Below are 72089 nucleotides of genomic sequence, written 5' to 3' on the forward strand. Positions count from 1 at the left end.
AATTGGGATATGGTTTTATAGTGCATTGATATCCATAGCTGGCATTGGTCTTGACTTTCCACGACAATCAATATACAACATCTCTTATACATTTGTTAGATTTATAGTTAGATACATGAGTCCATTTATAAAGATTGCATCTGCCCAATCCAAACTTCATTTAGTTCTATTTCCTTTGCAATGTTGTTTCAAACTAGATACCATTGATCTTTACTTTTTATTATTTTCTCTTGAATTTCCTTTAGTGAGAACAAAGGAATTCTTTTGTTTACTCCCTCTGCGAGTAGATAAAGGTTTGGTTTCCATTGCACTTCTCAACCACATGCTCCTAGGCAGATCCTTCCTTTGAAAATGAAAATGGCCCTGTTGTAGTGGCTACAACACCCTCCAAAATTTTGCCTTAGCTTCATTTTGGAGCCTCCCTACCAACCATCATAGCATCATGTCTTGCACTGTCAAGTACATATTCTTCATTGGTTTTTCAGCAACTTTCCAGCCAGTGCATGTTAGTTTGCTTCACACTCCCTCACAGGCTGCCACTCCAGACTTGGTCTAGTTGCTGCCTGAGAAGCTCCCTCAGAAAATTGTGCAATTCTGAAGGGGAACCAACCTTCCCTCTAGAAATTGCGCAATGCAGTGACAGTCTTCCTTGGGAAAATTACGCAATTCGGCCCAACACTATAGCTTAGCTCAAAAATTGCACAATTCTGGGCAGCAGTCACCTGATCCTCCCAAAAATCACACAGTTTCTTTGGGACAGTCAACCCAGCTCCTCCCAGAAATTGTGCAAATCCCTCTCTCAGTCAAGCAGGTTGTTTCATGTGCCTTCAGGTTCACTGGTTCCCTCTAGTACCGAGCAAAACCGATTTGCATGCATGGGTTGCTCTTCTCGAAATAGTAAAAGGTAGCATGCAAAAGGCATCCCTAGATCTAGGGATCTATTTTTAGAAGATGAAGGTTACATGCAAATCTCATTTTAGAAACCTCTTTCCAAGTGTCTCTTTTTCCTAGTTTTGTGGCATACGTGTCATAGTATCGATCTTATCAAAACTCATGAACCGAACATTACAGAGCTCATTCCCCACATCGACCTTGCAACTCTGACATCCCACATTGCATCGAGGAGTCTTTGGCACTTTCAGCTTAGCTGTATCAGGGTAAGTTTTATTTTCATGTCTTGCGTTGTGTTTCTGTCGCTCTTTGTGTTTCGCTTTGTGTGAGTGTTGTTTGCTTGATTTCAATGAGCTCTTGTTGTTGTTTTAGTGTATGTTAGCTTGTAGAAGCACCATTTCAATTTTTGTTCACATCTCATTTATATCACATGCATGACATTGTTTTTGCACCGACGATCGCCATTGTGGTGACCCGTTTCACACACATGCATGTTTTCCCATTTTCTGAATCTTGCACTTATTGTTTTCATGCATGATTGTTCACTCTTGTTTACACTCAGTTTCACCATACATTCAGACTTCTCATGTTTTCAGTCGCCCATCGACGAGTCTGGGTTGCCTTAGCCCCGACCTTGCCTTACCCGGCTAGCATTGCACATTTATGGAAGTGAAGGCTCTACCTTCCATCTAGAAATTGCACAATTCTGGCCTAGCACTCACCTCCAGGCTTTCATTGCGTAATTCCGAGAGGCAGTGCCTTGTTGACCCCAGAAACTACGCAATGCAGTTTGCTGGTTTTCATGTCATTGTTGACTGAAATTGTGCATTGTGCAGTTTCAGAACTCAGCAAGCTAGGTTGGACTGTGAATTGCATAGTTCCAATAGTCAGTCAGCCTCCTGACATCTTGGATTGTGCCTTGCACAGTTTTGGCAGTCAATCTCTCAGCCTGCCGGTGAAAATTGCACAATCTTCACAAATAGTCACACAAGTATGTTGCATGTCAGTCCTCCGGTTTGTTTTGGTTTTCAACTGGAAAATTTCTTTCCATGAGTGTTTCTATGTGTCCAGGTATTACAGGTGTTCATCTGCCTCTCAGCAGTACAGGCACAATGGCATTCAGAAGAGCAGAGTCAAAGAAACCGTTGAGAGCACAACTAGGGATGCAGTAAATCAAGTGTTTATGAAATTGCCTATCCATGAAGACATCAAGTTGTTCATGGACAAGGATATCAAGATGAAATGGAAGCAACATCACAATGAGAAGCACCATCGACAGCAACAGAAGCTAGTAGACCTGCATGTGACAAATGCAAGAGGAAGGTTGTTGACAACGTAGAGGCTGAACAAAGTTGCAAGTTCAAGTAGATCCACTTGTGATGAAAGAAGTTTTGGAGACTGAGGCTATGAGGCAACGACGCGACAAGAGGATCGCGCGAAGGCAGAGAGAGAAACAGAGAAGGGGTTGCAGGTGTTGAAGCAGTAACTCAAGGAAGAACAGGAGTTTCATAGATGAGAGAAGGAGTTGCAGCAACAATAGGTACAACAGGAGGCACAACATCCATAGACTAATGAAACTAATCCCATAAAGGTTATGGACCCATCCAATGACTGGCATGGAGTAGATAGGGTGAGTAGTCCTATCGATTGCATGCAAGTGTGTTCAAGAGCATGGATGTCATTATGCGCACGCTTGTGATCCCACCCATTTGGCACACTCACCGAGGCGAAGACAAGAAGCAAGTCCAACTGGAGCTGAACATGTATTTCAACAAGTTGATGTGCATGGTCACCAGCACATACTTGGAGATCAGCACAAACACTATGCATCAATATGTTGCTAGTCCAACTGTACTCAAGACAATGATGCACATGTTATCAGATGAGTTGCACAGAGGAGCGATATAAGTGTACCCGAATGCAATGGAGGCAAGAGTTTGCTTTCAACAGGATGTCATCATTGAGCACACGAACACCATCACATATGACCAAGCTTGGCATCAATTTGCCACCGTCAATCATCGCAAGGATGTCGAAGAGTTTCTCTTACCACAACTGTCTGAGTGCTAGTGATAGCTTGCATGGCTTTCTCAAGTCTATTTCGTCTCACATTGGTACATGTGCAGATTGTATGTAATGTCATGTAAAGTGAAAGTCCAAGTGTTGGTAGTTGAATGTAACAACCATCTAGTAGTTGAAGAGTCACGAGGGTAGGTGAAGAGTCACAAAGGGGAATGTCAAGGGTCACCCCACCCTTTTCTATTTATAGAACCTCATAACTCATTGTAAAGGCTTTGGTCAGCCAAGCTTTTGATAGGAGTATCTTAGAGAAAGATTGGAGAGTATTGTAATGAGCCTTGGCTTCTCCACAGTGAAGAGCTAGTACATCTATTTAGAGGAGCAGGCGGTAGTGACTATAACATTCCATTATCGGGACTAGTGGTTGGTCATGGTTGTATTTTATGATAGGAACTTTCACTTCTTAATATAACAGAGCCAACACATTTCATGCATATTTTGCCATTGTATTTGAGTTAACATGTTTAATCTAATGATATATGTATATGTTTTCTTACACATGTATGTGTAGAATCCCTTTGTATATGTATGTATGAATCTTACTGAGATGTGACGTTGGTTTAACCATCACTTTGGATTATTGGTTCACCTTCCTTCTAGCTTGTGATGCATCTTTTCTCGTGTGTTCCCTTCCTAGCTGCGTGTTGACACAGGTTTCCAAGGGGCGCACTCATTCCACCTTTCATGTGTTAGAACGATTCATGCACCTTTCTTGGCTTGCTGTGCATGTCACACCCTTGCTACCAACAGGGACATCTTACTTGCCTCTATGCGCAACCGTGGTCAAGGCGATACCATACGACCCATTAATGGGACTTCTACACCAAATGGTCCGAGGTCTAGTTGGGACTTCTTACCAGGGAGATCCCCTAACATATTGGCGGCTCCATCACTGTCAACAGGTCCATAATGTTGAGGGTCCCCACGGTGAAAAGAGCTACAATGAAGCTTATTATTCAACAGTGAATATGTTTGTAATGATCCTAATTATAGTGTGATAATTTTTTATCTTTATATGTGCAATATATAACCTCTCTTGAAATAGAAATAGATCTCTTCCACTGAATAGATATTACAAATCTCTTTGTCTCTTGTTGAATCCCCTCATTCTCAATTTCTCACTGGTTATTGGTATCTTCTATTGGTAACTACTTGCGATTTATGTTCACTTCTTTTCCTTCTTTGTTATGCTGCCTTTCATCAATTAATTACCAAATTAAATGATTATCTTGGTCATACTTGTTGTAGTTGGATCTTCACACCGAAATAAAAATAATTTTCAGATCATAATTCCAATTCAAATTCAATATAGTTCAGAATCTTGAATTCAATTGATCTAACTTTGATTAAATTATTCAAATAGAGTTCAATTATCTACACATCATAACAAACATTCTCAAATCAAGTAAAACTGGATGTAACTGTGTAGAAGAGAATGGTATTTTTATCATTTGCAATCCTCAATCTGATGAACTAGATAATCCTTAATTGTGTAGAAGTTTAGCTTCTACTATGAAACCAATCAACATATTGCATCCTTACAAAATTCACATTGCGATGTGGTTACAAAAATTAATTCATGCCACCCCTATGCTTGATGGCCTCCATTTCTTGCATTGCCCAAAATTTTTGAGTCTCTTTCCTGACCCAAGTATGGTGGACTACCCAAGATTAGTTGATTAGGATGTGCTTGAATGTTACCATATCCTTGACTCCAATTTGCTCCTTGTAGCCATGGAGGGACTGAGTAGCCCAAGTGTCCACTTGTGTTACTAACCCCAGCACTGAGTGTAGGTGTCATATAAACATAGCTAGGATTTAAACCTGCATTGGTAGGGGTATATAAGGTGGGCACAACACCTGGCTGATAGCGAGGGACTTGGATGTTAATTAGATCTTGGTATGATGGTGTGTGTTCTGCAATGTGGTCCAGTGTGTTGGACATAATCCTATTTTCCTCAAACTGGCTTGGACCATAGACTTCCCTGCTTGTCACCCCTCCTCCTCTTTCCAACACTTCTTGAACCTTTCTTACCTCCCGGTCTTGCCTCGCCACTTTTTTTTTTATGTTCCTTATCTTCCCTTGCTTTTTTTCTTTCCAACATTTCCTTTGATCAAACTTCTGCTACTACAATCCTTACGTTCAGACTCAAACAATAATTTCATATAATCTTCAGATGTGAGTAACTATGAACTCCTCACTAAATGAAGACAATCTGCAGTTGAGTGCCTTGATGAGGCCTTCACTCTCTCTACTGGTAGCTTTAGGAATGCACCAAGTATTCTCTGATTTGTTGTCCCATGCTCCCTAGGATTTGACACTTGGCATTCAACCTCTGGTACAACTGATTGGCCCCCATTGTTGGCTTCTTCAGGTACTTCATGCTGAACAGGCTCCTCTTCCAATGAACCATTGTCCACAAAATAATGAACAAGTTCGATGTTCAACTCTGATGGTTGTGAAGGCATGTCCATGCTTTCCTCATTGGTGGTAGACACATTATGTGTGTTGATATTCATCATGGCCTCTGCCAACCATGATGGTGAGCTTCCTAGGTTGGCATGCTTAATTTATCATTTTTTAATCATGTTGCATTATCTTTTGAAATCAAGTTTACATTTTCATTCGCTTCATCAACTGCCTCATATGGAATATCACATGCAGAATTGGCAGGTGGTTCAATGGGTGTGACAACCTCCAAGATATTGATAGTTGGTTCAGGACTAAACTGTGTCTCACTCACAAGTTCATCATCATCACCACATAAGTGCTCTTCATAAAGGGACTTTATACGTTCAACAACAAAAACATCTTCTTGGGCATCAACATGGTCTTATAAGTTCTCTGCTTCTTGAACTTCCACATAAAATTCTTGGTTACAACCAGTATCATGCATAAGAGCATGAACATTGAGTGGCCATATACCAATCCTCCTAAATCCAGTCTTGATATTAGAAGGTATGAGAGCCCTTTTAAATACTTTAATTGCAAGCTCAGCTAGCTCAAACCTCTTTACTTCCACCCCTAGATTATTTTCCATCCACGAAGCTCTCTTGACCCTGAAAAAATTCTTGAAAGGCCCAAACACACTGACATAAAGGGGTTGAAATCTATGAGTGGTATGAGCTAGCAATGTTAACGGATCAATGCCAAAATTGTTGGCCTCCTCAATTGTTTGCACAACCATGTGGCTTCGATGGCCATATAAAATCAGTAGGTGTTTGTTTTTAGGCGAGACACCACTTGGTAAAAATGTAACAAAGTGACAAAGCCAATGCAGGAATAGTTCCTTTGTCATCCATGCATGGGGATATGCTACCATGCATGCACCTGGTTCACAATTATGTTATGGTTTTTTTGTTGTGCTTTACCTTTGAATAGATAAATATTGGGATTGAAGAACCAATTGCATTGACACAAGAAATAATAATGATCCACTCCCTGCCCTTAGCCAAAATCTTAGGCACATTTATGCTCCCTCTCTTGGCAATTACCCACAAACCAAAATTCCTTCCTGCCTATACGCTTCTTTCATCACAGTTCCATATATGGTTTCGGGCATATGACTGTTGCTCATATGCAGCAGAAAGAGTGTTATAGAACTTGGACACAATTGCAGGGCGTAGATTTAAAGACCTATCTCTATCAAGGCCCTCAGTTGTGTGTAGCACAAGGTTTGGATTCCTTTTTTTAAATCCACTCCACCATTATTTACCAGGGAACTCATCTTTGAAGGGGTTTGGCCTCCCCTGCCAAACTTGAGCTACTGTGGATTTAAGTTGTATAAGCTCTAACCCATGTCCCAATTGGGCCATCTCTTTACACCACTCAACCAGCTTGGCCTCCTCCTCTTTAGCCATAACTGTAACAGGCCCTCTACGCTTTGTATTAGTCAACCCATTTATCCAATAATGTATGTTAGAGGCAACAATACCATGTTTTTTTGCAGAGGCATGGATTGAATGTCCCTTAAACTCAATGTCATCAATTGCAGCTATCATGTCTTGCTTTGTCCAGCCTCTAATGGCACTAATTTTATTTGTTGAACTTGTACCTTGCACTGTGGTTGAAGGCCACTCTGTGGTTGATGGTGGTATAACATGATCTGCCGCCACAGTGTCCTTTTCAACAACATTACTGGGCGAATTGGGAAAATTCAAATCACCCCCCCTATCCTCATCTAATGAACTGGATCATAGTTGGTCCCCCCTCGCCCCTTGTCTCCTCTTTCTCCTCGTATGATTTGCAATAGAAACTCTTGGCATCGTTGTAACAACCTGCAGAGTTACCATGAAATTCTGATTTTAAAAAACTGTATTAGAAAACAAGGCAATTCATTGGCCTTTGCAATCAATGAGCAACACCAATTAGTGCTTTATCTATATATTGTAACTAAATACATCTCGGATCTGAAACTCATCATTGGAAGGGTTTTAACTTCTTTATTTATTCTTAGATGATTTTTATGAGTTATCAGGAAGAGCTATTCCTTTTTAATTTTGTAACAGGTTTGACATAACACAATTTCTTCAACCCAACTATTTTTTTGTGTCCTCAAATGATTGTTCTTGGCATTCATTTTATTCCTAGTTGGTAAAAATATGGTTTATCAAGAAGAGCTATTCCTTTTTCTTTTTGTAACAGCTTTGACATAACACAGTTTCTTCAACCCAACTAGCTTTCTGTGTCCTCAAATCATTGTTCTTGTCATTCATTTTGTTCTTGGCATTCATTTTATTCCTAGTTGGTAAAAATATGAGTTATCAGGAAGAGTTATTCCTCTTTCCTTTTGTAACAGCTTTGACATAACACAATTTCTTCAACCTTACTAAATTTTTGTGTCCTTAAATCATTGTTCTTGCTACTCATTTTGTTCTTGGCATTCATTTTATTCCTAGTAAGGGTTAGAATGTTTTTATGTAAGGGTTCTTAGTTTTAGTCTCTTTATGTGGTTATTCCCTTTCAAATTCTAAAAGTTATAAGTAGAGCTTCGCCGTAAATCACATATAGAAAGACCTTTGTCTAAGGTGGAGGCGTTCATGTATTGGTGTCTCTCCCCTATGTAGTTATTCCCTTTCAAATTCTTAGTTCCAGTTCTTTTTGTTCTTGCAAGTCAAAGCCTAAGTCAAATACAGGTAAGAGGTTTCTTTCCTTCTTGTTCTTGTTCCTACTCTATCCTAATTATTATAACTAAACTATCACAACTATTATAGTTTGGGTTTTCCACACCTAATGGTGCACTATATGCCTTCAATGTTGCCCCCATTGTGGTGTAATTCAACCTCAAATAATATTTGGTTTGGTTCTATTATGCCTTATCCCTGGTTCTTAGAATCTATTGGCTCAATAGTTGTTAGATGTGTTGCGATGTTTGGTTTTCTTGATACTTATTTTGATTTCAGATTCACCTAAGGCACATATCTTTTCAGTTTTGTCCTTCTTCACTCATTGTTATACTGTTGGAGGCATCTGCTCTCAACGATCATTAATATATGTAAGAATTTATCCTCGCTGTTGACTACATAGGGGAAATAAATCACACTGAGCTTTTTGTGTGCCAATCAACTTTGGTTATTTACAGACTTATTGGTTTGTTGGCAGCATACAACACCTAGGGGACCCCCTTGAGACAGGAAAATTACTAGTCCAAACAAAGAGGTGTACTCGTGGTAAGGCTAGATGACCTATAATTATTAGGCAAGTCCACTGATGCAGATTTGCATGATAACACTCTGAAACCTTCACTTTAAGTTTATGCAAGACCTTGATAAACCTTAACAAAAATGGAATAATATAGCATTTTCTCACAACTATTACAGTTTGGGTTTTCCACACCTAGTGGTGCACTATATGCCTTCAATGTTGCCCCCTTATATGTAGAAGCTCAGCATGGTCCATAAATCAATTGAACGGAAGTGTGATCTGTCAGTTTCTGGTCCAAAATATCCAACTTATCCAGTTTCAGTTCTTCTCTAATTGGAATAGCTAGTCCTCTAATTCCTTGTAGTTCTACTCCTGCAATCTTGTAGTTATCTCATCTTAATTTGATATTGTAATAATTTGATATTCTAATAATTAAAAGAGAATTTCTAAACCAGTGGGTTTGTTATTCATTTAGAAATGCTTCTCTAACCAGACAGTGAATCTACCTGACATCATAATTTTCTCTTTGAAAGGATATTCTTTGTTATTATATTAGTCTAATATTGAATTGCAGGGGTCAGATTTGAGGTTACATTGGCATTGAAATGTGCTTGAAATTGGTTTATAAATCAGCAGGTTTGTTATTCTTGTGATCTATTTAACAAGTGATATTCGCTATAATGGCTTTAATTTACCCTTGTTTCTCAACAAAAATAACATTATTCATAAAAAACATACCTATATGTCTCCAACAAATGATGAATAGAATGAATGTAACACTGTGCACACACTTTGTTTGTATATCTCCAACAGCTGATGAATAGAATGAATGTAACAATGTGCACACACTTCGTTTGTATGTCTCCAACTGCTTATGAATAGAATGAATGTAACAATGTATGAACACTCCTGGAATTTTATGTATCCAATAGCTGATAAGTAGAATGATGTTTTATAGTTTTTTGATAGAGAATCTAATTGCTAGGGAAGATTGGCATGGATTTCCATCTCCCAAATTCAAATGTGTGGCCTGGATTGATTTGTACATGATCAAATGGATGATAATGTTTCATGGTTGATCCTTGTGCTTTCTTGTTTTTAATTCATGAATTGAAAAGGATTGTGTGTTTAATACTTGAATTTAAAGGGTTTGTGTCATTTATTGCATCCTCTAAACTAATTCTTGAATTGAATGTTGTCATTTATTATCTTCGATAGGTTGAATAGTTAAACACACATGTGATATGGTCAACACTCATTTCACCTATTCTTGTGCAGGTATTACTGAGCAATGGGATATGTTGCTCTAGTGGAAATTAGTGGGTGACTGTTTGACGGGATAGGTGTACTCCTAAATAGAATTCAATGGAATGTTTTGTAGTGCATTTTGACTTATTTGGTAATTCAGAGCTGGAGGTACTTGGGACATTGTGTAAAAAACCAAGTGTCATGTTTGTCTCGAGAGCGTTAAGATTATCGCGAGGGAAGATCACTATCCAAAGAGGAAAATCAGAAAGGCACTTGAAATTACGAAATGTTCGAATAACCTCAATAGAGATGGTGGGAATGAGATTAGCAGCAATTGGCTTCTAGTGATTAGGCATATCAACACTTCTAGGTTGTCTAAAGGTATCCTCCAGGTATGAGCCCTCTTTCATGACCTCTCTATTTATTAATTATTTAGGAAACATAAATAAATAAATAAGTAAATTCTTATTAACATTAAGTAGATTGTATTAATAATTATAAACATTAATGAGTAAATTTAATTAATAATTATAAATTAAGTATTAAGTATTAATAAATTAATAATTTATTATTTACTTATAATAATAATTTATTAATAATTATGAATTAAGTATTGATTATTAATAAATTAATAAATTAATATTTATTTATAATAATAATTTATTATTTATTTATAAATATGTATACATAATAATTATTTTCATTAAGGAAAAAATTAGTAGTCATTATGAATTAAAAAATCTAATAATTATTATTAATATTTTAAAATTTTTAATCATCATTAACTTAATAATTTAATAATCATTATTATTTAATGATGAATTTAAAAATTAATTTATTTTTATCAATATTAGGAACTTTTCAAGTAAATATTAATATTAATTTAACATAATAATTTTATCATAAAATTAATAGAATTTTAATTAATAGATTATTGTTTGTCATACTCTAAATTTTTTATTATTAATATACTAATAATTAAATTTATTAATTTTGTATTTCTCATTAAAGAGGATATTAATTTATTTAATAACTTAAAGTTTCACTTTAATTAAAAATCTTAAAAATCTCTATAAAATGGATATAGAAATAAAAATCAAAGCAATGTTTATTAAAAAATTTACTTATAAAATTTAACAAATACATTTAATATAATAAATTAAATATAATTTTTCTAGTAATTAATCTCAAGTAAGTTTAGATTTAGAGAATGACAGGGCTTTTTGTTTTTTGTTTTTTAGCTTCTCTTCCAATCTATCACTTCTGTCCTGAAGATGGATCCACGTTGGAATTCGAAACGTCAACAACAAGAAGAACACAATATTGTGGATGATCCGAATCAAAAATCCCTAGACATTATGTCTTGTCAACCTGTGATGTTAAGGTTTGGTATTTGACACTTGTTGGCCCAATCAAAATGTGGGCCCCTTTTGGACTAACTTATATAACTTAATATAAACTATTTATGTGCATATTTTTGATGGTTTATGAATATTTTTTGATGGATGTCTGGGACGAGTACTATAACTAGTATTGGTCCCTGCACAACAATAGAAACTCTTTCCTAGTAGAGATGATCTATTAACATTTTGTGAAAACTTTTAAAAGTAATCGCAATGTGGAGAAGTAGTGACTCATGTGGATGATCCGAATCAAAAAACACTAGACATTATGTCTTGTCAACATGTGATGTTAAGGTTTGGTATTTGACACTTGTTGGCCCAATCAAAATGTGGGCCCATTTTGGACTAACTTATATAACTTAATATAAACTATGTATGTGCATCTTTTTGATGGTTTATGAATACTTTTTGATGGATGTGTGGGACCAATACTATAACTAGTATTGGTCCCTACACAACAATAGAAGTCTCTCTCCTAGTAGAGATGATTTATTAACATTTAGTGAACACTTTTAAAAGTAATCGCAATGTGGAGAAGTAGTGACTGATGTGGATGATCCAAATCAAAAATCCCTAAACATTATGTCTTGTCAACTTGTGATGTTAAGGTTTGGTATTTGACACTTGTTGGCCCAATCAAAATGTGGGCCCATTTTGGACTAAATTATATAACTTAATATAAACTATTTATGTGCATCTTTTTGATGGTTTATGAATATTTTTTTATGGATATGTGGGACCAGTACTATAACTAGTATTGGTCCTTGCACAATAATAGAAGACTCTCTCCTAGTAGAGATGATTTATTAATATTTAGTGAACACTTTTAAAAGTAATCGCAATGTGGAGAAGTAGTGACTCATGTCAGACATCGTTCTTAAGTTTAACAAGACTCTCATCATTGTGTGACAAACTGGTTAGAAATGAATCATAGTGGATGGGAGGAAGACTAGAAACAACTAGATATTGAAGTTAAATGACATTATCAGTTGAGAAGTCCTCTATCCATTACGAGAAGCTTACTAAAGTGTTAATGGCATTATCTGAGAAGTCCTCTATCCATTGCGAGAAGCTTACTAAAGCGTTTTGATAGTCCCACAAACCTTAACTAATAATTTAAAAGCAGGAGTTGGGGTCCGAAAGCACGAACATAAAAGGTCTTTGGTAATGTGATAGATACTTTGGATTTACAATGTACATATTATTAAAGTCGCAATGTACAACACATTAAAATTGGATGGTAAAGTACAATCATTACACAGTAAGAGGGTAAGAAAGTGGATCAATGAAATTTAAAATAATTTAATTAAAATATTATTAACAAAATTTATTGTCTACTCTTAAACTTTAAAAAAACTACAATTATTTTTGTCAAAACAAACTAATAAACAATCAAACTAATTGTAATTTTTTTGTTTTTTAAAATGTGTTTTTATTACATATATAAATTTAACATTTTGAACAACATTTTAATTATAAAAAACTTAAAAAAATGCAATTTCAAGCAATCCTTATCAAGTTTTGGATGAGTAAAAGAAAAAAATATATGGAACACAGCTTCAAAATGTTTAACAAGTTTTGGATGAGTAAAAGAAAAAAATATATGGAACACAGCTTCAAAATGTTTAACAAGTAGATTAATGCTCATGTTATTGTTCTGCATAATCCTTTGTATGAAAATGAAAACTTTTGGCTGTAGTTTATTTGGCCTAGTCTATTTGTTAAATGTTTTGAGATTTTTCTGGTTGTATTTATTCATAATGGATTTGTTGAAATAGTAAGTTTGATTTGTGAAGAATCTATAATGTAAATGCCTTATAAATTTAGAAGGTCTTAGAATCCATATATATAATCAAAAACCTAATCCAAACCACATAAATCAAAATTTGACTAAATTTTTTTAAACTAAATTCTAACTAAAAACTTTAAAAACACCAAAACACAGCCATTATACTACTCTTAAAGAAAATCTGGTATGCAGTGTGCTACAGCATCAATAAATCCGTAATGCCGTGCAGTCGGCGATCTAAGTGGAAGTTGATAGTGAGCAAGTGGCCGTAAAAAGAAAACTGAGGAAAAATCAATGCATGATTATTAGACAGATGACGGTAGCGCTACGTTGCATGCACAAAACAGAGCCACGTGGTCGAAGGTACGTTAAGAGGACACAATGTGTGTGCAATCTATTCACGGTCTGCAGTGATATAATCGGTGATTGCATCACGCACTTAACGGGAGAGGACCTGCATTCTGCAATGACCTTTAGAAGGTGATTTTTTGAAAGTCTTTTCAGTGGGTTTTTCCGGTCGAAATCCGGCAGGAATTTATTGGAATCGCTATCCAGGGTGCTGAATCCAAATATGCAGTGAAAAAACCATTTTAACTGCAACAAATCAAGATTTAACCTCAATTTCTTCCGCCGGATTCCGTCACCAGAATCTCCAAAAAATCGCATTATAGACAACTCCGTTTTCTTCGACGTTTGTTTCTTGTACGCCCAGAGTATTTGCAGCTGGACCATTGCAAGCAGATTCCGCAGATCTCTGTAAGATGCCTCTCAGAGAAAACATTATGGAAGCACAGCAAGTCTTCCAAATAGTTTCTGGTATCTCAAGGTGGTTGTTCAGCGGAACACAACTACAAGCCCTTCAAGATTGCATACAAGTTTAGATAGATATGTAATATACGTGAGAGAGGGAATCTACTGTGAATATATTGAGGTTCCCATATACCAAACGAATATTATGTTGGTAGGAGATGGCATAAACGCCACTGTCATCACTGGTAATAGAAGCGTTGCCGACGGATGGACTACTTACAGCTCTGCAACATTTTGGTAATCTGCTTTACTCGTTTCTGTGATAATTTGAAATTTTTAATTTTTCCTCCTGCGGGGAGGCGCAGTAAAGGTTTTGTTTTTCTAGTGAAGGATCAGGCCTGGAATCTCCAAAAAAATGTTGCCTGTCGACTCAAAGGGTTATTTGATATTTATGTTTTATTCTCCCATACTCATTGATTGTATAATTAAGTTTTTAAATAAAGTTGGCATGCTTCATTTTAATGGGTTTGAAGCGACCAATCAAAACTTCATTGCTTTCCTTGAACCCGCTTGGCAGGATGGTCAAGAAAATAAAGTTATCATGGTCCAGAGGAAAAGATGTTTCAGCTGAATTTTATCACAATGGTAAATGGTGTCTTTGAATAATTTTTTTTCTATTTTTTTTTAGTATTATTATTTAGAAATATATTATTATTATTATTATTATTATTATTATTAGAAATATAAATTAAATGATTATTATAAATATTTATATTATAGTAAATTTGATAATTTTAATATTAAAAATTTATTAAAAATTAACTAAATTATAATTTAATTTTTTTTTTTAAAGTGTGGTTTACGGGCACGTCCGGTCGGCCATATCAGGCCTAAAGGGCGTCGAGGACCATATCAGGCCTAACCCCGAGGGCGTCGAGGACCATATCAGGCCTAACCCGAGGGCGTCGAGGAGATTTGACACCTTACTAGCAATGGGAACTCGACCATTTGAGCTATGGGCTAATTATAATTTAATTTTAAATTATTATTATTAATAATTATAAAAAAATAATATATGAATAAAATATATATATTCAATAATAGAAAGAAAAAACATGTGACAAGATTCTTAATCATGAAGATTCATTATTTTTTATTGTAGAAATTTTTAATTTGTAAATGAATTTTGTTACAACACTATGGGTCAATACCATGGCTTCTTAATACCATGTGTACAAAAAACCATAAACTCAAGTTCATATGATACATGTTTATAAGATATTTTTTTAATTAATCAATTTAATTAAAAAGGTGATAACTACTGAGATGAATCATAACTTTGATTTGTGGCTACCACTAAAAATATTTTTACAATATGAAGCTAAATCAGTACCATCCACCTAATAATCATTATTACTTAAATTTAAGTTATAAAAGTATTATTCCAATATAAACATGCCTAATATAAATATGTAAAAATTTAACTAAAAAATTAATTCTAAAATTTTTAACTAAAAATAAACAATTTTTTATATTAAATTTTAAATTCAATTATAAAAATTATAATATTCTAAAAAAAACAAAAATATATTCAAATCTTATCCACACAATAGGAAAATACTACCTACCCAAAAATAGAAAATGTTGGCCAACCAGTGCCTAATCAAAACTACAATCGGTAAGCAAACCACTGCATTGAACATTTAGGCCCAACACTACCTAATCAAAACAAAAACATGTAAGCCAAACCCTACCTAATCAATAATAATAATAATAATAATAATAAATCAGAACTCATCTTCATTTCATTTAAGAAAATGAACTATATATTTTAAAACTGTTGTTTTCGCTAGGCTAAGAGATCACCAGCAGGTTATTCCAAATGGCGTGGTTTTCCTTCAATAAAGATGATAGTTCAGCCTACATTGGGAGATAGCAGCCAGAGATTGTTGTTCTCACTGCTAAAAATTGTTGTTCTCACTACTAGTTTGACAATTAAATTATGATAAACAACTCGAAATATCTCTGAGTTTAGACTTTTGTGATCCATAATGTTTAAAAAAGACTTTTTGGGAGAGATCACATGGAGTTAAAAATAAAATAAAAATTAGTAATAATAATAAAATTAATATTATTTTTTTTGACTTTTTGACTTTGAAAGTGTTCATTTTGATTTTTTCGGTTTTCTCTAGAGCATCTACACCTATATATTGTTGATGTTAGATCAAATACTCCACCTTTTCCCTTATGATGAACTGCAATAGAGAATTCAAAAGTTAGCTCCAAGTAATTACTGGATGTGATCTCTCATTAAAAAATCTTTTTTAACCTAGAAATATTTTAAATTTACCAATTAAAATATCTACGATCAAAATCATCAATGTCATGTAAATATCCGTATTATATTATGACGTGAAATCTTTGTGTATTACAGCTACAGTGGGGCAAGGCTTTCTGGCTAAGGACATCACCTTTGAAAACACGGCAGGCCCAGAGAAGTATCCAGCTGTAGCCGTAAGAGTTGGGTTGGAATCTCATTGAGTACATTTAGCAGCCTGCTGTGGTGGCGGCTATGGATTCTTTCCCGTTGAGTCTGCTCTTGCCAAAATCATAGGAACTTAGTATAACTGATTTGCAGGCTATTGGTTAATAGTGGCAGCGTTCAGGTTTGATCCTGGGTCTCTCCTAGATTAGGCTAGACAGTTACCGATTCACCATGTGGTCTAAAAAAAAAGAGTTGGGTTGGATCTATCGGCATTCTACCGCTGCAGCTTCAAAAGCCACCAAGACACACTGTACGCACACTCCAACAATTTTACAGGGAATGCGACATTTACGGCACAGTTGATCCTATCTTCGGCAATGCAGCAGTCGTGTTTCAAAGCTGCAATCTGCTCGCCAGACGATCCAAATCAAAACACCGGAATTGCTATTCAGAACTGCACGGTCTCTGCTGCCCCAGGATCCGATCATTCCTGGGAAGGCCATGGAAAAATTACTCTCGCACAGTTTATATCCAGTCATATATTGATGATATGGTGGATCCGGCGGGTTGGGTAGAATGGTCCGGATACTTTGCACTGACCACTCTCTATTATGGAGAATACATGAACTGGGGACCCGGGGCCTCAATGGCAGGGCGAGTTCGATGGCGGGTTTTCATGACATGAACATTTTTGATGTTCAAAATTTTAGTGTGGTTAATTTCATCTCTGGGAATGCCTGGATACACAATGTGCCCTAATTTGATGCGGGCTTATATTTGAATGAACGTAAGTAATAAATAGTGTGGAAGAGTAATAACTTTTGTCCTGGGAGGCAGGGGATAAATTTTAAGGGTATTACAAGTCAATTAATTTTTTTTTTAAATGATGGTTTTCCTTTTTAAAATTGATGATGGTTTTCTTTTAAAATTGCTGCCATTGCATGATGATTATGTATTTTTGTTTTTTTAGTTGCTGATGCATAAACATTTATTTTAAATTTTAATTGTGCTTTGACTATAAAATAGGTTTTAATTAATTAATATCATACATGTATATGTTGTAAATTATTTAAAAATATATATATTTAATTAATTAATTAATAGGATAGATGTATATGTTTTAAATTATTTTAAAAAATAAAATATATTTAATTAAGTTTATTTGTGATGTTAAATTAATTAATAATTTGGTTTAATTATGTATATTTATTATTTACTTAATTTCTTTTATAAATTATGTTAAGTTATTGTTAAAAAATTTCAAATAGTTTGGTTAAAATCATTAATTATAATGTATTTTTGAAGAAAAACAATAAATATTTGGAGTCTCAATGAATAGAATTACTATTTTTTATTTTTTATGAGTTCATTTGTAATTATTTATATATATGAGTATTTAAGTTACCTATCAAATTTACGGTTCGAAAACTTAATTATCTTCAATAGTTAGATTTTGAGATGGTAAGTATTTAATGATTAAATAAAAAAAAATACAAGTAAATACTTGTCAAATTTAATTCTTAATAAGAAATACAATTTGAATTGTATTTTTCATCATATCATATAATATAAGATATTATTATATAATATAAATGTTTAAATTTTATATTTCTTTCCAATGAAATCTATATATATATATATATGAGAGAAAAATGTAAATATAAATGACATAGTTCATATGTACTGATAAACAACAAGAGATAAGTGACCTAGTTCTTACACTCATATATCCAAGTTCAAATTTATTTTAAAAAACTTAGTCTTAAGTTAAGGGAAATGAAGCTCTTTGCATAAATATCTTTTTAATATTTACAATGTTTTGGTTCTTATTAAGTTATAAATTATTAAAATTATTTAATTACTAGTTGCATTGTCTAAATAGGCATGCTTTTCTTTGGAAAATAATAAAAATTCTCATATAAAAAATTTAGAATAATTTTTTGAAAAATTTGGGTTATGGTGTCAAGCTTCATGACTTTGGGTGCCACGGGAATTCTAGATGGTGCTGACTCCATTTCTCTCGCAAAAAAAGAAATTTAAACACTCTCATAGTCGGATATTTTGTAGATTTTCTTGTTTATATAATATAAGATATTATTATATAATATAAATGTTTAAATTTTATATTTCTTTCCAACCAAATATATATATATATATATATAAGAGAAAAAAGTAAATATAAATGACATAGTTCATACATATTGATAAACAACAACGAGAGATAAGTGACCTAGTTCTTACACTCATATATCCAAGTTCAAATTTATTTAAAAAACTTAGTAAGTTAAGGGAAATGAAGCTCTTTGCATAAATACCTTTTTAATATTTACAATGTTTTGGTTCTTATTAAGTTATAAATTATTAAAATTATTTAATTACTAGTTGCATTGTCTAAATAGGCATGCTTTTCTTTGGAAAATAATAAAAATTCTCATATAAAAAATTTAGAATAATTTTTTGAAAAATTTTGGTTATGGTGTCAAGCTTCATGATTTTGGGTGCCACGGGAATTCTAGATGGTGTTGACTCCATTTCCCTCGCAAAAAAGAAATTTAAATACTCTCATAGTCAGATATTTTGTAGATTTTTTCGTTTCCTGAGCAAAATTGTGATGGGAGATCTCGAACACGTGGAATCATTGCAAATTGTGGTGGGAGATTTGGAATGCATGGAATCACTGCATATTCGAACACCTGCCAATTAACACCACCAACATTTTCCATAGGATCATCTCTAGGAATGGGTGGAATCACTGAAAATTGTGGTGTGAGATCCAAAGATCTTTCCTATGGTCACTGCCCACCAAATCTTCTTTCCCCTGCAGGTTTATTTGACGGAGTGACTCAACATAGACAATGTGGATGTGGCGCCTGACTCAGAATTAATGACAAGTGACAAGCAACAATACAAAATCTCCTGAAATAGAGGCCGGTACCAACTCAAAGGTTGAAATTTTGGCTTTATGGGGATTACTATGGTTCGCCAGCATATTGCTGGTGGACAACCTACACATCTATGGTGACTCAAAAACCCATTATTGAAAGTATAATTGGTTGAACCACATGAACATAAAATAAATAATGGAAATTTTACCAGGCATTACTCACGACATATCTATCAAGAATCTAACATGGTGAGAGACACTCTTTGTAAAAAGAGTCTCTCTAGAGATTTTGGGGTCATAAGGTACAAATATGTTGAGGACAACATCACTTGAGAAGAGAAAGTACTCCACCTTCCATAGTTTCAAAATGTATCATTGTTTTATTTCTTTTTTGCACTTTTATTATAAATCTATATAAATGTCTCATATAATTTTTTTTATTGAAACAATAACAGAATACTCACTGTAAAGTTTTTTGAACTATATTGAAATAATAAAATAATAGTGACTATTTGAGCAATAACTATGAGCTATAATTTTTCAGTCACATATATTCTGTGATATATTTGATTTCACCAACTTTATGTACTAAATTCTATTAATAATATAATATAATTCCAATGTTATTTTCTTCTGAAAAAGATAACATCGTTGTTGAATATACCATTTGACAGCTAGTTAATTAATTTGATCCAAAACTGAATCAGTGCCACATTAAAGACATATCTCCACCTTTTCGAATCCATGCGTGGAAAAAGTAGATCGCTCTGTTCCCGATCTTTCCGAATCCGTGAACCCATGCTTTTTGTCTTGTCGTAGTTGTGGGTGTAAAGTTATCGTGCACGCAAAAGCGATCTTCTCGGCTTCTCAGTTGCGTGTGTAAAATTCTCGGGTTCGGTAAAGTGATTTATATGTCGATTTTCTTGTGTACCGGAAAGTGAATTATCATCTTTGTGAATTGTTCAACTTTTTATGATTTTTTTAATAAATAAAATATATGGAAATGTATTTTTTTCTAAGTTTTGTAAAATTTTAATTTTTTTTTTATAATTGGTTTTTTAATTTTAATTATTTTTTAGTATAATTAGTTTTTTAATTTTATATGATTTTTTTAATAAATAAAATATATAGAATTTTTTTTTTCTAAATTTTGTAAAATTTTAATTATTTTTGTAGTATAATTAGTTTTTTAATTTTATTTAAAATTATGTAGATATTTGTCAAAATTATAAATTTGAGTTATGTAATTTATATAATTTAAATATTTTAAGAGTTATTTTTGGATGTAGAATTTATTTATGTATTTAAAAATATATTTTAAAGAATTAGAAATCACATTTTTGTTGACAATTGTATTATCTAATTTTAATAAAAAGTCTTATAACCTAAAATAATTACACAAGGCTTTTTAAAATTGCTAAATCATTATTTATATATATATATATATAATTTTAACGTTATGATCAAGTCAACACGAAACTGGTATATGGGGTCCCCTTGTTTGTGGGACAATGGACCCACCTCCATCTAATGAAAAGTCTCAAAACATAAACTAATTACACTACGCCTTTTAAATTGCTATATATATATATATATATATATATATATATATATATATATATATATATGATTTTAAGGTAAGGATCAAGTCAGACATGACACTGGTGTATGAGGTCCCCTTGTTTTGTGGGACACTGGAGGCTCCGCTTAACGATTTGAAAGCTAAAGTCTATGAAGGCATACATATTCTACCTCCTAATTTTGAACTTGTGACCTCTTATGGAGAGACACAGGCTCTAAACCATTAAACTCACTCAAACTATATAAAACAATTTATCGATAAAAATTATTTTAAAATTTGATAATTTTATTTTATAATAATGAAATTTAGAAATTTTAATGTTTAATAAGTAATATTTATATTTTTAAAGTAGAATTTAATAAAATTTCTTTTACACAAAACAAATTAATAAACCATTAATTATAATGCTTGATTTTTGTTTGAAATCATTTGATTTTTTATGTTTTATTTTATTTTAAATGGTATCTTTTAAGATTTATTTATGATTTATTTTCGAAAACATTATTTTATTTGTATTTTTTTTTTCTCATTACTTTCCTTCTCGAATATGTATTTAATGTTTTTGTAGAATATTTAGTGTTATTGACTTTAATTATGTATTTATTCATTGTCTTTATTTTTTTAGTGTCTCCAAACAACTTGATATCTATTTATAGTATATTTTTCTCATTAATTTTAGTTGTCCTTAAACTTTAACTTGTTATAGAGTCCATGTTAGCTTATAGAGTACCTCTCCTTGAATCTCGCATCTTTATTGAATCAATCTACACATAATGCACTACTTGATGCTTTCTATTCACATAGTTTACAGTGAATGGATGTTCCTCAATCCATCCACTATTTATATTTGCATTATGTTTTCATTGTGCACTTTGATACACAAGTGGATCTATGGTTTTGCATTCCTTTAACATTAGTTAGTCCTTGATTATTAACTCTTTCAAGTCCTCATCTACTTTTCCACAGAGATGATGCACCCCTCTCTAAGTGATACATTGATTATAATAACCCTGGTTAAAAATCCATGTAACAATATATAAGACCAAGTTCATGGGACACAAATTTCAAGATGAATGGTGGGAAAAACATCCCACTGGGTGTTCATTTCGGTTATTATGGCTAAGGAAATTGGTAAAGATAATGGCAAAGGCTTTGGAAAGGCAAAATGTCATTTTGACACATTTTATTTATGAGAATAAAGGAAATTGGGAGAAAATAAAGGTGAAAGGTCACAGGTTGCATGTGACAAGGAAATTGAAGGAAAATAATGAAAATTAAGAAAATAGAAGTCGCATTGATAAAAAGGCTTATGAGGATCAGTGGGCAGGCTTAGTAAGTGTAACATTTTGTCAGTTCAGTTTTGGAGTTCCTATTCTATTCTCTCTCTCATACTCCTGGACACGTAGATTTTTCTTGGAGCACTCTTGGAGAGTGTGGCATACTTGGATGCTTGGAGAAAGAAGGCAAAGGAAGAGCAATAAAGCATAAGAGGATATCAGGATCAACAACAACAACGGGTCTTGCTTGCAGGTACCGAGTTGCATTTATGTTTTACTCACTACTTCTGGCATGCATGGTATATGCATGTGGTTTATTGGTCATGATTTGTCATTGGCATGGAGGATTGCCCCGATTGATAGTGGTTTTGCCTAGCCTTGCCATTTCCTGGATAACCATGGTGTTTCAGGTTTATTTCTTTTTTTTTTGGTTGGTCCTCATGTTTCCTTTAGCTTGGGTTGATATATTAATTTGTGGAGCCTTGGTTGGACAAATGCTCTAGACACATGTAACAACTTGGGTTGAGTTACTAGTCTTACAACCTTGGTTGGAAAAACGCTCTGGAGCCCTTAGTGGGTTGAGTTACTAGTCCTTGAGCCTTGGCTGGAAAAACGCTTTGGAGCCTGGCGACAGTTATGGGTTGAGTTACTAGTCCTCGAGTCTTGGTTGGAAAAAACACTCTAGAGCCTTAGAAGGCTTGGGTAGAGACCAATCTAGTGATAGTTTTGTGATGTTTGATCGTGAGGTAGAATCACTATTTGATGGGTTGAGGTGGTTTGGCCTCTAGAAGCTCTAGATGGTTTTGATTGATGTGTTTTATGAGATCCCACATTCATGCTTGGAATATGGCATGAAGGTGATTGGCTGAAGAGAGATTTGGCCCAACCATGACTATGCTCGGGTGGTAAGTGGAAGTCCAAGACCTGGTTGCATTTTTCATATGTTATTAACAACTCTTTCCTCTTGTAAATGATAGGTTAGTGTATTTGTTGTTATTATGTGATCTTGATGGTTGTATTATCATTGTTATGTTGTTTGTTAGATGTTGGTTAGGAGCATGTTTTATGACAATGATGATGTGTGGCTCTCATCATGTTTTTATATGTAAATGAATGAAGAATGTATCTATGGACTAATAGATGAGATTGGAGCTAATGATATAAGGGTCTTAGCGATTCTTATATAAGTATGAGATTCCTATGCTCAGATCTATTGTTTAAACCTATAGATTACATATTTGTGACATGTTTGACGAAATGCCTGTCATGGATAGTAGGGGTCCAGTCTAATACTTGTTGATATTTTCATAAATGCATCATTATTATGTTGTGTAAATTCATTTCCGAAAGTGTCATTGAGTTCTGGGTGGTGACTTGGCCTAGAAAAAATAGCTCAAATCCATGAGATGCAGACACATCACTGGGTAGAAAAGTCCCTGAACGCATGCATGCCCATATCAAGGGAGTGTTTGGGAGTTTAATGGTCTAAAAAGTCAGTGGGACCCAGAGGCTAGTTACCTGAGAGGTTGGGATGGTTCTTAGGAGTCATGTTTCTGATTTGGAAGGTATGTATGGCGTGTTTTCATCGATTCCACTTCCTTAAGGTGACTTAGGAGGTCGAATCATATCATAGTAACTTCTCATCACTTGTTTACCCTAGTTGGCAGGTTACTTGGCTAGATATGGGGGGAGGGTGTTATGGAGTGGTATCAAAGCATACTTCACCCTCGGACTAGATGGGCAGTGTGTTGGTCGTGCATTCATGTTGGTTGCATATGTGTGCCTTATGCTTGTATTCATGTGCATGTTTCATTTACATTATGTTGATCATTGTTGTAGTGATGTCACCATGTGAATGTTGATGGTGTTGATGTGGAATGTGTCGTCATGAGTGTATGGTTGTATATGCATTTGTTATGCATGTTGGTGTCTATATAATGTTATGTGTGCATTGTCATGGTGAAGGTTGTTGTGCATGAGGTTATTGTATACAATTATGTCATCATGATGCTATTGTTATGTTATGATGCTAATGTGTTGTTTGATATAGAGCAAGAGATGCAGATCATCATAATGAGGTTGCGGCATTATACTTTGGGGTAGTAGAAGATCGTCATACAAGTTTGTATCTTTGGCATGGAGGTATGTGATTCATGGCTGTTGTCAGCATTAGGGTTACTTATATGGTTGTCATTCTATTATTATTATGGTTACATGTATGATAAATGCTAGTTTATTAGTGTCGTCATATACACATGTGTTAGATAGTCATGAATGATAGTAACGTGTGGTTGTATGCATTGTTGTTGTTGTTTTATGTTAGTTAACTTGATGATTACATTATATGTCATTGATAAATATGTTATATGTGAACTTGTAGTTAGCTCTATGATTATGTTATATGTTGTTGATGAGCATGTTATATGTTAACTTATTATTGTTATATGTTAGTTAACTTGATGATTAGGATTATAGAATTAATATCTTGAGGTTATATGTATCATGCTAAATTGGATTGGTCTATGCAAATGGTTAGGGTTATGACGTTCATTTATGAATCAACTTATTTGTCACAATGTGTTGTGCTAATCTAGACTGATTGTACATATGTAATTTTTATGCATGAACAACAAATGTTTATGAGCTTATGATGTGAACATGTTAGTTAGTTACTATTATGGATATCATGACCTTATTTATGTTTGAGTTGATATGTTGTGAATTTATATCATGCCAATCTGGATTGATTGTGCAGATAAGATGGCCTCCCCTGAGATACATTAAGGTATGAGTTTGCTTATGTGGTATACTTGGTGCTTCACTGTTTGATTATGTCGACTATTTGGTGTTTGATTGTTTGGTGTCTATTATGTCATCTAGTTTATTTATTTAACATGGTATGTTTTCAAGTTGGTTGAATGTTTGATGAATTATATAATATGATTATGTGTTCAAATGATCTTGTTTTAAGATGATTGTACTAACACATATGTGAGTGTAAGTAGGTGACAGTTGTAGCATTATGTCTAATGACTATGGATTATGACATGATTGTTAGTCTTGGTAAAGGTTGATTTCAAATTGATAGATATGATTGTCTTGATCTTTGGAACATGTGATTGACATGTGTGAACAGTTATAGGAAACATACTTGGTATTAGCATAACAAGGTAATAATTGATTTGTTTATATAGCTATCCATTCGGTGATTTGACAATATATAGTAAGATTCAGTTGCAGCAAGGTAAAGGTAAAATAAAGGAATTGGGTGAGAATCCCTTTGATTATGTTTGGAAATTGCAATTCCAAAATAATGAGTATTTTGCATACATGAAGTCTTATTAACCCTAATTTTTCTGAAATTATGTGGATATGTGTTATATTCATGGACATGTATTTGACAGGTATAACAGTTGGTTTCTAGTTATAGCTAGATTTTTCAAGGGAATTGGAGTCCCTTGAGACATGGCACAAATATTGTTTAGCTACAAGGAAACATGCTTGGCATAATAAGGAAAGATAACTGGTATATTGTTATATTTATTTAGACATTAGAAATTATGTGTTTATGGTAGTGTGATGCAGGGAGTTGCATGGCAAGAGAGGTTGCCATGAAATATCGAAGAAGGGTCGGGTTGAGCTTTCCCTTGGAAGAACTAGGAATCATGGGGATTGAGTCATGACGTCTATTGTCAGTCTTGTAATTTTGGTCTTTTGGTAATTTGTTGTGATTGATTGTAGTTTTGTTTGCGTCTTGTGCATGCCCATGCCACTTTGTTCTAGTGTCATATTGTTGGTGGTTTTCCATGGTTTTCTTCTTGTTTGCTTCTCGGTTTTGATTTACTGTTTTGAGAGTCTTGGAATTGGCTAGGGAAGGAGGAAGTTCATGGAGCTCAGGGAGAGTTGTGTGGCACCCGACAGATAAGGTAAGACCTGGATGAAGCTCGATGCATGTATAAGGGCAGTTAAAGGTAAGGTTATGACAACAAGTTGGATTGGTTGGTTCCATTGGTGTAAATGGAAGATGGCAGGACAGTGATGGGAAAGGTAATCAAGAAAGGTAAGGTGATTGGATTTGAGGCATCATATGCCTTGGCTATGTTGGGAATCATTGTTCTCAATGTTGTGCATGTTGTGAAGAGATAAAGGGATTTCTCTTAACCTTGACCTTATGATATCTAGTAATTATTATGTGATCACGATTTATTTATGTTAATGTTTATATGCATATATGTATGTATATATGATTGTTGTCTAACAAGGTCGTCATGGATAGTGATTGTTTTTATGCTAATGTTTATATGTATGTACGTATGTCATTGTCTCACAGGATCATGATTGTTTAATGCTAATGTTTATATGTATGTGTGTATGTATGCTGTTGTCTAACAAGGTTGTTAGTAATGATTCTTATGGAGGAAGGATTTCTTATGCAGGTGAAGGGCATGAAGAGGTTCATGGTTTATGAGGAATCAAGTGGGAAGAGTAGTCATGACAAATATATGAGGTCAGTAGCATGTGGATATGAATTTATATTGTAGGCTTGTATTATGCCTATGTTTATGTTATGACAGGTAACGTCGAGGGATACATCAGTGAAATGAAAGTAGTGTGGTTTGCGACATGCTGGGACAAACATGGATAAGACACTGGAATCAAGGTTTCTTGTTAGAGATAGTGTGCTTTCGGATGTGGGGTACTACTATTGTGAATATGTTGTACATGTTGCATCTGTGATGTTGTGTGCATGCGGTGTTGTGTATATCTAATGTGTGTACATTTTGTTTATGGAATGTTATGTACAGGGTGGTACAGATAGTGTTGTGTGAATATTGCATATGCAGTGCTAGGTATAGATGATGCTATGTACATGTTGGATATCTGGTGTTGTGTAAATATTATGTTATGTACATGTTGTACATATGGTGCTGTGTGCATGTTGTACATATGGTACTATGTACATATGGTGTTGTGTGCATGTTGCACATGTGGTGCTATGTACATATGGTGTTGTGTGCATGATTGTACAAGTGTTGTTGTGTGCATGTGGTGCTATGTGTAGGTGGTGTTGTGTACATGTCATGCATTTGGCGTTGTGTACATGTGGTGTCGTATACATGTGGTGCACGTGGTGCGATGTACATGTGGTATTGTGTAAATGTTATAAAGGTGGTGCGGTTTACATGAGGTGATGTGTACAAGTTGTGCAGGGGGTGTCGTGTACATGTGATGTTGTGTACACGTTGTGACGGTGGTGTTGTGTATAGGTGGTACTGTGTATATGTTGTACGCATGTTATTATGTGTAGGTCGTACATGTTGTGTTGTGTACATGCGGTACTAGGTATGTGCATTGTCTAGTCGTGGCATCATAACATGTGTATTCATTGTGTTTCACATTGGGTGTAAGTGTATGTATTGTGTGGTGGTATACACCAGATGTATGCATATGTATTGTGTTGTGTTGTATGTCAGGTGTAGGTGCATGTATTGCATGGTGTTGTATGTTGTGTGTAGTTGTATGTGTGTGACACACACACTGTGTATGTGCACATGGTTGAGGAGAAAGCATTGGGTGTTTATCGGGTGTGGAAATCGATCAGTGTGCATATAAAATAAGGACAAAGGTAGAAGTTAAGGATTCGTCAAAGGATAAGTATCGATTTTTTATTTTAGTTTTATTATGCATGTAATTTATGATTATGGTCTATGATGATTACCTGTGATCTATTATTCTAGTTTATGATGGTTACATGTGATTTATGATTTTGATCTATGATGGTTGTGTTTTGATCTAATCTCATGTGATATGTTTATGCATGATGATTTGGTCAAAGATGCTAGTTTGACTTGCTGTGAAAGGAAGCAAACATAATTGAAAGTATACCTTATTGACGAGCCACCAATGAGGTATGATTTGAAGTTATTTCAATTTATTTTGAATCTAATGGAAATTATGTGCTTGGTACAAGAAAGCATGAAATTCCGGATTGGGTGGTTGAAACTAACAGCAAACATTAGCAACAACAACAAAATGAATTGGAGTAGGCAACAATATGCTGGTAAAGTATTTAGGAGTAGGGCCATTGTGGGACACTGGTACCCAATAATGTCCATTGATTTCCATGAGCGTGCTATGACCCGTATGATGGTTTTATGGCAAGGATATGCCTTGGTTTTTGTATCTTTTGTGCGAGAAAGCCTTGCCAAGGGATGGATTGCCCGAGATGGGATTGTCAGTGGAACTTGGAAGGTGTGTGATTGCATGAAAGGGGTTGACTGGATTGCCTAAGGGACTATGTAGCAGAGAACGGAAGGTCATGGATGGCTTTTTTTTTGTCATTAGAATTTCTATATGTAATCAAATGCACATTGGGAGTGTGCCTTGGAGCAATGAGTCAATAATTATTCACTAAGAGGAAAAGTCGCGCAGGATTGTAGTGCTGGACATTGGATGCAGATTTGACTTTGACAATGGATTCTAGTCTTTCGGGGAAGGAGGTGAATCCTAGTACTACTTTTGAGGGTGGAGGTATGAGCATCTAGATTCCCTTGTTGTGGATGCAGACATCATATCCTTTCATTTGTTGGTTGAGAAAATTTGCACATGTGTATATTTGTGTATTATTGTAAATATTGTATTGAGCTATATTTATAAAGCTCCATAGACAATATAATTATTTGTTGGGTTCTTGTTTTTATCACTTCTCCAGGCTCAAATATGATTTTTCCTTCTTCGTTAAGTTCTAGGAACATTGTCTGAACTAGGAGCTTATCATTGATAACCTTCTTCAAGCATGAAACATGGAAAAATGGGTATACTTAGGAAGATGCAGGTGGCTCCAATTTGTATGCCATAGTACCAATCTTTTACAACACCTTGTAAGGACCATAGTACTTGGGTGATAATTTATTATCCTTCTTAGCTTGCTTGAGGGACATTTGTTTGTATGGTTATAGCTGTAAATATACCCAATCACCTACATCAAAACTTCTTTCACTGCGATGTTGATTTTCCTATTGGTTCATTCAATTATGTGCTAGAGTGAGGTTATCCTTTAAGAGTTTCAAAAATTGTTGTTCATGCTTGATGTGATGTTACACGACTTGAACCTTATAATTTTCTTGTAAAGATGATGTGATGGATGCTGACTGATATCCATAAAGTGCCATAAATGGGGTCATTTTTTCTGTAGTATGGAAGGAAGTGTTATACCACCATTCAGCTAGAGGTAACCACTTGACCCATTGTGTTTTTTTATGAGATACAAAGCAACAAAGATATCCTTCTAAACATTTTTTCACTATCTCAGTTTTCCCGTTAGATTGAGGATGATAAGATAAACTATGAGCTAATTGAGTACCAAGATAAGAAAATAATTTCATCCAAAAGTTTCCATTGAAAATGGGATCTCTAACACTTACAACAATCTTTGGATTTCCACATAGTTTTTTAATTGTTTCCATAAATGCATTATCCACTGTACTAGCTTTAAAAGGATGAGATAATGCACAAAAGTGTGCATACTTGGCAAGTCTATTAACTACCACCATGATGACACTCTTTCCTTCAAGCTTGGATAAACCTATGATAAAATCCATTGAGACCTCCTCCCAACGCTGACTTGGAATGGCTAAAGGTTGTAACAAACCCGTTGGTCTTAATTGTCTCAACTTTATTTTGTTGGAAAACCAAACATTCTGCCACAAGCTTATGAATATAAGATTTAAGGCCATCCCAAAAAAAATCCTTCTTGACCCTGTGGCAAGTTTTAAAAATCTTGAGTGCCCTCCTAAGGGGGAAGTGTGAAATTCCAAAAGAATATTTTTCTTGAGTTGGGAATTCTTACAAAGATATAATGAATCATTTTTCCAGCTAAATGTATTAGATGTACTAGGATCTTTGTACCATAATAAATCATTTTTCCAGCTAAATGTATTAGATGTACTGGAATCTTGCTACAACTTTTGAATGAGTGTCCACACCTCTTCGTCATTCTTCCATTTATTCCTTACTTTGGTTATATAATCAGGTTTCATAATGGAAATGGCACAAAGCAATGCTTCTATGTCCTCATCATTTCTTGAGAGTGAATCTGCAACAAAATTTTTCTTCCATTTTTTGTAGATGATTTCAAAGTCACAAAGCAATATCTTTGTGACCCATTTTTGCTACTCTTCTGAAGATAATATTCCCATTAGGTAAGGTCTCCATTTATTTAGTGCATCTATTATTTCAAAAGTTTCCTTCTCATAAATAGGTTCGTGTAAATAATTTCTTTTGATTCGATGACTTTTAAAAGAATGGGTCTTTCTTATTGCAATAAAACAACACCAGTTCCATTTCCTGAGACATCACATTCCACAATAAAGGTTTTTTTGAAGTCTGGGGTAGCTACGACTAGATATTCGCACATTATCTCTTTAAGATGTTCGAAGGCCTTAGTTTCTTCTAGAGTCCAAGAAAATTTGTCTTTTTTTAGTAATGTTGTTAGAGGTGTTGCTATTCTCCCATAATTCTTAACAAACTTGCGAGACTACCTTTTCAATCCGAGAAGTCCTTGAAGATGCTTTACTGTTGTGGGGATTTTCCATTCCTTAATGGCTTTAATTTTGTCAGGGTCTACCTTAACACCCTCCTGAGATACAATATGAACCAAATATTCCACCTCCTGTACTCCAAAGAAACATTTGGAGGTTTTTTCGTATGAGATTTTCTCCTCCAATAGTTTGAGCATCTTGTCAACATGTTGAACATGATCCTTCCAAGACTTGCTATAGATTAGTATATCATCAAAAAATACTAACACAAATTTTATAAGAAATGGTTTGAAAATGGAATTCATCAAACCTTGAAATGTGGAAGGTGCGTTAGTAAGGCTAAAAGGAATGACCAAAAATTCATAATGACCCTCATGAGTTTTGAATGTTGGAATATAATCCTAACATCTACATTTATTTTTTAGCCTAAGAATCCTTGACTTAGCCACATGCACTAAAAATCATGTTCACACTTGGTTTTTGGTAAACTAGCTCGGTGGACCAACTATCCTTTGTTTTTTGCCTTTAAAGGCTTAATATTAAGGAAATATTGGTCCAACCACTTTGATAAACCATTTAGACATCTAAGTGCATGTTCACACCTAACCACACCTCATCCACTTGATTTATTTGAGGATTGGTGCCCCACATGAAGATTCCCCTTAAATCAAGGGATTTGGTCCCCTGGACCATTTTAGCATGTTTTAAAGTTGTCTTCCTTGGGAAATGTGCCCCTCCTCATGCTTTCCTCGTGGCTGACAGTTGGCATAGGTTGTCTTGAGTCATTGTTGCTATTTTAGGCCTCCCTTTAGCTTTTCTTAGCCTTTTCTAGTTTTTTTACTAGTTTTTCCCTAGTTTTCTAGATTCGACAATTTCTATATAACCACCTCCCTTTGGGATTAGAGGTTTGGTTGCTCATATATTAATATTGTTCATTAATTTAATACATTGATTTTATGGAGCAAATTCTTTCTCTCCTCTCTTGAATATTAGCAAATTACTCGTGTTTAATTTAACTAGAATTCTAAATCTATCAAAGTTTCTGCAGGAACATGGTATCAGAGCTAGTTCGAATCTAATTGATTGTACACGGTTTTATTTGCAGGTATAGATCATCAGGAGGTGTAGCAAGCAACAATGGATCATCTCTCTCAGCCCACAAAACTTGTTCTAAATCCTTTCAATTACTTTGAATGGAAGACAGAGATCACTCTGCTCCTCCGAAGCAAAGGGATTTACAGGGTAACAATGGGAACCGAGACGAAACCAACTTTTGTAGCAGAGAAGATGAAGTATTTCAATAAATTAGATGAAGCAATTGGGCTGATATTCCTGTAAATTTCCAGAGAACTCCTCTTTCATGTTAGGGGAGCCACTACTTCCGATGCAGTCTGGACCACAATGGAAGGACTATTCGGCAAGCAGGATGAAATGAGAGTGCATCAACTGGAGAATGAACTCATATCCCTCAGTCCAACTCGTTAAAGAAACCTACAAGAATACTTCACCAATTTTAAATCCCTCCTTGTTGAACTTGATGCATGTGGAGTCAAGAAAGAGGATGATCAACTCATCCTTTCTATTCTCTTGAAATTAGGCCCTGAATATTTTGTATTTGTATCATCTTTTCAAGCATCTAAATTGACTCAGGAAAAATGGAAAATTCCTCCATTGAATGACTTCATTGCAGCATTGACTCAAGATCAAGCTAAGTTAGTCCAAATGGGTGCCATTAAGCATTCAAAGAACCAAGCACTTTCAGCTACTTATGCTCCAAAGATCAGTGGAAGAGATAAGCAAAAAGCGAAGGGTAAATTCAATGAATCAAAGAAGGAGAGACCCATACAATCTTCAGAGAGCTCTTCTTTGCCTAAGGGTAAGAAGCAGAAGGAAAGAATACTTTGCAGCTACTTTTCCAAATGTTTTCCTGTCGAAGAAAATTGCATGAGGAAAACAATCAATGAGATGGCTAAGCAATTGCAGCAACACAATCTCACTGTGCCTGAGAATGCAAAGAAGAAGGATAATAACAGAACGGAGATGGGAGAGGGAGAGTACGAGATGGGAATGATTTAATGGTTGTCGCATCCACTCCATCAGCTTGGATTCTTTATTTAGGTGCATCGAACCATATGGTTGCATCAAAAGAAGAATTTTCCTCCATATAAGAAAGCACCAAATCCCTAATTTACTTGGGAGATGCCACACCTGCAAAGGTGTGAGGAGAAGGAATTATAGACCTTGAAGGGGGATGATTTACAAATGTGCTTCATGTTCCCTCACTGTCCCTGAATCTTCTCTCGATATATCATATCACTCATTTCGGTTCTGGAAGGAAGGTGGAGTTCACTCCGGACTCCGCAGTGATTACTGACATTTCCATGGGTTCACAACTTGCACATGGAATTGCATATCATGGTTCTCGTTTGTATTTCTTCTCCCACTTTGTTCCTAAATCTATTAGCACTATATTTATGTCACAATCTAATGATATCAGCAGGTTATGGCATGAAATATTTTGCCATCTAAACTATAAGTACTTGCATCAACTCAGCAAGGAAAACATGGTAGAAGGATTGCCCGCTATTAAATTCACAAGCGGTGTATGTCAAGGATGCATTCTTGGCAAGAATCTGAAGAAAAAGTTTGACAAAGGGAAGAAACAGAGAGCTTCTTCACCTCTTCGGCTAATTCACAGTGACATTATGGGCCCATTCTCATAGCCTTCAATCAGTAAGGCTCAATATGTACTCAACTTCATAGATGATTTCTCTCGCTTTACTTGGGTATTTTTTTATGAAATTAAAATCGGAAGTATTTGAAGGCCTTATAGAATTTAAAGCACTTGATGAGAATGAGTCTGGGTGTAAGATTAAGATACTTCGTACTAATAATGGGGGGGAGTATGTCAACAAATATGTGCAACAACTTTGCATTTATGAAGGTATACAACTACAACACACAGTGCCATATACACCACAACAGAATGGTGTCGCGGAGAGGAAAAACCGGTCGTTAAAAGAGATGGCCAATTGTATGCTACAATCCAAATCATTAGATCCTAAGCTATGGGATGAAGCTATTACTTGTGCAGCATAAATTCAAAACTGCATTCCTCACAAAGCACTCAAAGGCACCACTCCATTTGAATGTTGGATCGGTAAGAAACCGAAAGTGTCGCACTTTCACATTTTTGGTTCATGAGCATGGGCTCACATTCCGACAGATAAGAGGGAGGCTTTGGAGCCTAAAAGTGTTGAATGTATCTTTGTTGGATATCCTGACAGTGTCAAAGGATATATATTTCTGGACTCTCACACTGAAAAGTTCCTTGTAGCTTGAAGTGTGAAGTTTGAAGAGGAATCAGTACATGATTTTTCAGCAGACCCTGCCGAGGAAATGCTTGTTGCCATTGATGAGGAGGAGTTTGAAACTTCTTCGAGCACTTCAAAGCAGCCATCAGAGAAGCCTCTTGGGTCTAATTTATAGGATGAGGAGCAGGTCATGGATGCTCCAACTCAGTTGCCAACTTGGGCAGAGAAAACCCTGCAAGATGCAGGTGAACTAGTCGGTGATACTGCGGATGCGAGAAGGACTAGATCACAGTTTTTTGGGGGTCCTCAAGCCCTAGCAGCCACCGAAACCATTTATTCACATACATTTCTATATTAAACTTGGTTCAGATCCAAAATCACACTTTGAGGCTACTAGAAACCTGCTTTGGGAGGTTTCCATGGATGAAGAGTACTCTGCTCTCATGGAAAACAACACATGGGACTTGGTTCCACTTCTGAAAGGAAGAAATCTTGTTCGATGCCAATGGATCTATTGATCAAAGATTTCTAGAGATGGTGAGATTAGTAAGTAAAAATCTCGACTTGTTGCAAAAGGATACTCATAGGTACATGGCATAGACTACACAGGGAAATTTGCACCTGTTGCAAAAATGGACTCCATTCGACTAGTTTTAGCCATTGCTACTTCTCGCAGATGAGAAGTTCATCACATGGATGTGAAGAGTGCATTTCTTCATGGAGATATCAAGGAGGATATATATATGGAGCAACCATAGGGATACATTCATAACTCTTCCCTCGTTTGCAGATTAAATAAATCTTTGTATGGCCTAAAACAGGCTCCCAGAGCCTGGTATGCAAAGATGGATTCTTTCCTGCTTTCCATTGGATTCATTCAATGCAAATCTGATCTAAATGTTTATTTGTTGCAACATGATGATTCCCTTTTTCTGATAGTACTTTATGTAGATGATTTACTGATGACAGGGAACCTTACCTCAGCTATTGATTTGGCAAAATCAACATTGCACAATTGATTTTCCATAACAGATTTGGGATTGTTGCACTAGTTTCTTGGTCTTGAAGTTTCTGAGTCTACTTCAAGGATCAAGATGGCATAGTCTAAGTATGCATAAGATATACTTACCCACTTTTAGATGATAGAATGCAAGCCAACATCATCTCCATTTCTTTCTGGGATTAGATTTGAGGATGAGGGTACTACACCTTTGGTGGACAGTGCACTGTATCGATAGTTGGTTGGGAGTTTGTTGTATCTTACTCACACCTGACCCGATATATCTTTTGCAGTAGGAGTTTGTTCCAAATATATTCAGGAGCCCCATGAGCTTCACTGGAAATTTTCAAAGAGAATCCTTAGATATGTGAAAGGTAATTCCAGTTTTGGTATCTTTTATGTTGCAGATTGCCCACTTTCACTGATTGGGTACACAAATTCTAATTGGGCTGGTGATGGTATAGACCACAAGTCCACCTCTGGTTATGTTTTCAGTTTTGGTTCAGGGCCTTTTTCCTGGTCTACCATGAAGCAATCCATGATTTCTTTATCTACAGCCGAGGCAGAGTATAGAGGTGCAGTGAATGTAGTTACATAGGCTGTTTGGTTACAGGGGCTTCTCTCTGAGTTTGGTATTCAATATCCACTTTTGACTGTCATATTTTGTGACAATCAGGGGTACATTCAGATATCAATTGATCCAATTCAGAGGCAGAGGACCAAGAACATCGAGATTCACATGCATTACATCCGTGAGCTAATCTGTGATCGAGTCATATCACTGCAGTACTACCCCAATGACTAGCAGGTCACAGACATCTTCACCAAGTCTTTCACTGAAAATAAATTTTCAGAACTGAGAGCTATGCTTGGAGTGGTGGAGACAGCTGACTAGGCCCTTCTGGCCACTTAGCCATTTTTTCCTCTTTTGGTGGGTGGGGGGGGGGGGGGGGGGGGGGGGGGGGGTGGGGTTCCCACAAGGTTTTCCCTATTTCTTCGTTTTATGAGGATCTTTTATTTATTGTACCTGAGTACCTAACATGGCATCTTGGTTGGGACTTAGTTTAGATAAGTGAGTTAGGAGGAAACAGGGGTGTTGGAATATAATCCTAACATCTACATTTATTTTTTAGCCTAAGTATCCTTGACTTAGCCACATGCACTAGAAATCATGTTCACACTTGGTTTTTGGTAAATTAGCTCGGTGGACCAACTTTCCTTTGTTTTTTGCCTTTAAAGGCTTAATATTATGGAAATATTGGTCCAACCACTTTCTTAAACCATTTAGACATCTAAGTGCACATTCACACCTAACCCCATCCACTTGAGTTATTTGAGGATTGGCGCCCCACATGAAGATTCCCCCTTAAATTAAGGGATTTGGTCCCCTAGACCATTTTAGCATGTTTTAAAGTTGTCTTCCTTGCGAAATGTGCCCATCCTCATGCTTTCCTCGTGGCTAATATTTGGCATAGGTTGTCTTGAGTCATTGTTTCTATTTTAGGCCTCCCTTTAGCTTTTCTTAGCATTTTCTAGTTTTTTTACTAGTTTTTTCCTAGTTTTCTAGATTCGACAATTTCTATATAACCACCTCCCTTTGGGATTAGAGGTTTGGTTGCTCATGTATTACTATTGTTCATTAATTTAATACATTGATTTTATGGAGCAACTTCTTTCTCTCCTCTCTTGAATATCAGCAAATTACTTGTGTTTAATTTAACTAGAATTCTAGATCTATCTAAGTTTCTGCAGGAATTCTACATGGTATCAAAGCTAGTTCGAATCTATTTGATTTTACATGGTTTTATTTGCACGTATAGATCATTAGGAGACGCAGCAAGCAACAATGGATCATCTCTCTCAGCCCACAAAACTCGTTCTAAATCCTTTCAATTACTTTGAATGGAAGATAGAGATCACTTTGCTCCTCCGAAGCAAAGGGATTTACAAGGTAACAGTGGGAACCGAGATTAAACTGACTTCTGCAGCGGAGAAGATCAAGTATTTCAATAGATTAGATGAAGAAATTGGGCTGATATGCCTATCAATTTCCAAAGAACTGCTCTTTCATGTTAGCAGAGCCACTACTTCCGATGCGATCTGGACCAGATTGGAAGGACTATTCAGAAAGCAGGATGAAATGAGAGTGCATCAACTAGAGAATGAACTCATATCCCTCAGTCCAACTCATTTTAGCAACCTGCAAGAATAATTCACCAAGTTTAAATCCCTCCTCATTGAACTTGATGCATGTGGAGTCAAGAAAGAGGAAGATCAATTCATCCTTTCTATTCTCTCGAAATTAGGCCTTGAATATTCTGTATTTGTATCGTCTTTTCAAGAATCTAAATTTACTTAGGAAAAATGGAAAATGGCTACATTGAATGACTTCATTGCATCATTGACTGAAGAGTAAGCTAAGTTAGTCCAAATGGGTGCCACCAAGCGTTCAAAGAACCAAGCACTTTCAGCTAGTTATGCTCCAAAGAGCAGTGGAAGAGACAAGAAAAAAGGGAAGGGTAAATTTAATGTATCGGAGAAGGAGAGATCCGTACAATATTCAGAGAGATCTTCTTTGCCTAAGGGTAAGAAGAAGAAGGAAATAACACTTTGTAGCTACTTTTCCAAAGGTTTTCATCCTGAAGAAAATTGCATGAGGAAAACAATCGATGAGATGGCTAAGAAATTGTAGCAGCACAATCTCACCATGCCAAAGAATGCAAAGAAGGAGGATTATAACAGAATGGGAGATGGGAGAGGAAGAGTACGAGATGGTCATGCTTTAATGGCTGTCACATCCACTCCATCAGCTTAGATCCTTGATTTAGGTGCATAAAACCATATGGCTGCATCAAAAGATGAATTTTCCTCCATTGAAGGTGTGTGGAGAAGGAATTATAGACCTTTAAGGGGGCTTCTTCACAAATGTGCTTCATGTTCCCTCGCTATCCACAAATCTTCTCTCGATATATCAGATCACTCATTCCGGATCTGGAAGGAAGGCAGAGTTCACTCCAGACTCCACAGTGATTACCGACATTTCCACGAGCTCACAGCTTGCACATGGAATTGCATATCACGGTTCTCATTTGTATTTCTTCTCCCACTTTGTTCCCAAATCTACTAGCACTGTATTTATGTCACAATCTAATGATATCTGCAGGTTATGGAATGAAATATTTGTCCATCTAAACTATAAGTACTTGCATCAACTCAGCAAGGAAAACATGGTAGAAGGATTGCTCGCTATTAAATTCACAAGCAGTGTATGTGAAGGATGCATTCTTGGCAAGCGTCTGGAGCAAAAGTTTGACAAAGGGAAGGAACAGAGAGCTTATTCACCTCTTGGGATGATTCACAGTGACATCATGGGCTCATTCTCGCAGCCTTCAATCAGTAAGGCTCGATAGTACTCACATTCATAGATTATTTCTCTCGCTTTACTTGGGTATTTTTTCTGAAATTAAAATCAGAAGTATTTGAATGCCTTATAGAATTTAAAGCACTTGCTGAGAATGAGTCTGGGTGTAAGATTAAGATACTCCATACTGATAATGGGGGGGGGGGGGGTATGTCAAAAAATATGTGCAGCAACTTTGTATTGATGAAGGTATATAGCTACAACACACTGCCATATACACCACAATAGAATGGTGTCGCGGAGAGGAAAAATCGATCGTTAAAAGAGATGGCCAATTGTATGCTACAATCCAAATCATTAGCTCCTAAGCTATGAGATGAAGCTATTAATTATGCAGCATACATTCAGAACTACATTCCTCACAAAGCACTGAAAGGCACCACTCCATTTGAATGTTGGACCGATAAGAAACCGAAAGTGTCACACTTTCACATTTTTGGTTCACGAGCATGGGCTCACATTTCGACAGATAAGAGGGAGGCTTTGGAGCCTCAAAGTGTTGAATGTATATTTGTTGGATATCCTGACAGTTTCAAAGGATATAGATTACTGGACTATCACACTGAAATGTTCCTTGTAGCTCTAAGTGTGAAGTTTGAAGAAGAATCACTGCATGATTTTTCAGCAGACCCTGCCGAGGAACTGCTTGTTGCCATTAATGAGGAGGAGTCTGAAACTTCTTCGAGCACCTTAGAGCAGCCATCAGAGAAGCCTATTGGGTCTAATTCAGAGGATGAGGAGCAGGTCATGGCTACTCCAACTCAGCTACCAACTTGGGCAAAGAAAACCCTGTAAGATGCGGGTGAACTAGTCGGTGATCCTGCAGATGCAAGAAGGACTAGATCACAGTTTTTTGGAGGTCCTCAAGCCCCAACTGCCACCGAACCATTGCTCCCCATACATTGCTATATGACACTTGGTTCAGATCCACATTCACGCTCTGAGGCTGCTGAAAGCCCGCTTTGGGAGGTTGCCATGGATGAAGAGTACTCTGCTCTCATGGAAAACAACACATGGGACTTGGTTCCACTTTCGAAAGGAAGAAAGCTTGTTCAATGCCGATGAATCTATCGAAAAGATTGCTGAAGATGGTGAGATCAATAAGTACAAAGCTCAAATTTTTGCAAAAGGATACCCATAGGTACATGGCATAGACTACACAGAGAAATTTGCACCTGTTGCAAAGATGGACTCCATTCGACTAGTTTTAGCCATTACTGCTTCTTGCAGATGAGAAGTTCATCACATGGTTGTGAAGAGTGCATTTCTTCATGGAGATATCAAGGAGGAGATATATATGGAGCAGCCATAGGGATACATTTAAAACTCTTCCCTCATTTTTAGATTAAATAAATCTTTGTATGGCCTAAAACAGGCTCCCAGAGCCTGGTATGCAAAGATGGATTCTTTCCTCCTTTCCATTGGATTCATTTGATTCAAATCTGATCCAAATGTTATCTGTTGCAACATGATGATTTCCTTTTGCTGATAGTACTTTATATAGATGATTTACTGATGACAGGGAACCTTTCCTCAGCTATTGATTCGGCAAAATCAACATTGCACAATTGATTTTCCATGACAGATTTGGGACTGTTGCACTACTTTCTTAGCCTTGAATTTTCTCAGTCTACTTCAGGGATTAAGATGGCATAGTTTAAGTATGCATAAGATCTTGCCCACTTTCATATATCAGAATGCAAGCCAGCAGCATCTCCCTTTCTTTCAGGGATCAGATTTGAGGATGCAGGTACTACACCTTTGGTGGACAGTGCACTGTATCGACAGTTGGTTGGGAGTTTGTTGTATCTTACTCACACCTGACCTGATATATCTTTTGCAGTAGGAGTTTGTTCTAGATATATGCAGGAGCCCCATGAGCTTCACTAAGAAGTTGCAAAGAGAATCATTAAATATGTGAAAGGTACTTCCAGTTTTGGTATCTTTTATGCTGCAGATTTCCCACTTTCATTGATTGGGTACACAGATTCTAATTGGGATGGCGATGGCACAGACCGCAAGTCCACCCCTGGTTATGTTTTCAGCTTTGGTTTAGGGCCTTTTTTCTAGTCTAGCAAGAAGCAATCCATGATTGCTTTATCTACAGCAGAGACAGAGTATAGAGGTGCAGTGAATGTAGCTACACAAGCTGTTTGGTTGCCGGGGCTTCTCTCTGAGTTTGGTATTCAATATCCACTTCCGACTATCATATTTTGTGACAATTAGGGGTACATTCAGATATCAATTGATTCAGTTAAGAGGTAGAGGACTAAGCACATCGAGATTCACATGCATTACATTTGCAAGCTGATCCGTGATCGAGTCATATCACTGTAGTACTGCCCCACTGACTAGTAGGTCGCAGACATCTTCACCAAGTCTTCCACTGAAAATAAATTTTTAGAACTAAGAGTTATGCTTGGAGTGGTGGAGACAGCTGACTAGGCCCTTCTAGCCACTTAGCCTTTTTTTCCTCTTTTTTTTGGGGGGGCGGGGGGGGGGGGGGGGGGGTGTGTTCCCACAAGGTTTTCCCTCTTTCTTCATTTTATGAGGATCTTTTATTTATTGTACCTGAGTACCTAACATGGAATCTTGGTCGGGACTCAGTTTAGACAAGTGAGTTAGGATGAAGGGGGGGTGTTGGAATATAATCCTAACATCTACGTTTATTTTTTAGCATAAGTATCCTTGACTTAGCCACATGCACTAAAAATCATGTTCACACTTGGTTTTTGGTAAACTAGCTCGGTGGACCAACTTTCCTTTGTTTTTTGCCTTTAAAGGCTTAATATTATGGAAATATTGGTCCAACCACTTTCCTAAACCATTTATACATCTAAGTTCATGTTCACACCTAACCACACCTCATCCACTTGAGTTATTTGAGGATTGGCACCCCACATGAAGATTCCCCCTTAAATCAAGGGATTTGGTCCCCCAGACCATTTTAGCATGTTTTAAAGTTGCCTTCCTTGGGAAATGTGCCCCTCCTCATGCTTTCCTCGTGGCTGATAGTTGGCATAGGTTGTCTTGAGTCATTATTGCTATTTTAGGCCTCCCTTTAGCTTTTCTTAGCCTTTTCTAGTTTTTTTTACTAGTTTTTTCCTAGTTTTCTAGATCCGGCAATTTCTATATAATGTTAAAAATAGCAACAAGAATTGATAAAAATATAATCCAGTATATTCCAATTTTAATTTGTCCTTGAATTAAAATTCGAATTTAGTCTCACCAGCTACTTGAAAAATAATTAATTAATTCATTATGGATTAATTAGTTGGAGAAATTCAAGCTAGAAGTATTTGTGAAGTCATGCAACAGTTATCCCTTAATTAAGGAGATAAGGATGAGTTGTAATTGAGTTGTAATTATCTAGCTCAGTTAACTAAGTTATGTCTAGTTAGATTAGTTCCAAACTATTTGAGGAACTAATTGTGAGTTCAGTCGGTTAATGCATGCATGCATCCAACTAGTATACTCCAGATAACTGAAGATTTCCTCATTATTAACTCATGCATGTCTATTCTGAGAAAGACCTAATTGAGATTAAATACAGGGACAATGTACTATCAGTTGCATGAGTTTTCCTATAAAGGAAACTCATCCATGCAGAAGGAACAATGTTCGTCGACGATTGCGCAGTTTTATAGGGTGTGAGATCAGTGTGAGTGATCAGTGTTACACTTGGTAACAGTAGGATCACCCAGGAGAAAAAACGCAAGGAAATAGGAGGCTTGGAGGGCTGAGGAGAAGGTTTTTGAGAAGACTTGTTTGCCCGTGAGCATCAAGGAGGATTGTACTAAGATCTGGCTAGCTATGAGAGCTAAAGCTTTGTGTAACCTTGATGCATTTCCACCATGTATGATAATATAGATAGTGGGGTTTTTAGATGAGGCTTTCCCGGAGTTTTCTTTTGTGTTTCATGTGCATTGATTCTGCTTCTGGTTATATGTGTTTTGCTTGATCTTGCTCAAATCTATTAAGCTTCCACAAGTTTGATTGTAGAAGTAGATTAAAGTATTTTTCTTTAGTTATATTGCATTATCAGGTTAATCTATAGTGAGAATTTCTACATGGTATCAGAGCAAAGTTTATCAAAGTTGTGAACAGTATATTGAGAAGAGAATTCGAAGTTTGAAGTTCGGGGTTGCAAGTACAAATCGAATTCATCTCATACTTCAGGTTGGTCAATGGCGTTTTATGGCTTGAGACTCGAGTATGCCTTGGATGGCAGCTCAAATTACATAGCATGGAAAGATCACATGGAGGTTGTATTAGAAGAAAACAGTTTAAAGGATTTCATTGATCGAGAAATCCCAAAGCCAGCTTCAACTAATGCACAAGAGTTGGTTGAGTGGAAGAAGTGTGTGGCAAGGGCAAGACGGATCATCCTTGAGGGAGTTCGAGACCATATTGTCTCGAGTCTCCATGAGAAGGATACTCCATATTCAATGTGGAAGACATTGAAGGACCTCTACCAGAATAGTAGCGACCGGAGGAAATTGGCGCTTAAGGATAAGCTTCAAAGAATCAAGATGGAGAATGATGATACTATTTCTACATATCTAAACAAGCTCACCACCTATAGAGATGGGCTTGGAAGTGTGGGAATAACTACTGTTGATGAAGATATGGTGAGCTTTGCTCTCCTTGGCCTTCCAAAGAGCTGGAATAGCTATGAGGACTCTATGAATGGAAGGGAGAAACTGCCGGATTGGGAACGACTGTGGTTGAATCTCATGCAGGAGGAGATTAGGAGGAGCACTCGAGATGGTTCTTCATCCAAGGATGATGAAGAAAATCTGGCCTTAGCAAGTAAGGCAAGGAAAGGGAAGGAGAAGGATTCTCATTCCAAATTGAATTCTTCTCATGGAGGGAAGAAGCTTGACAAGTCTAAAGTGAGATGCTTTAATTGTCATAAGATGGGTCCTTATGTGAATAATTTCCCATCGAAGAAGTCCAAGAAGGGATCGTTGGAAGGATCAGAAGGTGAGGCATTAGCCTCTTAGTTCAAAATGGACTTTACTCTCATTACATGCATGGTGTCATCGATGATGGGTAGTGGTTGGTTTCTTAATAGTGGAGCCTCATTCCACATGACTAGCAATAAAAGTTTATTCAGTACCTTAGAGGAGAAAGACCTTAAGATGCACATAGAGATGGGTGATGATGAAAGGTATAGTGTTTTAGGAGTGGGCACGGTTGCTTTTCAGAGGGAGCATGGAGCTCTTATTACCTTGACAGATGTGAAGTATATGCATGGACTGAAGAAGAAGTTGGTATCGATCGCGATGTTGGAGGACAAAGGCTACGATGTTGTCTTCAGTAAGGGAAATGTTTTCCTTAGACACATCACCACGGGATAGGTGAAATAGATCAGTTCATGACTTAAGAACCTGTATGCACTTCAGGTTCAAGATGCATGCAAAGCCTTGAGGAGCAAGGAAATTGTTAGAGACTTGGTGGTTGAGAGGGAGAGTAAATCAACTCTCAACATACAGCCCCAAAATAAGTCTCAGACAATTGTGGAGGAGCCACAATTGGAGATGCTGAGAGGAGACTGAGTGGAGGCATAAACTCATGCAGAGACCTCCAATAGGGGGAAATTTCGAGCCAAGTGGGAAGAGGGATCAAAGTGATAGATGTTAGGGTTCCACCCTAACCCCCTTATTTATGTAATGGGATCACGTCATAGTCAAGAGTCAATAAAGCCCATATTAATAATTGTAAGTGGTTAACCTGCAATTAATGACGGGACCACAGTTAGTTGCAAATGGGCCGTAGTATTAGATAAATGGTATTAATAAAACCCACGGTATTGATCCGTGGTATTTCATGTATGAGTCATATATAAAGGATAGAGACTCCTTGCGAGGAGCATCATGTCTTATTTTGTAATCGAGCTCTGCTCTATCAGAGGTTGCCCCCTCGAAGAGGCAAGTGAACATTACTCTCTAAATAATAAAATCATTGTTGTTCTGTGTTCTGGGTATCTTCTCTTCGCATATTCTGTATTTGGGTATCGTTTTGCAGGTTAAGAGCATAACAAGTGGTATCAGAGCACTTTCCAGGGCCGGTGGGATCTCCATTTCTTAGCAATTTTTTTTTTTGGCTAGAGACGTGTTCCGGCGTCTTTAAACCACGGGATCTGTCATTGAGCGCATAAACCTGCGGATTTGGGGAGGCATGCACGCAGGAAATACAAGAGGTGGTCACATCTGTTGGACTCCCTTGTAACCCCTGTGGGTACCCCTTCGAGTAGTAGCGCATTAGAAAGAACTGCGCACGGACTGTCTTCCACGTACCCTCTGGGTATATCGGAAGCCCCCTAGGCTCCCTTGAAACCTTGCCATAGATAAACCATCGGCCATCTTGCGGCTACAGTACACCGAGAACAACACTTGGAGAGATTACTCGCCCGTACGATAGGGTAGTCGGGTTGTACAGCTAAGGGTACGGTCGATCCTCCTTAGTTAGACCCCTGAAACATTGGGCCGAGTACTACTGCCAGACCCTTATGTATATTGCGATCTGTAGCACCTGACACTCCTCAAGACCATAGTTCCATTTTCTATCAGGGGATCACACATCATCTCTTCTAGATCCGCTTGTGCAAAGGGGTGCAGCAGCAGTAGACATCAGTCCCGCAGTCTCGAGTTCGCAGATCAACCATTCCGATCTATTAGATCCATCAGATCAGTAGCAGCAGTCTGTTCTGCCGCCTAGAGCTATTCAATCCGCCATTCAGATATCTCAGATCCACCAGATCGGAATCGTTGTGAAGGGTTCCTATACCGGGGTATAATTTTCGCAGGACTTTTGGCCGCATTGACATTTTGAGAAATTGGCAACTGCAGTATTGATAAGGAAGGAGTAAAACTCCGTTAGGAGTTTTCAAAAAAAAAAAAAAAAAAATCTGAGATCTTCCGGGGCACTTATTGGTGATTTAGCCCATCAAAATCAGGACGACGAGCTGAGCACAGTGGTACCATTCAATTCTTAGTGAATTTTTTTTTAGGCGGTCCCAACTTTCAAAAAAAAATCAGGTTGGTGTATGGTAGAAACTAGAGCTCAAGCGATGGCCAATGAAAGGATGGACAAACTTGAAGAATCCATGCAAACCGTCCACGTTCAGCTTAACCGACTAAGTAGCCTGGTCGAGGGCATGATCCAGAAGGGAAAGGAGCAAGCCCACGAGGAGGTGTATAATGGCAATGGACATAATGAGGGTGAGTCTAGCCACTCTCCTCATGTCTGGCACACCCACCAACAACCCCGTCAGCGACCTCCCAAGTTGGATATGCATAAATTTGACGGTTCTCACCCGTCAGGATGGATAGCCCAAATGGAGCAGTATTTCAATCTGAATCACATCTTAGATGATGAGACTCAACTTATGGTGGGGAGCATGTACTTGGACAATGAAAGGTGGCAATGGTGGGAATGGCATCAACGTTGCAATGGACCTTTTAGGACTTGGACAAAATTCACAAAAGCTCTTCAAGACCGCTTTAACTAGGAATCTTCTTTTTTTGGTCGTCTTACTAAGCTCCGACAGCCTGGTATAGTGGATGAATATATTACAGCTTTTGAAGCCTTAGCCTTCCGCACTTGGGGTCTCTCAGATGTGTTCTACACGGAATGTTTTATCAGCGGTCTTAAAGAAGCTATCAAAGCCCAAGTCCTACTGCACCACCCTCCCACATGGATGGAGGCTTGCAAGGTAGCTCGTAACGTGGAACGTGCATTAGCAGCCCAATACAGTCGCCCAAATTTCTCCGCTAAAGGTCGCCCCCCACAGGCTCATAACACGACTCAAACACTTAAGGTCCAAAAGGTGTCACCTGCAGAAATGGCCGAAAGAAGAAAGCAAGGCCTATGTTACTACTGTGATGAAAAATACTCCCCAGGTCATAAATGCAAGGAGCCCAATTTTTTTCAAATTGATGCCACTGACTACAGCTCAACAGAGGAAGATCCACCACTTGAGGAACATGAGCCGCTAGAAGAAGACAACTAAAAGGACAATGTCTCTGACGCACTAGTTATTTCGTTGCATGCTTTGGCAGGGATTTCTTCCCCTCAAACTCTCAAAATCAGAGGTTTTATTAAACATCACCCAGTAGTAGTCTTGATTGATAGTAAGTACACATAATTTCATCCATCAAAAAGTCGCAGAAGCAGTGCATTGTTTTGTACGAGCAGTTTCTAACTTCCAAGTCCAAATTGCGGATGGAGGCACAATGAAATGTGAAGGCCGCTGTGAAAATGTCAAACTTCAAATGGGGGATTATCAGTTGAAAACCCACATGTTTGCCATACACATGGGGGGTTGCGACATTGTCCTCGGTGCTAAATGGCTCCGCACTCTTGGGCCAATCACAATGGATTTCCAGGAGTTATATATGAGTTTTAAGCAGAACAACTACACACATACCCTCCGTGGACTCCAAGCGGGAGCCCCCTCTATCATCAACTCGCATAGGATGGAAAAATTGTTAAAAAAGGGCAATCATGGAGTTGTAGCTCAATTTAATGCCATCCAGGCAGTCGAAACCAAGCCTTTGCCAATTCATCCTGAGATGCAACAGATTTTAAATAACCATCTGCCTGTCTTTGACAAGCCTCATGAGCTTCCACCCTCGCGAGGGGAACATGATCATAGCATCACCTTGGTTCCAGGGGCCCAACCCCCAAATGTGCGCCCATACAGATATCTGTTCACCCAAAAGAATGAAATAGAAAAAATAATCAAGGAACTTTTGGAAGCAGGTGTCATTCGTCCCAGCATTAGTTCTTATTCATCCCCAGTGGTCATGGTGCTCAAGAAAGATGGGGAGTGGCGGATGTGTCTCGACTTCAAGGCCCTCAATAAGTTGACAATCAAAGATAAATTTCCCATCCCGGTGGTTGACGATTTGTTGGATGAACTCAATGGGGCTCAATTCTTCACTAAGCTGGATCTTCGCTCAGGCTACCACCAAATTCGCATGAAGGAAGTCGACATTCCCAAGATTGCTTTCAGAACTCATGAAGGCCATTATGAGTTCCTGGTCATGCCATTTGGTCTTTGTAATGCCCCCTCTACTTTTCAAAGCCTTATGAACCACATTCTCAAACCATATCTCAGGAAATTTTTCCTTGTCTTCTTCGATGACATCCTCATCTATAGTTGCACTTGGACCGCACATCTTCAGCATGTAGATCTACTCTTGTAACTGCTCCGCAAGCATAAATTATTTGTCAAGATGTCCAAGTGTTCGTTTGGCATGGCAGAAGTTGAGTATTTGGGCCACATTGTGGGGCGTGAAGGTGTCAAGGTGGACCCCAAAAAGATCCAGGCAATGCAGGAATGGCCTCAACCTAAGACCTTGAAGAGCTTGAGAGGATTTTTGGGTCTCACAGGCTATTATTGTAAATTTGTCCGCAACTATGGTCGCATAGCAAAGCCCCTCACCCAACTCCTAAATAAAAATTCATTCTTCTGGAATGAGGAAGCACAACAGGCCTTTACAACTCTAAAAAATGCCATGTGTTCCACTCTAGTCTTAGCACTACCTGACTTCACCAAATCTTTTGTCATTGAATGTGATGCTTCAGGTACAGGTATTGGGGCGGTCTTAATGTAGGAAGGGCGACCTTTGGCCTTCACAAGCCAACAACTAAGTGGGAGGAATCTGGGCCAATCTACCTACGAGAAGGAAATGATGGCCATCTTACATGCAGTCGAGACCTGGTGACCTTACTTATTGGGGCGACGTTTCCAAATCCGCATAGATCATCACAGTCTTAAATATTTTTTGGAGCAACGCCTATCCTCCCCACAACAAAATAAATGGCTTGCCAAAATGCTGGGATATGATTATGAGATCATTTACAAGAAAGGGAAAGACAATAGTGTAGCAGATGCATTATCTCGCCAATTTGAGGAGGAAAGTACTCTGCTAGCAATTTCCCTCCCCATTCCAGAATGGATTGAAGAAGCTCGCAGGGAATGGTTTTCACACCCCGGGCTCTCCCAACTCATTTCTCAATTGCAGGTAGGTCCAAATTCCACCAAGGGCTACTCGTGGCAGGATGATATTCTTCGCTACAGGGACAGAGTCGTAATATCACCAACATCCACCCTCAAAAGTCACATTTTGGCAGAATTTCACTCATCTCCCATTGCAGGACATTCGGGCTTTCAGAAGACGTATGCTCACACCAGAAGATCATTTTTTGGACAGGCATGAAAAAGGACATCCTTACTTTCGTAGCAGAATGCGATGTCTGTCAATGCCACAAAGGGGAAACCGCCAACACACCAGGCACATTACAACCATTCCCCATTTCGGCATCAATTTGGACGGAGGTTTCTATGGATTTCATTACAGGTCTTCCAAAGTCAGGGAACAAGTCAGTCATCATGGTGGTTGTGGACCAACTGTCAAAGTATGCTCATTTCTGCGCCCTACCCCACCCGTTTACACCAACTTTGGTCGCTCAATCTTTCATGGATCAGATCTTCAAATTGCATGGCATGCCCACTTCTATTGTGTCCGACCGCGACCCGATCTTCACCAGTAATTTTTGGCAGGAACTCTTCAGGATACAAGGCACTCAACTAAAACTCAGTACTTCCTATCATCCACAAACGGCTGGTCCAACCGAAGCCGTCAACAAATGTCTAGAAACCTACCTTAGGTGTTTCACTTCAGAAAAGAAACACCTTTGGGTACAGTGGTTACCTCTGGCTGAATGGTGGTATAACACCAACTATCATGCCACCACCAAAATGACTCCCTATGAAGCAGTATATGGTCAACTCCCGCCTTCACCTACTTCGTATCTCAAGGGGTGCTCAAAAGTACAAGCAGTGGATCAACTCCTACAACACCGCGCAACCATGCTCGCCCATCTTAGAGAGAATCTTCATCAAGCTCAAAACCGCATGAAGCAACAGGTAGACCAGCATCGCTCAGAGCACCAATTTCAAGAAGGGGATCAGGTCTTTTTATGGCTACAACCATATAAGCAAACATCACTCAAAGACAAGGGGTGTCAGAAACTATCTCCCAAATTCTACAGACCATATCAAGTACTTCAGCGCATTGTAGAAGTGGCTTACAAGTTGGCCTTGCCACCTACTGCAAAAATCCATCCAGTTTTCCATGTCTCATGCCTCAAGAAAGTGATAAGGAACAATTGCAGAATTCAGACCAGTCTACCTGAATTGGATGAAGAAGGGTCCATCTGGCTTCAACTCGAACAGGTCCTAGACACACAAGACAAGCAACTGCGCCGCTGCATGATTAAGGAAGTCCTTGTCAAATGGAAAGACACCTCTCCGGAAGATGCAACTTCGGAACCAGCCACTATTCTTCAGCAGTTTCCGCAGCTTCAGCCTTGAGGACAAGGCTAGTCCTAAGGGGGAGGGCATATTAGGGTCCCACCCTAACCCCCTTATTTATGTAATGGGATCGCGTCATAGTCAAGAGTCAATAAAGCCCATATTAATAATTGTAAGTGGTTAACCTACAATTAATGACGGGACCGCAGTTAGTTGCAAATGGGCTGTAGTATTAGATAGATGGTATTAATAAAACCCACGGTATTGATCCGTGGTGTTGCACGTATGAGTCATATATAAAGGATAGAGACTCCCTGCGAGGAGCATCGTGTATTATTTTGTAATCGAGCTCTGCTTTATCGGAGGTTGCCCCCTCGAAGAGGCAAGTGAACATTACTCTCTGAATAATAAAATCATTGCTGTTCTGTGTTCTGGGTATCTTCTCTTCGCATATTCTGTATTTGGGTATCGTTTTGCAGGTTAAGAGCATAACAATAGAGGCTAGAGCAGTCAGATACTGAAGATCACAGAGAAGGATTGAAAATAGTGCATAAAGGCTAAGTCAGTAGAAGTGCAGAGCTTTCAGTTGACAGAGGCAATAAAAGTCAGAGATTTTGATGATAGATGCATCATACTGATTTAGGTTGGATGTTTTTTTTGTTTCTGGAGTTGCTAGAGCAACAACATTAGAGAGAGATGTTGCATGCTGAACATTCCAAAGGTTCAGGATCGGGATCGAGTTGAATTCCTTTCTTGTTGAGAGGGAGTGTTAAAAATAGCAACAAGAAATGATAAAAATAGAATCCAATATATTCCAATTTTAATTTGTCCTTGAATTAAAATTGAGAATTAAAATTCAAATTTAATCTCACCAGCTGCTTGAAAAATAATTAATTAATTCATTATGGATTAATTAGTTGGAGAAATTCAATAGAAGTCTTTGTGAAGTCATGCAACAATTATCCCTTAATTAAGAACTATTACCTTTTGATTCTTGATATATTCTTATATCTTGAGAGTTTGAGGAGTGGTAATTCCTACCAATGCATTACAAGACATGGTCAGATTCATTTCTTCTTTCTTTGGGGTTGGTTCCTGGTGTATATCCTCTTCCTTTGATGTTTCTTGTTCATTTTATTCCTCCTCTTCACAATCTGTGTATAATAATTTCTTCTCAGCACATTTATGACCTTTAGTGTATTTTCTATTACAACTGTAACAAAGCCCTTTTGCTATTATTTCCTCTAATTGTTGTGGTGTCAACCTTGTAGGTTTTGGAATACTAGGAGCAACAACACTTTCATATTTGTAGTTGTGAGTGGTAGACTTCCTTGTTGCCATAATTTTACTTTCAACTTTTCTTGCCACCCTTAATGCCTTATCTAATGAATCAGATTCCCAAATGTGAACCTCATGTTGGATTTTATCTTTTAAAGTTCCTATGAATACATCAATCCTATGCTCCTTTGGAATATCATTTACCCTAATATTCAATTTTTGGAAGTCTTCAATGTGCTCCACCATTGAACCCTTTTATTTGAGATTTAACAATTGGCTAATTTCGAAGGTGTTGCTATTTGTATCTTCATAATGTGTGATCATTTCCTCCATAAAAATTGACCAGGTGACAAGTGCTTTACGTGAACAAATCTATATATGCCATACAAATTTATTGGGTTCTAAATATAAAGATTCAATAAGTACCTTTTGTGAGGGTTGCACATCCTGTAGATCAAAATATTGCTCTATTTGTAGTATCCATGTTACCAGATTCTTGTCATAAAAATTCCCCATATCTATCTTTGAAATGTGGTGGTTCTTAAACCCCACATTAGAGCCTCTAATATCATAATTCATATTACTTTTGTCATCATCATGATTTTCATGGATTACCTTGTCACCGTGGGGAAGCCTTTCTTGCAACAACTTTGTCAACCCTTCCAACTTGACATTCATCACACCCATGTCTACTTTAAAAACCTTTTTTTTGCCTTTTATACCATCCATGTACCGTTTTTTAAGTCATCCATGTCCCCTTTGAATCCATCCATGTCATCTTTGGTTGCTCTTTATGAGAGCATAATTTGTTGCACTTGGTCCCGTAACTTTGATATATCATGTTGCAATTCTTCCTCTTCATGCATCATAGTAGAGCTTTCTGAGGACTTAATGGGTGTAGAATTATTTTTTGGGGAGGCATTTTAAAACTAAACACTGATATATATGCTTCAATATGTCCTTTGAATCACTTAAAACTGCTTTTCAAACAAAAGTTATGCAAAATTAAAAAATACACACCTTTTTCTTGCTTTTTAGGAGCTCGATATTGAAATTGTTGTATCTCTATAATTTTGGATATCCAAGGTCTAAAATTTTGTCCTGTGATATCCCTCTAAGTCTTCTTTCCAACCCCACAAATCAACCAAGATTGGATTGTTCAATAGAGAGTTATGCCCAGTCTCCCACGCTGACCTGATTATCCACTAGTTCGGTAGAGCTAAATTTTATGGAGTGCCACGTGTAACTGTTTCACCCTTAGGCTTTGAACATGATACAAGGAAACTACCTTCTGTGAAATTTCAGTCTATTTTTATGAAATTCAAATCTGATGCTTCGAGAGAAAGTTATGATGATTTTCCCTAGGTCACATGTTTGATATTAAATTCTGCAACCTGCAAAACCCCTAACTTCCACAGATCATATCTGTGAAAATATATCGAATCAAATTCTGAAATTTGTACATGAAGTTCACCAATACCTTGATTCTACGTTATTACAATTTTAGTTTCTGGAACCTCGTAGAAAAAAGTTATAGCGAAAATGCCAAGATGGCTTGTTGGAAGAAGCAAAACCCTGGATTCCAAAGCTCTGATACCAAATGTTATGCAACCAACTCACAAAATAGCAAAAGACATAGATCAACGACTTAGAAATTATCCTCTTCGAGGGGGAAACCTCCTTTACATTACATAAATGAATAATTCTTGGATGATACAATTGATAATACCTCCTTGGAATATATAGGGGTCTAAGGTGTCACAATATAATTAGAGCCCACATATTAATAATAATGTAAGGGCACAACAATAACAATAGGGGGCTTCTATGGATCACAATTATAACAACATGGGGGATACATAGGCACAACAATAACAATAGGGGGATACACTAACAATAATAATAAAGGGAATATACTAGTATTATAGGGACCTTACAATTCATATTTGGTGTTGATGTGAGCTACACACATGTTACTGGCAAGATTTTTGTTTATGATAGAGGTATTGAGTCTAGCAGCTACAACAACATAGAGCATATATTGTTGCTCATTGATGTCGTGCACTTATGTTATATCATTTTATTGAGCATGCATATAGGAGAGCACGCTTATGTGCATTTGTAAAATTCATGTATCATTATTGTCTCATCCTTTGGTGAATTGGTCATGAAGGGACCCATGGTGTCAAGCATCTATTGTAAAAGTTGTCAATTTCAGCTCTGTATGGGATATTGGCCTTCAAAGTCATGATTTTTCTTGTATATCATTGATATAACCATATTGTATTTGGTGAATGATGTAAATTTGGGTGCATAGATTCATTAGTTGGCAATAGGTAGGGTTATCGAGGAGTCATATATCAATCTTATGTACTTATCACAACCTTTTATTTTCTTCATAAAACATTGTATTTGTATTCTATATCATTGATCAAATCCATTTGGAGTCTTAATCCATGAGGAGTATTCTCAACTTGCACATGTCAAGGAGGCTTATTTCTAGAGAAGCGGAAGTGTTTCTACAATAGCAAAGAGAGTATGATTGCAGCTCCATTACATGCTTAGGGGGATCTTGGTTAACATGAGAGGATGTATGGTATTGGCTACATATATGCTTGGTAGTTGAGTTCATTGGTTTACATCCTTATCTTGCAGGAGAGACATCCTTGTTTCATCAGTTTGTATCAACCTTGTTTTCATCATAGTGTTGAGCATTTTAGTGGGAGGACTTCTCTCAAACCTGACATTGTTGGAATTATTCTTCAATGCTAGTATTGCCTTTTTCCATTGATTTCAATTGGGGAGAGAGAATGGAATGTGTGGAGATAATATGGAGATCAGCTTCAGAGGTCACATCAGGTTATGGAGATCAGTATGAGGTTGACATCAATGCCAAAGGGGGAGCATGTAGGCATTGATTTCAATAGGAACTTAGCACTATTTTTCTTGTGATGATTTCTACCTGGATTGTATCATACTCTTGGTGATTGATAGTAGAGTTGTAGAAGTATGCAGAGGTACCTAGAAAGGTGGAATCTTATGTTGATGTCTTTATTATTAGACAAGTTCTTGGACAGGTTTTGATAGACATTCTACATGTTCTAGAGCTTCTTGTAGAGGAATTTTGGAAGGTGGATTGATTTTGGAAGTCCAAAAGTTGTGTGGATGGAATAAAGAAGGAACTTACATGAGGTGACACAAGCGATTGGGTGAGGAAGTTTTATTGATGTGTACAAATATTTTTGAAGCATTATTGAGACTTTTCAAGGCTTAGACAAGAACTACAGGTGTTGAAGAAGGTGTGTTAGAAGTTGGAAGCAGTTTGAATGAGTTTTGGGATGAAAATAGGGTAACTCAGGTCATAGTGGAGAAACCTGCATTATAATGTGGGTTAGAGTGGAGAAACCTACTTTAGTAACTCACTTTCTGAATGCACAACTTGCATTACCCCTTCTATAGTGAATTTCACATATTTTGTATGCACTTAGTCAATTCTAGGAGCATATACTTTGGTTTTTGTACTTGGTAATTGGTCCAAAATTCCGAGGAAATCTTCTAGAAGATGGTTAAAGTTGATATTATCTCTCCTTCAATGAAGATCATGGAGGATCACATCAAGCAGGAGAAATATCAAAATGTCAAATGAATATAGAGCATGCGAATAAAGATGATTAACTCTCCATTACTCTTATTGTAATTATTATTTTAATCATTCTAGATAAATATATATTGGATATTGCTTTGAGGAGTTTTGGTTGGTTGCATTATTGGTTGAGTGAGAGTTAGAGAAGAGAATAGTGTGGGAGCTATGAGGGACATTATGCAAAAAATTTGAAGTTCTTTGCAAAAGTTGCAGAAGGTAGCAGAAGTGTGTTTCAACTAGCATTTTGAGTAGAAAGCAAGGAGATGGAGAAAGGGATTATTGAAGATCTATTTAGAGTATTTTGTTGTGATGACGTGTTTATCAGATTATTGTATATAGTGTTTGTGTTGATTTTTTTTATCATTTTTGTAGAGGATTGTTTTGTTGTTGTTGAGTTGTGCAGTTCTCATTGGAATCTAGTTTGAAAATGAATGAAAGTGTGGCTCTAAGAGTTTGAGGAGATTTTGGGCTCTATTCAGTAGTGACTGAACAAGATAGGGGTGGCACCCCTTATTCTTGGTGGCAAGAAAGACTGTATATTGTGATTTCTCTCTCCATTTAGTGGTGGTTGGGCAACGATTATTGGGAGTGGAGGCTTCCAGTAGGTTGCGGCCTACAAAATCGTGTGAGTAGAGACTTCCTAGCTAGTGGTGGTCAACAATACTATTTAAAATGGTAGTGGATCTTAGGTGGTGGCGTCCAATTGAAAGATGTAATTGATTTTATTGATAATAATAAGAGAACGAGAAGCAACACAACAACAACAAGTGGTTTTTGTCCCTTCGAGGTTTCCACTAAAAATACTTGTTTCTTCTTTGCATGTTTGTCTTGATGTTTTACACATCTCTTACGTTTTGATTTTATGTTGCATTTAGCTACTAATGTTGTGATGTGTATGATTTTTTAGTGATTCATAAAAAGGTGTGAAATTTCTATATGTTCTATAACTACTGATTCATCCCCTCTCTCTAGTGATCTATATTTCCAACACAATGCAATCAAATTATTATTTATAAAAACTGATTGATTACACAAATTGTTACCCATGACTAACTTCATCATAGTGTTTGATAATTCATTGGAAATAATAAGTAGGCTCACACAATGTTAATATAGATTGAGAAAAATAAATAACTATTGTTATGAATACCCCATGCTTGTGTTGGTTTGAGCCATCTTTTTATGAGGAAAATCATTTTCACATAAGAAAGTTTTTAATTATAAATAGAATTGAAAAAATTACCAACAAAAAGTTATGCATACACCACTTATACCACAAAGCAATAATATTTTTAAAAACATCACAAACCAATAATAGTTTTGAAAACATCACAAATCAATAATATTTTTGAAAACATCTTGGGTTTGGGTTTAGACTACATTTCAAAAACATTGGTTTTTACTATTTTTCAAAGACATTTACTTTCCTATGTGTATACACACACACACACACACATTAAAAACTTACCAATAAAAGATTATGCTTAAACCACATATACCACAAACCAATGAGATATGGAAAAAACATTAAATTGCTTAAATAAATCAGTAGAAAACACAATTATTACTATTAAATTCTTTAAAATAAAGCAATTCAACATCTATAATTTGTACTTAGAAATTACTAACAACGTACATAGTAGTAGGTACCTACCACTTCGTTTATATATAGCTAAATTAAAGTAAAAGACTATGAAGATTTGACAAAATGGAAGCATATATAAATGTGTTGTAGTGGCTCCAACACCCTCTAAAATTTTAGCTTGCATCCAATTTCAGAGCCTCCTTTGAGAGTTTAACTTGATGTTTGCACACACTCGGGTTCACCCCGTGAGCTCGTGTGAGTATTCGCACCCACGTTGCTTAATCATTCAACATACAACTTTTGCATGTTGATAGAAATGTCATGCTTGCGACCATGTTCTGGTCACACACAGGGTCTTCGTTTCGTGTGTACATGTTGTGTTCACTATGAAAACATCTGTCGTGCTCACACACAAAGTCATATACATTGTCGCGCAAGCATCGTCGCAGTTGTCCAACAATCAATCATAAGCTTCGCGTTTGTCACTCACACTGTTTGTCAGTCATGTTGAACATGTGTGTCTGGATGGTTTGAGTCGTCTCATCGTCAAGTCATGTAAGTGTGTGTTTGCAAGTTCACGTATGCACCTTTTCACTCGCTCACACACTTAGTCATTTTGCTGAAGCTCTGACGATCAAATCACCATCTGACAGTTGGACCTTCACCCTGCCATTGACTCAACCGACTATCACCTAGAACAACGTAGAAGCACCAAGTAAGCCATTTTAGGTTGCGCTTCCCGCAAGCTGATCAATCAACCTTCCTGCTGGTCAGCAGGAGAGTTTGACCTAACAGTCACCCCAGGGCTGAATCCCCTCAAAAATTGCACAGAGGCTGTAGACCTTTCCCACTCTGATGACTAAGAAAATTATGCAGACAGGCCAGAAAGACACCCAGTTCCAGTCCCTATCTCCCTCAGAAAATTGCGTTGTTGTTCCAGCCAGCCCACATGTCAGTTGACCAGCTGCTCACCCAGAAAACTATGCAGATTTCATGGGCAAGCCCTATGCTACCAAGTAGTCTGCTCAGCTCAGAAACTACGCAGAGGTGATCAGCAGGCTAGCCTCCCAGTGTCAGCGTAGTTTTTCCTGCCAGCAACTCCTAGCAACTAATTGCCAGTTCCCTCCAGGAATTACACAGTTTTTGCTGCGAAGCTTTAGTAGTGGACTGTCATTTCCCTCCAGGAATTGTGATGTTTTGGCTACCAATGTCCCAGCAGCCAGCTACCACTTCCCTCCAGGAATTGCGCATTTTGGCTGCTAGGCTCCCGCTGCCCGCTCCTTCCAAAAATTGTGCAGATTTTGTCCACCCAACCTTCCCACAGTCTGGACTTCTCCTCCCATAAATTTTGTAGTTTTTTCCTCCAGCTAAGGCAGATTTTTGGGCAGTGGATCCCCCGCATAAGGGTTTTTGGGCTTAAAGCCCACAGTTTTGGGTATTGTATGGTAAAAGCTCCATGAAATGCATGGAGCGCGAGTTGTAATTAGTCAAGTCAAAGGGTAGTCTGCGCGGAAATAAGGTAAAATAACAGAAAATGAGTTGGCCTGTCCATGCTTCGTGGACCATAAGAATGTGAAAATAAAGCAAGGCTCTAGGTGTAGAAGATAGTTTTTTTTTTGGTAAAAAGAAGTAAGGAGATCTATAGTGCATGGGTTGTTAATTGCGATAGTCACTCTGAGTCAGGAAGTTTGAGTCAAGGGTTGTAATAGGAGATAGAGGCTCCAAAACTGTGTGCACAGAGGCCTGGTAGAGTCTGCAACTGTGTGTGCGAACCCCTGTAGCTGTGTGCACAGGGCAGGAAGTAAATTGTAACTAGATAAAGACATTAATAAAGATAGGTTGATTCTGAAATATCGTGTATCTGTTTTTATTCTGGTTTATGCATCTGTTCCTAACTTATGATTACACGCATGTCTGTTTATGCTAAATAGTAACTAAAAGTGTTGTACCTTCGTAAGTAACCAAAGATCTATAATAATATTAAGCATAGAAAAGGGTAAATTGTATTCGCACTTGACTAAGGTAGTTGCCCAGAGAAGACAGCTACGCAGAAGCAACACAGCGCATAGGATCACTTCGTGAAAACCTAGACCACATCAAGACATCCCTAGGGTGAGACTTCAGTTCGCGCTCAGCGGACTATTTCCAAAAGGGCCAGTAGTGTTGAGATTTGTTTGGCTAAACATTTCTGAACCTGGATCAGGCCCCATTAAGCCAACAAATCTCGACACTACTGCATAAGGGTTTTTGGGCTTAAATCCCACAGTTTTGGGTATTGTATGGTAAAAGCTCCACGAAATGCGTAGAGCACGAGTTGTAATAAGTCAAGTCAAAGGGTAGTCTGCCCGAAAATAAGGTAAAATAACAGAAAATGAGCCGGCCTGTCCATGCTCCACAGACCATGAGAATGTGTAAATAAAGCAAGGCTCTAGGTGTAGAAGATAGTTTTTAATTGCGATAGTCGCCCTGAGTCGAGAAGTCTGAGTCAAGGGTTGTAATATGAGATAGAGGCTCCACAGCTGTGTGCACAGAGGCCTGGTAGAGTCTGCAGCTGTGTGCGCGGACCCCTGCAGCTATGTGTGCAGGACAGGAAGTAAATTGTAACCAGATAAAGGCATTAATAAAGATAAGTTGATTATGAAATATCATGTATCTGTTTTGATTCTGGTTTATGAATATGTTCCTAACTTATGATTATGTGCATGTTTGTTTATGATAAATAGTAACTAAAAGTGTTGTACCTTCATAAGTAACCAAAGATCTATAATAATATTAAGCACAGAAAATGGTAAATTGTATTCGCGCTTGACTAAGGTAGTTTCCTCGAGAGGATAGCTACACGGAAGCAACGCAACATATAGGATTGCTCTGCGAAAGCCTAGACCACATCAAGGCATCCTTAGGGTGCGGAAACCTGGTTCCAACACCCTCCCATACTACCTAGGGTGAGACTTTAGTCTGCGCTCTGCAGACTATTGCCGAAAGGGCTGGTAGTGTCAGGATTTGCTTGGCTAAACATTTCTGAACATGGGTCAGGCCCCATTAAGCCAACAAATGGTTTTGTTACCAGGATCGGGATCTGCCTAAGGGATATCTGATGTTGGGATGTTGGAACCCTATAAAGAAAGATCTTGAATATTGGTTGGATTAGAAGCTACATGAGTTCGTGATATAGGAAAAAAAAATCCGTAGATATCCGAGAGAAGGTGGTTGGATCACTTCATATATACAGAAATCCACGAGGTCTTCTTCGCGACATTCTCTTCGGAACTATACGCTTGGATCGCGAGGCTAGAAGATAACCAGGGGAGGTGCAAGCTTGATCAGTCGATAGTGTGGACTCTCGAGCTAGTGCGCAGGCTAGAGGCATCTGAAGATAAGATCGCGCGGGTCGTAGATCATTGGTTGGATTGGATAATAGGAGGATTTATCACTGAATTTGCAATAGACATGACTGTCAGCTACAACGAAGCCGAAAGATGCTTTCTCAAAGGACCACAAGGTAAGTACGTCAAGTATTTGAATACCTAGATTAAGATGTTGTTATGTGAAAAATGGGTGATGCGCATACTTTAATGAGTGGAACAACGCGAAGTGGAAAGATCTTCAAAGGGATCGAAAGATTAGGAAACAGTCCTTTAATTTCACCATTGCGAGCAAGTGGGGAAGAGCGCACTTGGGTTTCTCCAAGGAGTGCGGTTAGTTTGATCGGGCAACGCATTCCGCAGTTATCATCTCTGCTAACGCCACCACTCCGATCACCTTCTTCACCTCCAACTTTGCCCACTCTGCCTCCACCAAATCAAAAGTTTAGCATGGCGAGCACGATCAAGTTGCCTGTATTCAGAGGAGTATGAAATGAAGATCTCGATTAGTTTTGGTTCGTAGTAAGAGCAGTGTGGGAAGCACACGGGGTTACAGATGATCACATCAAGAAGGCCACCTTGGTAAGTGCGTTGTAGGTTCACGCACTGCCTTGGTATATCAAGAATTCAAATGATTAGCCGAATGCCGGAATAGGAGAAATTCATATTGCATTAAACAAAGAGTTTAGTTGACTGAAATCAAAGATGCAGTCGATTATAGGATTCAAGGAGATCGTGATGCTTCCAGGAGAAACCCCCTGGGATCTAGATCAAAGGCTGAAAAGTACGATCCGCGAGGCTAATATGACACTGAAGGATGCGCAGCATCATGTGTGGTTTGTGGCGTCTTTGATGCTGCACCTGAGGATGACAATGTCAGAACAGAAGCTCTCAACCTAGGCAGAGGCATTGGAAATGGCAATGAGGTTGCAAGAAACACCGCTATAGGATCCGGGGTTGGGATTCCAACAAATCAACATGCAATTACAAAACCTATGCTTAGAGATGCAGAGTTTGAAGCAAGATAGGGCACCTCGGCCAGAGGCACACGAAGAAGTGTGGTGTATAAAATGTAAAGGCAAGAGGCACGCGAAGAAGTGTGGTGTATAAAATGTAAAGGCTAGGGTCACGATAAGGATCACTATCCTATATTCACGAACTATTTTGTAGGAGGGGGACCGATGTCGTTGAGACCGGAGGCGCAGGTAGGACTGAGTGCATCTTCCACTCTTTGGTGCGCGATTTTTTAGGTGGGTGGAAAGCACGTAACAGACATCTGTCACCTGTTGCAGAAATATACCCAGACTCCGCAACAACTGTACTGTAATTTCTGTAGATCAGTAGGTCACGACGAGTGGACATGCCGGAGCTATGAACTAATTATGGATAGGACCCTAGCTTATTGAATGCAGACGGAAATGCGAGGCCTCGATCCAGCTGCAGCAATCACGCGGGGGGGATTTCAAGGACGAGGTCGAGGGTGAGGAGGGATGGGACCAGGACGAGGGCATGAATAGTTAGTTTGCTACAACTATGGAGGACCCAAGCACTACGTGCGCAACTATACGAATCTGACTAGAATATGTTGCCCATATTGCTATTAGTTTGATCATGAAGTGGTAGATTGCCCAACGTTGATCACACAGATGTGCGAGAAAGGGGTACTACAACCTGCTCCAACTCAAAATATCCAAATGATGAGGTTGGAACCACATGAAGGAGACCCCAATGTGAATATGGTGCTTAGAAGTGGCGCAACTATAGGGGAGGATAAGGAAAAGCAACCCGAGGACAATACATGGGTCTACAAGGCCCCTACGAAGGAATCTGAACTTGACTCGGAACGCGGGAAGGAAACAGTTATGGAAGCTACAAAGAGCTTTGCAGAGGTCTCTACTTCAGGTGGTAAGGATCAACCAGAACTGAGAATGGATCCATTAATGCTTACTACCTTTTTAGAGACATGCACGAAGCTGCTACAAGACAATAAGGAAGTTAAAGGACTCCAAGAGCTGATCACTAGGTGTGCAGGATCAGGGGAACCGCGCGTAGTTCGAAAGATGGGGAAGCATACTTTGTGTACTAGGAGGGAAATGCGACTGACAATGAAAATTAGCGAACATGAAATGGATCAGGTAGTTCTCGACTTGGGTTCAGACATGATCGTGTTACCAAAACAAACTTGGGAGCGGATGGGTCAGCCTATGTTACGGTGGTATTCTATTCAATTACAAATGGAAAATCAGAAAAAAGATTGTGCCCATGGGAAGACTGCAAGGGGTAACTGTGGATATTGACGGTGCGAGCACATAGACAGACTTCGAGGTAATAGAGATTGTGGATGACAGTAACCCTTACCCCACATTATGAGGGATAGATTGGGCTATGGATATGAATGGAGTCATCAAACTAAAGAAGAAAAAAATGATTTTTGAGAAAAAGTCTCTACGCATTGTCATTCCGCTGGATCTAGCTGAAGGAGTATGCTACACTAAACCTATGCGCAAAGATGACAGTGACGATGAGTTGGACTGCATTTACTAGATAACAGCGCAAGATTAGGATCGGGTAAACCTGACTGAAGATGGAAGAATATCATGGGAGCGCGACAGCTCCTGTACTTCGGATTCTGATGAAGAAATAGAACATTGGCAGAACTGGTTGCATGAGGTATCTACGCTAAATTGCAACAGGATGATTAGATCACTACGGTACGTAATGACTGAAGCTAGGGAATTACCAACATATGATGGGGACAAAGGAGGGGATGAACTCTTAAACGAGATTGGAAGGTCAGGACCAAAACAACAACAGTGCGACACGATGGATTTGGCATTGTACATGGCGCCTGCACAAGGGTGGCAGAAGCACCAACAGAATATTGGGAGCTAGTGTGGATGCAAAAGAAGGACGCACTGGCGGTTTCAAAATTCCTAGTGTCAAACGTGGGTTGGGCAACTAGGGCAAAGCAGTTTGCACGCCCACCTATGTCGATGGGTACAATTGCATGCTGGGCAGGCACAACCCTAGCTAAGGTTCAAAAATCAAGACCCTATGTGGCAGTAGAAAGAGCAATGTGCAGTCGCAAGGCCATGCGGGATCGTGAAGACAGTTTACCCGGTGGGACAATTAGATGGGGACTTGCACACCCCAGTGGTTCGATGGGCAAATAGGACCATAAGCACAAACTGAAGTGCGAAAATGACTTCAACGATGACAAGATGAGAGGAAATCAAGAAGGCAGAGAAGCATCCTTAGGCTACGGCTCCCGCAGTAGGAACAGGATGTGGGGACTTGGTTAAAAGAATTCGACAGCTACAAGAAAAGCTTCGGCACGGAAGCATGAAACTTTGGGAACTCGATGATGAATGGGCATGGCTGAGGAAGAGAAGTATGACATTGGATGAAGAAATTTGCAAACTGGAAAACGAAGTCGCGCAAGCGGGCTGCGAAAAAATGAGTATGAAGGGACCAAGGCCAGCCAACACTACTACGGTGTTCGAAGAAATTGCGACCCTACTATTATGGCTGCAACCACACCTTACTAACAAAGGGGAGGTACCAGACAAAGGGGGACGTGACGCGAAGGCATGTGGAAGGTGCCAGTAGCCCGAGCTAGTAGGAAAAGTGAAGCCTCGCACCAAGGGTGCGACCACCTGACTATTTGTAGAAGGCACAGTCTCAGCGCTCTAGGCAATTGAAAGAAGGCGCAGGACTACAAACAAGGCTACAGGAAATGTGCACGGAAAGGGGGGTCCACAAAAAGCCCGTCTGGCACAAGGTTCGTAGTTGTGCTTAAGGGGATGCGTTGCCACGTGCAGAAGCTCAGGGATGACCATTGATGACAATGTTCATGACAAGAAGGCTAATTTAATGCGGAAAGGAGTGGGTGGCAGACCTTTAAGACATGCATTATGAGCTAGATTCAGGGAGATCTGCCGCCAAGTGAGTACTAAGGACTCAGAAATGGAGGGAAGGACTGGATTCAAATCCAACTGTTACTATAAAATTCCATGGGATAGTTCTCAAGCAGCTCTAGGGTTGTTAAGAATTGAGGTAGAACAGAGTAGTGAGTCCCAAGCTACCTTGCCACCCGTAACTGCATGACTAACTAAGTCTAGTATAAACACAATGTCAAGAACCAGAGTACGAATTATGGAAGGTAGCCAAGAACCCCGGGTGACCCAGGAGGAGCCCGGAGAGGCAACAGGTGCACCAGAGGTCCCAAAGTCCCCACGCACACCACGACCACAGAAGAAAAAATAGCCGATGGGGCCCATCTGGGTATCACCGCAGCACCCAAGAGTTAGTAAAATCTCGTTGGCCGAAAAGGGTAAAGCTGTCACTATTGAGATAGAAGAGGAGGAGGAAGATCTACAAGACTTAATAGCTCAAATAGAGGCATAGGATGATGAGGAGGAAAATATCTCCCAAGAACCTTCAGTGATAGAGTTACCCTCCCACATTTCTCCATGGAAAGGACAATGAAGATACCAAAGGACCTAGAGGCCTCGAAGAGCGCGCTCCAAACCCCGATTCTTCCGGATGATATCAGGTTTGACGGACCGCCCCTGGGACGGGTATTGAATATAAAATTTGAAGACTGGGACCTGGCCGATAGTGAGAAATTCCCACAATTGGCCGCAAACAAACTACAATAGTAGAAATGGTTGTGAGGTGTGGAGAAGGCAGGATTACTATATCTGTGGTGGATACCCCACTACCACTACGCACCTATCACTATCTTTGTCATTCGGAAGCTACTGTGTTTGGTACACGATGAGTATCTGTGGCTGGAAGAGTCGATTCCCATCATGGCTTACTTAATTCACTGAATCTCACGGCTGCCGATTAAAGGAAGCAATCCCGCAGACATAGCCGGAAAGAGTAGTGACTTGGGCCTTGCAGAAGCTATGAAGGCTAAATATAAGCTAGAGAAAAGGAAGCGAGGTTATGTAATTATGAGTATCAAAGATTGAGGGGTGCGCATTGCCACCCAGTTGTTGGCTAGCAAGATCATGAGGAAATGCCATGCAGACGAAGTACCGACATCTATAATTGTGTTGGCAGAGCAATGTGCAGAAGGGGTCCAGTTCAATTGGGTGCAGTTTCTGTGGGATGAATTTTTGACGAACTGCAGGGAAGCATAGGACCAGTGTAAGACCTTCCACTACGCGTGGGTGCTCTTATTCCTCCTATTGATTTCTAGGGAGTTGCCAGCAGACAGCCAGTTTCCCACCATGGAACAGCAAATAGCTAAGGTCATGAGGTATACCTCACTCTGGGCGACCACAAACGCGGCAAGGATCCAAAAGATAAAGGTATTTTGGACATTTGTAGAGGCGAGTTTACGAACATGGATCAACTGTAGGCTGCGCCTATCCCCAACAGTATATAACACTTTACAGAGTGTGGTGGAATTCAAGGCAGATATGCATAACTTGTATATCCGGGCGCGCAAGGATCCAGCCCGAGAATGGAAAAAGATGTCGTTTATTGCCATAGATTATGCAATCTTCGAAGTAATGGTGTCATCGTCTCAGGAGTGGCGCACCTCGGACCTGGCAGAATTGGAAAAAATTGTGGCGCAATAGAGGAAGGAGACCAAGTTGCGCCTCGTGAAGCTAGCAGAAAAAAGCATCAAGAACAGGAAGCGGCCATGTTGCAGACGATGGCTGAGGCAGCCACGCTAGAGCAAATGACGCAGACCACAACTGCGGCCACTGAAGAGATCAAGGAAGGCCAAGAAATGTCCATGGAGCAGAATATATAGGGGGAGGTGGAGACACAGGAATGCACGAACCTTACAACAAATGTGATTCAACTCAAGAGGCCGTGCGTCTAGGAGCAACCTTCCGCGCAAAAAAGGACAAAGGTAACAGAGTCCGCTGGAGGAACCCTTATTGATAAGGATGCCCTGGCAGAATTGATGATGGAGCAAACAACTGTGTTGGGGGTGCTCAGAGCACAGTTGCAGGAATTACAGGTGCAAACCCCAGGAATGATGACACCACACCTTGTGGAAGGAATATCCGAGACTGAATAGATGTTGCGCGCAAGCACAACGCACACTTTGGTGTTGCCAAAAGGAGCTGTCGCAACAGCATTTGAAGGGGACATAAGGGGCTAGGATTTGAATTTGGCCGCCCTTCCCAGCGAAATCCTCCACCAGCTGCAGGAAGGGGTAACTGCTGAGATTTGTGCCAGGGAGGGCCGCACTCTCCAAATCTTGAGTGCACAAAATGCAAAACTAGAACAGCTCAGCCTGCAGTGCGACAGCATGGTTGCCCAAAAATAGGGAGTAGAACAGGTAGTAGAGGAAGCCTGTAGTAGTATTGCGGAGTTGGCCGTACCAGCAGAGCTCCCCATAGTAGAAAAGATTCGTTAATTGGCAGCTGGAGTTCGTAGAACCCATGAGGAGGATGCGAAGGTGCAGTTGGAACTGAACTTGCAGATCGCAGAGCTGTGATTGCAGGTGTAGTCCTCTATAAACCTGGAAGTTAGAGAGCAGCGCCGCCAAGGCATTCAATCAGGGTTAAAAGAGATAGAGCATGCTATACAAGACTGCACTAGCTTGTTGGACTAGTCCCTCTTAATGATCACTTCACTCTAGGAGGACCCAATGCTACAACAGCTAGAAACAAAAGCACGGGAATTGCAACAGGCTTATGACGATGTTCGGGGAACTGTGCAGATGGTCACCCTCACCCAGCACTTGGCCAAGATAAGGGAGGCCCAAGATCTGAAGGAACGAGTGGACACTGCGTGACAGAAAGAAGCAGGGCTTAAAGCACGCATCTAACCTTGGCTTGAGGAAGCATTCACGGTCACTGCCACAATAGAGAGCAAGCTGACCTAGATGTAGGACACATACGCACAAAGGAAAGAGGATGCTACTAACAATGATGCATCAGAACATAGCATGCATTTGATACAGCAGACAGTGGAGGCATGCGCTGTGGACGTCAGTGAAGAATAGAGATTGCTAGATGAACTTTGCGCAAAGATTACTGCACCAACCAGGTGACTCGGGATGAGTCATGATGATTGTGTTGGGGGCCTGTTGGGCAGTGGATCCCCTGCGTAATGGTTTTTGGGCTTAAAGCCCACAGTTTTGGGTATTGTATTGTAAAAGCTCCGTGAAATGCGCAGAGTGCGAGTTGTAATAAGTCAAGTCAAAGGGTAGTCCACTCGAAAATAAGGTAAAATAATAGAAAATGAGTCGGCCTACCCATGGTCCGTGGACCATGAGAATGTATAAATAAAGCAAGGCTCTAGGTGTAGAAGATAGTTTTTTTTTGGAAAAAGAAGTAAGGAGATCTATAGTGCATGGGTTGTTAATTGCGATAGTCGCTCTGAATTGGGAAGTCTGAGTCAAGGGTTCTAATAGAAGATAGAGGCTCTACAGCTGTGTACGCAGAGGCCTGGTAGAGTTCACAGCTGCGTGCGTAGGGTAGGAAGTAAATTGTAACCTGATAAAGGCATTAATAAAGATAAGCTGATTCTAAAATATTGTGTATTTGTTTTGATTCTAGTTTATGCATCTGTTCCTGAATTATGATTACGCGCATGTCTGTTTATGCTAAATAGTAACTAAAAGTTTTGTACCTTCATAAGTAACCAAAGATCTATAATAATATTAAGCACCGAAAAGGGTAAATTGTGTTTGCGCTTGACTAAGGTAGTTTCCCCAAGAAGACAGCTGCGCGGAAGCAACGCAGAACGTAGGATCGCTCTGTGAAAACCTATACCACATCAAGACATCCCTAGGGTGCAGAAACCTGGTTCTAGCACCCTCCCATACTACCTCGAGTGAGACTTCAGTTCGTGCTCCACAGATTATTGCTGAAAGGGCCAGTAGTGTCAAGATTTGTTTGGCTAAACATTTCTGAACTTGGGTCAGGCCCCATGAAGCCAACATAGACCCTGCAGATAGCCACTGTCAATCCGGATTGCTTGTCACCATCTCCGAGTGACTTCTACACAACTTTCACCAGTAGTGCCCAGAGCCTCCATCCCAGCTCGAAGCTTGCAATCTTGTCTTTTCTCCTGGTCACCTGCATTTGAAATGATCATGCATCATGGTAGACTAGGAGGTTTATGGATTTGATGTCATCTCATCATGCGTCATAGTAGATACAAGTACACAAACAACCATGGCGTGATGATGGATGGGATGAACAAAGGGAGTACATGCAGAAGGACATGTTTGGCAACGGACGAACAAACGATGCATGTAAAGAGATATGCTCGTGAACGGACGATCATGCAAAGATGTGTTCACGGACGGACGGACGTACAAACATGAAAGCATGTGTTCTCACATGGATGGATGGATGAACATACACTTTTTGTGAACAGACAAACCTGTCAAGCATGCCAGCATACAAGAAAGGAGTAATGTGGGAATGTAGCATCAAGCGAAGCCAACGACCATCAAAGACTCTGCACACCTTTCCATGCAGAATTGAAGTTGTGACACACCATGAGGACCTTCATCACCCAGCAACACTACAACTCGACATGCACACCAGGAGCAGCACAAATGTGCCAACACTTTCATGTCGAGCATTATCATGAGTCAAGTCGTCCACATCTCTACTGTGGGCCATGCTATCAATCAATGTAGTGTAATGTGGAATTCCAAAAGACCCACTTTTCATATGAAGAGTCATGTGAAGTCGAAAGGTCATAGAAGTCAAACAATCACGAGGGAAGTCGAACAACCATAAGTATCAATTTCACCCTTGGCTATAAATACCCCCTCATTTGTACATGCAAAGGACTTTTTCACCTCTTCTCCTCCCACATAGTCTTGAGAGTCTGTAATCTTTTCTTTGAGGAGTAAGTGGTCGCTCTAGTGCCCCACAAATAGGGTTAGTGATGTATCACATAACGATTTGTCTCGGAAATTTCACTTAATTCAGAAGCCTGCTAACAGGCCAACACATTTTCACACATGTTTTGTACTTGTTGTAAGACTAATATTGAAGACTTGTAATACATGTTGATTTAACCTTTTTTTAACACTTGAACTCATTCAATTGTTGTAATACATATAAATTAATGAAAATGCGTTGTATGAGTTGTTAACATTATCCTACCTATGTTGGTTACCTCCCGGGAAATTAGAGAAACCTTTCATGTAAACTCACTCGGCCTTCTGGAGGATTTTCCCTCACTCTGCCTTTCAAAATAAAGCCTACAGGAAAATCTACAGGAGGACATAGGAAGTCTACAGGAGGAAAAATAATGTTCTACGTGAGGCCTACAAGAGGAGGCCAAGAGTAGTTTTCATTGTTTGGAGAGTGTCAAAGTGGGTAAAAAATATGGATGAAGGTTGGAATGAGGTGTTATGGTGCCTATGGTCTACCATGAATCACCAAGAGAGAGAAATATGGTTGGATTTGCTCGAGGAGAGAGGAAGAAGTTCTAGGAAAAATGCAGGAAACTAAGGCAGAATTGAGGTGAGGTTCAGGCAACCTGTAGGGCATGGATCAGATGAAGGATGTGATGGTTGATAGGCTGACCTACTGCTAGAAGAGATCTACTGTAAAGAAACTGACAGTCAACCAATAAGATCAAGCAAGCAATGAAAAAAACAGAGTTTTGCATAAAAAATATCTAAACTATGATCTATGAAAGGAAATTCCGAGAAATACTGTAGAAAAGGAAAGCATGAAAGAAGACTATTGCAAATCAGGAATTAAGCATGATGAAAAAGATCTAAAGCGACGCAAAACTGGACTATTAACCTTATAAAAAGCTACAAACACTAGAAGTCCTATGAATGAGGAAAATCTGTGTTTTGGGGCAAGAAGAGGGTTGTTGCCTCAAATCATGGTCCCAAAGGGAGGAAGAGAGGCCAAGGCACTATTTCTAGCTTCTTGAATCTTTTTTGATCACTGTTTAACTTGCTATAGAAATCACAAATGGAAGCAAACTACTGAATCATCAAAAGAAACCTATTCTTAACCATAAAAGAAATACATCTAACAGCGACTAATCTACAAACTGAAACAAAGCATACAAATACAAGTAAAGAAGAGCTTGGCTGCTTTGGTTGGGCCCTAACCCAAGAGCTTCAACCCTTTGAGGTAACTCAATGCTAGCTCAAAAAGGATTCCATCTTTATTTTCAAAACAATAGCAGGATTACATGAAACTGTCACAAAATAATGAGCTCAAAGTTGAGCAGAGTTTGCATAAGCAAAAATCCAACAAAAATCCGACCCTAGTGAGGCACTAGGCCTCTCTACTTATACAAATGAAGCTACCAACAGCTTCCTTAAAATCAAGGAGGCTGGGCTCCCAAAACTCAAGATAATCATCAGTCATCCTCCACTTGCTCGGCTACCTTCCAGTGCATGATTCAACTGCTTGTACTCCGAGTTGAATGAAGGGGAATTCAAAGTGAGGAGTAATAAATGAGGGGGATTCCCTCCTATAAGTCCTCTCCTTTGTCCACTTCGAGTTATTGCTGCCATTTGTCCATTGGATCCTTGACTTTGACTTCGAAAATCACCAATAATCTGCATTAAATACACATTAGACCACATGGCACAATAACTAACTCAACTCACTCTATAAGCATAAATATAATGAGAAAATCATGTAATAATCTAAGAGAATGGTTGGTTTGACTAGGTTAGGAGGTAAAATGAGCCCATATAATTACCCATTTATGAGGCTCATCATCACCCCCTAATGAAAGTGTTGCTCATCTTCTGAGCAACTTAGTCCATCTCCGCATCTTTTATGGCCCTGGTGGCCTCCCTAGCATCCCAGGCTTCTAATGTGGTCTTCTCTTCTTTGTCATAGAATCCTGCCTTCCTGTCTATCTCTTCCCACTGCTCCTCCTCTTCTTCTTCTCTTCTGCCTTCCAGCATGCCTAACAACAGCGGGGGACTCAGTTTGAGGCCAATCCAGTTGACCTTCAGCCTTTGCATGGAGCACTTGTACATTGGCACCCTTCTTAATGCCTCCTTCAGTCTCATGGGGGAATGATATTCCCTGATCTATAGACTGTGTGGTAAGGTGTTCCATCTCCTCATGCATGCATGCACACAGTCATCCCAAGTAGCCTTTTCATATCCTCAAAGTGTGCAATGGCTTGTGCCTGATCACTTAGATATCTAGGGGAAATCTGAGGATTATTGGCAAGCAGGTTGTGTGTGCTAATGAGTGCCATGGGATATGATGGCTCAACTCTTATCATTAATGGCTCATTGTGCTCTTTTATCATCAATCTTTTTATTTATGCCACCCTCAACTCTTCATGGTTCATCCACGAGGCCATGACCATTAGTTGCACGTCCCCTAGCCTGGCATTGGGGTCCCACACATTCATGTCTGTGAGGGCCATGTTATGTAGGTGGAATTCTGCCATTTTTGCCTTATCCTCTGATGTGCTTTGGTCACACAGATCCATAAACTACCTGTAATCTTGGAAGGGCATTGTGCCTCTTTGTGCCAGAGTCTTTATCTGCAATTGTAACCATTGGTCCTTGAGATATAGGTCATAGGATTTTGTTGGTGTTCTACATTGCAATGCCTCCATGGATAAGCTAGCCATGCATGCCAGCTGAGTCTCCTTCTGTTGTAGCTACCTCCTTAATAATTCATTTTCAGTTTCAAGGTGGCTTCTTGTAATTGCTTCCCTATCTATGATAGCATTCAACTCTCTACCCATTTCTCTGAGTTTGTTTTCCATATGGCCAACATCCTCAACTCCTTTGGATTTGGCTATTTGCATCCACCTATGTGTTCTTATTCTCTCTCTCTAATTCAAAGAATAGTGGAATTGCAAACTTTTGTGGGATTATCCTTCCTCCTTCAAGCAGATTGTAATAGGAAGCCAAACAAGGTTGGGGATCAAGTTCTTGTATCTTTGGTTCTTCCTCCTTCACCTGTGGCTATTCTTCTATCCTTTTCTCAAGCTGTTGGGTCTCCTGTAGTTTTGACAATGTCTCCTATAGAACTGTCTGAGCTTCTTGTAGGACTGTCTTTGGGTCCTGTAGTACTACCTTTTCTTTCCATGTGGAAGATCTAGGAGTCCCCCTTTCATATGTGATAGGTGCCTTGGAAGGGGATTCTTTCCCTTTGGTAGAGGGTGAATCTTCAATTGTCATTGGCATTTTTGAGTTGACTGAGGTTTGCCTGTTTTGATCCTTGTGCTCTTCCTAGCCCTGAAATACATGGAGGCCTGCCTTTTCCTCTTTTACTTTGGCTTAATTGGTGTACTGAGGGTAGTGAGGGCAGCTGCTGCCTCCCTTTCCAGAGTCTCAGGGGACCCTTCTCCTTGTTCTGCCTTTTTTGCCTCTTTTTCTCCTTCTTCTGTCTCTTTTTCTATCTCTTTTTTCTCTGTTTCTTCCTGATCTATTTCTTTAGCTTTCTCCTCCTCTATTTTAGTTCCTTCCTCCTTCCTTGTTCTGCTAAGACATTAGTGACTCCGCCTTCTCCCTCTTGCTTCTCTTCCTCCTCACTGCCAGTAGGACTGACATCATAGGTTAGGGCCTTTATGTCATCCTCAGCTGTCATGTTTTGAAAGACTTCCCATGCCCTAACCACTAAGATTTTGATT

Source organism: Pinus tabuliformis, chromosome 4_1, assembly GCF_031772625.1.
Source record: "Pinus tabuliformis cultivar Carrire ecotype Pingquan chromosome 4_1, CPIR1, whole genome shotgun sequence".
NCBI classification, from domain to species: domain Eukaryota; kingdom Viridiplantae; phylum Streptophyta; class Pinopsida; order Pinales; family Pinaceae; genus Pinus; species Pinus tabuliformis.